Raw genomic sequence first — 72,089 nt, forward strand, 5'->3', positions numbered from 1 at the left:
GTTTAAAAGAATTTATGAATTCCCTAAAATATCTACCAAAGGTTTCCAGAAACTTAGGGATTTAAGTGATCTACTGATGGAATTACAGGTTGCCAAAGCCGAAGGGGATTTACCGGGGCTTGCTTTCCTCGACACTGCCAGAGGTGTCAAGCCTATTGTATTAAAGCTTCCCCACAACCTGCAGGAGAAATGGGTATCCCACGGGTCAAGGTACAAACATGCCTACAATGTGCCATTCCCTCCCTTCAGTGTGTTTGTCGACTTTGTAAGGCTAGAAGCTTATATTCGTAATGACCCTAGCTTTGATCTATCACAGTCTTGTGTCACTCCCTATGACCACAGACCACACAAAGGATCAGTTGCAGTGCACAAAACTAACATTTCACCTGCAGATTTTTTACATGTATTACAGCTCCTCCAGCCCCGAAACAGTCAAGGATCCTGGAAAGCAGTGCCCTCTACGCAAGAAGCCACACCCTCTTCTGAAGTGCAGAGTCTTTAGAGAAATGTCCATAGGAGATCGCAAAGCCTTCCTCAAGGAGAACCGCATTTTCTACAAGTGCTGCTCATCAACATCACATATTGCCAAAGACTATCAGGTTAGTGTAAAATGCACAGAATGCAACAACTCAGATCACAACACGTCCCTACATCCTGGGCCTTTCCCATGGACCTTATCACAGAGTAACAGTGCCAGAGAGCATGGCAGGGAGGAAAGTAACTCTGAAGCTAACCCACCAGCAGTTACTTCACAATGCACTGAAGTCTGCAAAGGACTCATAGGCGGCAGGTCCTGCTCACAAATCTGCCTAGAAAAAGTATACCCAAAGGGCTGCAGAGACAAAAGAGTATATATTTGGCATTGGTGCCATTAGAAAGTGCAACTTGTCTTTGTACAGGTATGTGAAAAAAAAAAAAAAAAAGAGTTATGGCTCTTGGAAGGCAGGAAGTGAACAACAAAAATGAAAAAAATTAAAATGTCTCCATTGGGGATGGGTTAAGGATTTTTTCCAGCTCTTTTACATTGAGGACCTATCCTCAGGATAGGCCATAACTACCTAACAGAAACCTCACATCCCCGCCAATCAGCTGTTCTGCAGTAATTCCGGTGCTGGAAATCTGTTTAGGAACTATACACTTCCATCCATTGTTTAGTGGATAGAGCTGGTTACTGCAGTGCTACTACTATTTTCTACCAGAAAACAGAGGGGGTAGTGGGTGTCAACCCCTCATTGATCAAAAGGCTGTCAAGTAAGGTTATTCAAAAGCATTATTCACACACCTTAACATCAATTTTTTTCTAGTGCTACCACAATTATTAAACAATTATTCTTAGTTAATCAATTATTAAAATTCAGTAATAAAATCTAGACATATTTCCTTAAAAAAAAATTCTGACTTAGTTTTTCATTAAACCAGATATGTATTAAATTTATTTTCTGTGTAAGTGGAAATTGCCTCGGAGTACCTTATGGCAGCCGAGGCCTCTTCATTTATTGATACAAAGAAAATGTGCAGTAACAGTATAAAAGGTTGCAGAGGCCATTTCAACTAAATGGAGTGACGAGAGGAGACACGAGCTAATATTTTGATAATGACACAATTACAGGTCCACTATTCCTTCCTTATCTTCTTGAGCTTAGGATACTTATCTGTCTATATATTCAGGACAGAAGTAGTTAAATTACCAAAAAACTATGTTTACTAAGCCATCAAAGGTTGATCGCTCACACAGCCTAGCTCCTTTCTCTATATTTGTGGACCACAGTGAATTGATGGAATGACCTGGACTTGATCTTTAGGGCAAGGTGTCTGATGGTTCCGCTAGATTGATAAATTGATTCAAAACTATTACTATGGTGGAAAAGCAATAGGGTCATAAAAATTGCATCAAGCGGCTAAGTAAATCCTGGCATTTCATGACAAGTAATGCAGAAGAATCGCAATGGGATCTGGGCATGAGTCTGAATGAGAGAGGGAGAAATGACTTTGAAGAGCTTATCATCTCCGATCTATTCTTTCTGCTAGCAATTCATGTCTGCGCATAGTACCACTTCATTACAGGGAAATAACTGTACACTTCTAGCATATTCCTGGCCTCCCTGCCAGCCCCTGGAGGACCCTTAGCTGGTTAATACCTCATCACATCTTCATTGAACACTTTAATCTACACTTGTGTGATCAATAGAAACCTAGTGTAAATTAAAAAGACAGTTCCGTGTAATCAAGCCTGTTAATGCTCATTTTGAAAACCATTATTTGTGGAAGGCATTTAGGAGAAAATTACAAAGTGACAAGCTGATGCAGTGGGAGATTATTAGGGAAGAGGCCTTTTTTGTGACTGTGTGTATATAAGTGGGAAAGGGGGAGGTCATCAAGCTATCTATTGCGAAGAGAGAGGGGTGTTAAGTGTGGCCCAGCAGGAATATTTGTCTGCCTTACTGCTTGCCTTCGTGTAAGAAAGAAAATGAAATTTTCCAGCGTTCTATTTCTGTGGCAAATTCAATTACTGTGGGGACTTGTTCAAAGCGCTGTAACTTCCAAGAGGCAGAAATTGAAAACCTGGCAGCTAATGAAACGGCAAATAACTAGTAAGTTCAGACAGAGGCCGTCAGTCAGATCAAACAGCTGAGGAGAAATAGCAGCTGGCCCATATTTTTCAAAAGCATTGCCTCCTTCTTCATTGGTTTGGACAGAACCTGCATTTAACATTTCTTTGCAGGAAAGAAATGTCATGATCACTATTAGGGTTGAGCCAATCGAAGTATCCGAATTTCAGGGAAAATTAGATTTGCCACATAGCCAAATTTCCTTGTGCTTCATGGTAACGAATCAATTTTCCCAAAAATCACAGTAAAAAAATAAATTGATTGAAGATCCCACGTATGATGTCACTGCGATGACGTCATCATGCACCACATGAGGTTTCGCACGGGATCTTCAATCGAGATGGCCGCGATGGCCTCTTCGTGCTCAAGTGAATAAGGTGAGTATTATTTTTTTTCCCAATGTAATAACCCCTTGAAGCCCTCACTATTATTCTCAGATTTGGCAATCAGCGATGATCGCGCCATCTGATGTTTTCAATGATGGGGGGTGGCGCAATTGCCATTCCCCATCATTGCCCCCAAGAATTGTACTTTGCAACAAAGTAATTCGCCACAAAGGAAATTTCATTATGAAATTCGGCTAAGTAGCCAAATCTAATTTTTCACATGACCCAGATATCACCCATCTGTCATCATAGATCTTTGATGCTAAGTTTAAGCATGGGGCCCTAAAGCGAAGTTAGTAGTGAAGCCCCACTCCATCATTACCAGCAACAGTAAGACTGTTTAGGTACACTTCTCTGGATAAATAGAGAGATTCCTATAATGCGCCTACATCAAAGGGTTTATCCAGAAGAATATTTTAAAAAATAGGGTATAATGAGTTAAAAATGCTACTCATCTCAACATATCCCACCACTGCTCTCTACTTCCAGGTCCCAGGACTGGCATAGCTGCTCAGTCAATCACTGGCCATAGTGGGGACCCAGCAGCCGTGACTTGGACCTGAAATGACAATAGCAGGGTATTGGTGAGGTGAGTAATGATTTGTTATTTTTAACCCATTAAATTATTTTTAATTACTATTCTGAAAAAAATAAAAAATTTAAGAAATTGCTTTAAGGGCATAGTAATGAATACATATGAACTGTATATTTTGTATATTGTAGGTAAAAATGCTTACCACTATACAACAAATAATTCCATTGTACAAATTAATTTGTTTTCTCATATTGGATATTGCTTTCCAAGTCTTTTGAAAAGCAGACCAGAGGAGCTGAGATGCACTAAGTGGCTAATGCCAGCCCTTGGTTAACTTAAACGGGTTGATATTGATGACCTGTCCTCAGGAGAGGTCATCAATTTCAGATTGGTGGGCGTCTGACTCCCAGCATCCCTGTCAAAGAGCTGTCTGACGGGGCCTTTGAGATAATGCATCCTATTCAAGGTTTACCTGCATACCATCTACAGTAATTACAACTTCCTCTCCCATTCACAGTTCTTTTTAAGTATCTAAGGCCTCTTTCACACTTGCGTTGTCCGGATCCGGCGTGTACTCCATTTGCGGGAGGTGCCCGCCGGATCCGGAAAAACGCAAGTGTACTGAAAGCATTTGAAGACGGAACCGTCTTCCAAATGCTTTCAGTGTTACTATGGCACCCAGGACGCTATTAAAGTCCTGGTTGCCATAGTAGGAGCGGGGAGCAGGGGAGCGGTATACTTACAGTCCGTGCGGCTCCCGGGGCGCTCCAGAATGACATCAGAGCGCCCCATGCGCATGGATGACGTGATCCATGCGATCACGTGATCCATGCGCTTGGGGCGCCCTGACGTCACTCTGGAGCGCCCCGGGAGCCGCACGGACGGTAGGTATACTGCTCCCCCGCTCCCCGCTACACTTTACCATGGCTGTCAGGACTTTAGCGTCCCGGCAGCCATGGTAACCACTCTGAAAAAGCTAAATGTCGGCTCCGGCAATGCGCCGAAACGACGTTTAGCTTAAGGCCGGATCCGGATCAATGCCTTCCAATGGGCATTAATTCCGGATCCGGCCTTGCGGCAAGTGTTCCGGATTTTTGGCCGGAGCAAAAAGTGCAGCATGCTGCGGTATTTTCTCCGGCCAACAAACGTTCCGTTCCGGAACTGAAGACATCCTGATGCATCCTGAACGGATTTCTCTCCATTCAGAATGCATTAGGATAATCCTGATCAGGATTCTTCCGGCATAGAGCCCCGACGACGGAACTCTATGCCGGAAGACAATAACGCAAGTGTGAAAGAGCCCTAAGGGGTCTACATCACTGGAAATCATATGTATGACCTCAATATTACCCCTTTAATAACATACGTAAAAAGCTATTAAATGTAGAAAAAAGTTACTTTCTAGTATAATTAACTTAAAAGGGTTTTCTAAGATTTTTTTTTTACTGACGATCTATCTTTCAGACAATATAAATTTGGTATCACTGTAATAGTACTGACCCTCAGAATAAGGTCATAATTTTTAGTGCATAGTGAATGATGTAAAAGCAAAACAAAAAACAGTGATGATGTGGGAAAATGTGCGGTTTTGTTTTCAGTTTCACCACTCAAAGAATTTTTCCCATTTTTCAATAAAATATGTTAAACTAACTGGTGCCATAAAAAAACATACAACTTGTCTCACAAAAAACATGGTTATGTTGACTGAAAAAAATGGCTCTTTATTCCTTTTGGGACAGCCTATTTTTAATTTTCATTTTAGTTTTTTCTTTCCCTGCTGTCCAAGAGCCATTATTTTCTGTTCTAACAGCCTTGTTTTTTGGGGGACAAATTGTGATTTTTAATGGCACTGTTTATTTTACCATAGCATGTATTGGAGAACAGAAAAACAATTCTTTGTGCAATAAAATGGGAAAAAAAGGCAATTCCGGTAAGGTTTTTTAGGTTTTGTTTTCGCAAAAAAATGACATGACAACCTTATTCTGTGGGTCAGTATGGCTACCGCTATATTCAATTTATGTAGTTTTTATAATGTTTTACTGCATTTAAAAAAAAAAACTAAAAAAAAATGTTTTTCTTTGCATCACCATATTCTGACAGCCATAACATTTTTATATTTCTGTTTTGAGAGATTGGGGGCTTGTTTTTCTGGGTCAAACTCAAGTTTTTAATGGTACCATTTTAGGACCATACAACTTTTTAATCACCAAAAGGTTTTATTTTCCGTTACTGTGTACACCGCACAGGAAAACAATTTTTATATTTTCAGGAATTTTCAGATGCAGTGAACCTTTATATGTAAAATTAGGAATGGGGATTATTTACATTTTTTTCTAACTTTTTCACTTTCATTTTTTGTCCCCTTAGGGGACTTTGACATGTAATCTAGTAATCGTTTGTCCCATAGACTGCAATAGAATAGTATTGTGGACTATGGTATTTTCATTGCCTCCCTGTAAAGCCATGCCTCGTCCTTGCCTTTTCAGGCAGTTAACTATGACAGCCCTGAAACAAGGCCCCAGGCTGTCATAGCAACTATTTTGCAATGGGAGCTCGATCAGAAGGCAGAGGATGCCTAACCCCACAGATGCTATGATCATTATTGATCACATCATCTGATGGGTTAAATGATTGGTATCAGTGTCATGGTCAATCTCAGTCATTGCAGATAGGTTTACTATACAGCTGGCACCTGCCGCATATGCCGATGAACCTGCTCCATACTCCTTACAGTGTACCATGACTTAACTTGACTTCGTAGTGTGTATAAGGGTTAAAGGTGGTGATTAACAAACAAAAATTGATGACCGTAAGAAAGTAAATTTAGTTAGGACAAAGGCATATATAACATCTGGCTTTACTACCAGAGGATCCTCCAATGGGCTACGGTGATGACATAGTAATGATTCCTAAGGAGATGAACTTTATTTGGGGGTGTCTTTTGAGCCACTTTCTAGTGCCTGGGAAACCCACATCTGAGCAGTTCAGAAGAAAAAATATTTTTGTCACCACTAGGTCATGCTTACTGCTTATGAATTTGAAAGATAGTGTAAATTTCAGCAAAGTCGTGAGACAGTTTGGCACATTTAGTTTTAGAGAGATTATCTGCACCTAGACCAACAAGGGGATATGGTTTATAGGAAAAGGAAAGTCACTTCACTGGGAAATGACATTTACTACAAAAATTGAGACACAATTCTGGCATAAAATTCTATCCAAACAAAGCCAACTAATAGTTGGTGTAGTTTTAGACAAAAGTGTCTATCCCTGCACCAGATTCATCATTCAGCTTTATCACCGCTGTGATAAATCTGGTGCAGGCATAGACAGCCTGTCTAAGGGAGTAATCTATCAAATGTGCCAGAGAATTGAAGTGTTTTTGCCTGTTTTGTCAGTATCATACACTGCGTGCAGAATTATTAGGCAAATGAGAATTTTGACCACATCATCCTCTTTATGCATGTTGTCTTACTCCAAGCTGTATAGGCTCGAAAGCCTACTACCAATTAAGCATATTAGGTGATGTGCATCTCTGTAATGAGAAGGGGTGTGGTCTAATGACATCAACACCCTATATTAGGTGTGCATAATTATTAGGCAACTTCCTTTCCTTTGGCAAAATGGGTCAAAAGAAGGACTTGACAGGCTCAGAAAAGTCAAAAATAGTGAGATATCTTGCAGAGGGATTCAGCACTCTTAAAATTGCAAAGCTTCTGAAGCGTGATCATCGAACAATCAAACGTTTCATTCAAAATAGTCAACAGGGTCGCAAGAAGCGTGTGGAAAAACCAAGGCGCAAAATAACTGCCCATGAACTGAGAAAAGTCAAGCGTGCAGCTGCCAAGATGCCACTTGCCACCAGTTTGGCCATATTTCAGAGCTGCAACATCACTGGAGTGCCCAAAAGCACAAGGTGTGCAATACTCAGAGACATGGCCAAGGTAAGAAAGGCTGAAAGACGACCACCACTGAACAAGACACACAAGCTGAAACGTCAAGACTAGGCCAAGAAATATCTCAAGACTGATTTTTCTAAGGTTTTATGGACTGATGAAATGAGAGTGAGTCTTGATGGGCCAGATGGATGGGCCCGTGGCTGGATTGGTAAAGGGCAGAGAGCTCCAGTCCGACTCAGACGCCAGCAAGGTGGAGGTGGAGTACTGGTTTGGGCTGGTATCATCAAAGATGAGCTTGTGGGGCCTTTTCGGGTTGAGGATGGAGTCAAGCTCAACTCCCAGTCCTACTGCCAGTCTCTGGAAGACACCTTCTTCAAGCAGTGGTACAGGAAGAAGTCTGCATCCTTCAAGAAAAACATGATTTTCATGCAGGACAATGCTCCATGACACGCGTCCAAGTACTCCACAGCGTGGCTGGCAAGAAAGGGTATAAAAGAAGAAAATCTAATGACATGGCCTCCTTGTTCACCTGATCTGAACCCCATTGAGAACCTGTGGTCCATCATCAAATGTGAGATTTACAAGGAGGGAAAACAGTATACCTCTCTGAACAGTGTCTGGGAGGCTGTGGTTGCTGCTGCACGCAATGTTGATGTGAACAGATCAAAACACTGACAGAATCCATGGATGGCAGGCTTTTGAGTGTCTTTGCAAAGAAAGGTGGCTATATTGGTCACTGATTTGTTTTTGTTTTGTTTTTGAATGTCAGAAATGTATATTTGTGAATGTTGAGATGTTATATTGGTTTCACTGGTAAAAATAAATAATTGAAAAGGGTATATATTTGTTTTTTGTTAAGTTGCCTAATAATTATGCACAGTAATAGTCACCTGCACACACAGATATCCCCTAAAATAGCTAAAACAAAAAACAAACTAAAAACTACTTCCAAAAATATTCAGCTTTGATATTAATGAGTTTTTTGGGTTCATTGAGAACATGGTTGTTGTTCAATAATAAAATTAATCCTCAAAAATACAACTTGCCTAATAATTCTGCACTCCCTGTAGTATCATAGGCATTTTAGTGTTTGCTCAATTTTTAGTATGGGTTGAACCATGCCTAGCACTTTACAATTTAATTAGGAGAAGCCAGATATTTTATGGGCAGAGCTTCATTTTTAGCCACATTTACCATTTTGAATGTTTGCAAAAAGTCATAAAAATTTTGCATGTGTACTTCAGTCCCAGTAGAGTACAAGCTGATGGAAGTTTGTAACAAATGAAGGTTAACAGATCACATAGTTACCGTACATAGTTAAGTTCAACCAAGAGATAAGTGAGAATGATGTGTTTTCTTTAATTTTAACACAGTTTCATGCTCTATGGAACAGAATGTTACTGCCTTCTGCAGATGTCCAGTTAGGTATAGGCCACAGTATACATGAATATGGCTGTCTAGAAATAAATATATGCAGTTCATTAAAATAAAAAGTCTCATTGCTACTTTCTTTAAGAAAATTGTAATGACCTACTTTATTAGTTAAAGGGGTTGTTCTATAAAGACATCTAATTCCTATACACAAGACGTGAGATAAGCATCTGACCAGTGGGGATCCAACTAATATCACGAGAATGCTCGGCCGAACACCAGTTTGGCTCGAGCATTGCTACGCAGCCAATAAACATGCAGGTAAGTACTGCCACTCACTGTAATGCCATAGCCATGTTGGTTACTGGCATTACGGTGATTAGCTGGCCAGAACGCGTCATTTGGCTCAGTGTTAGTCAGGGAGAGCTGTCCTGTAGAAGGGACAGATAGTGTAGGAAATTGATTCAATTGAATTTTTTGTTAGGCAGCGTTGGTGTTAGAGACTCAAAAGTCCTTTTAAAGACTATTGTTCTGTATGGCAGCAATATATATTTTTAGCGCAACCTGCACTAAATTGTGTGCAATTGTAGAGACCCAAAAGTCCTTTTAAGGACTATTGTTGTATCTGGCAGCAATATATATTTTTATATTTTTAGCGCAACCAGCGGTAAATTGCGTGCAATTGTTTGGCCGCTGCATTGCCGCCACAATATTACCTGCGCTACATCTCCAGTATAACGTTAACGCATCCGAAATATCAGTGACATTCAGTGTAATTTTTTCGCCGCTCGTGGCAGCGACATTACCTGTGCTACATCTCCTGTATAACGTTTGCCCATCCTAAATATCAGTGACATTCAGTCTAATTTATTTGCGAATACACTTAAAAAACCTGCGCTACTGTACGTGTGACATACTTGCAAGCATATATACCATTTAATATGCGGAAGGAGAGCAGTAAGGGACGGGGAAGTGGCCGTTCTGCTGATGGTGCATGCAGAGGCCGTGGCCCTGTGCGTGATGAAACTGTTCCTGCTGCGAGAGCACAAGAAACACACTCATCCATGATACCTATCTTCATGTCCCAGTTTGCAGGGTGGCGCAGGACACCACTCTCGAGGTCACACCAGTGCGACCAGGTGGTCGGTTGGATTGCAGCGGATAATGCTTCCAGTCGTTTAAGCACCACCCTGTCTTCAACAAAGTCCAGTCTCGGTAGCCAAGAGTCTGGTCAACAGAATTCTCACCATGATCCTCCTTCCTCCCACCATGGTCTTGGCAAACAAGTGATCCCACACTCGGATATTCCGAGGAGCTATTTTCAGCGCCATTCCTTGATTTGGCCCTCTCGCCAAGGCCGCTTGAAGAGGGACATGATGAGATCTTGTGCCCTGATTCCAAAACTCTTGAGCATCCACAGTCAGAAAAAGATGACGGTGGGGGGCGGCAATTAGTGTTTCACGAGGTGGAGGATGATGATGAGACACAGTTGCCAATAAGTCAACCGCAATTAGTGTCTCAAAAGGTTCATGATGAGGATGAGACACAGTTGTCAATAAGTGAGGTTCTTGTTAGGTCAACAAGTCAGGAGGATGAACAGAGTGAGGAAGTGGAAGAGGAGGTGGTGAACAATGAAATCACTGACCCAACCTGGGAAGGTGGCAAGCTGAGCGAGGACTGCAGTACAGAGGGGGAGGGATACGCAGCACTGCAACAGGCTAGAAGAGGCAGTGGGGTGGCAAAAGGGAGAAGGCGGGCCACACCAAATAGGCCCACAACTGTTCCCTGGAGCACCCCCTTGCGGCAATCTTCCTTGCCAGGTGGTAGGTGTTCCGCAGTCTTGCGCTTTTTTGAGGAAAGTGTGGGCGATAAAAGAATTGTCATTTGCAACCTGTGCCGTTCCAAAATCCTCTTCCCCTGTGTTACGTGCTGGCCAATACCCTGTCCAATCCGCAGGCCCCGATGCCTCCTGCCTTGCACCTGGACCTTTGCAAGCACCATCATCTAGCACACTCACTTCCGTGTCCCAGCGCAGTGTACAGATGTCCATACCCCAGGCCTTTGAACAAAAGCGCAAATACCCAGCCACCCACCCACAGGCCATAGCACTAAATGGGCACCTTTCCAAATTGCTGGCCCTGGAAATGGTGCCATTTAGGCTTGTGGACACAGAGGCTTTTCACAGCCTGATGGCGGTGGCCATCCCTCGTTACTCAGTCCCCTGCCGCCACTATTTTTCCCGGTGTGCCATCCCCGCCTTACACCAGCATGTGTCTCGTAACATCACCCGTGCTCTGACCAACGCAGTTATTGGGATGGTCCACTTAACGACTGGACATGGACAAGTGCTTTTGGCCAGGGATGCTACATTTCCCTGACTAGTGATGGACGAATATCGACCGGGACGATTCGCAAACGCAAATGTTCGCGAACCGCGCGTTCACGGCGGGCCCCATTCACTTTAATCTTAAAGGGAAACTCTCGAAAATGTGCCCTGCCGGAGTCTAGAAAATAATTATTTCCTATCGGTTTGATGTATACAAATGTGCAACATTCCACGTTTTTGCATCCTGCAGAGTCCATTAAAAAAATGCATACGTTAATGTAAAAAAAAAATTCTACCATGGAACAGTATGGTGAACGGACACCACTGTACGGCATCAGTCTGAGTCCTCTGTTAACGCATGCATTTTTGGTATGCATTAAATGGATGGCAAAAATAGGATGTGAATGCAGCCCTAGTGTCAGAATAAGCACCAGTACGCAGCGGAGCAGCATGGCGGAGAGGGGAGGCCGTCATAAACTGACAGAGCGCTACCTGGTCCTGGTGGTCAGGGATAAAGACTGTGTTTCCCAAGAATCATTTTCTACTGGGAAATACAGGGCACAGTATAATACACTAGAATCTATATAATATAAAGATATTAGCCCTACCCCGAATAATAATACAATTAGGTGGTCATTTATTATATAGAAATATGTCTATGTTAGGTGTATTTCTGACACAGATTGTGGCGCAAAGGTCCTTAGCACCGCAATCTGCATATTTTTCCCGCTCATGCCAGGTCTAAAAAAGGATGGCGTGGGCAGGGAAAGGGATACAGTTATGGCCATCCAGTTATTGGATACCACCACCATACATTGACCGGATAACACCTCTGTACAGTGACTGGATAACACCGCCATACTGTGACCGGAATAAAAGGGTATAAGAGGGCACAGTACAGGGAATGACTAGGGGCACTGCACAGGGGGGTGTGGTAAGAGGGCACAATGCAGGGTATAAGGGGGCTCAGTACGGGGTGAGGGGCACAGTATGGGGTGGGGGGCACAGTCAAATGACCCTGTGACATTAGAAGGTCCTTATGGTGAATGCGGTTCATACGCTATCATAATGAGAGGCAGAGAAGTGGGACAGGGATGTGATTATGTGGCTAGAGATAAAAAATGTAACTGTTGGCTAGTACAGGCCCCAAAAATTAGGCAATAGACATTCACCTGACAGCAAAGAACTTTGGATTCTGTGGCTGGAGGTACATTAAGCGGTCGCAGGATATAAATGTAACTGTCGGACAGTACAGGCCCCAAAAATTAGCCAATAGGCATTCATCTGACAGCAAAGAACTTTTGATTCTAAGTCTGGAGGTACATTAGGCGGTCACAGGATAAAAAAAATTAATGTAGGCCAGTACATATACAAACCGGATTCCAAAAAAGTTGGGACACTATACAAATCGTGAATAAAAACTGAATGCAATGATGTGGAGGTGCCAACTTCTAATATTTTATTCAGAATAGAACATAAAACACGGAACAAAAGTTTAAACTGAGAAAATGTACCATTTTAAGGGAAAAATATGTTGAATCAGAATTTTATGGTGTCAACAAATCCCAAAAAAGTTGGGACAAGGCCATTTTCACCACTGTGTGGCATCTCCCCTTCTTCTTACAACACTCAACAGACGTCTGGGGACCGAGGAGACCAGTTTCTCAAGTTTAGAAATAGGAATGCTCTCCCATTCTTCTCTAATACAGGCCTCTAACTGTTCAATCGTCTTGGGCCTTCTTTGTTGCACCTTCCTCTTTATGATGCGCCAAATGTTCTCTATAGGTGAAAGATCTGGACTGCAGACTGGCCATTTCAGTACCCGGATCCTTCTCCTACGCAGCCATGATGTTGTGATTGATGCAGAATGTGGTCTGGCATTATCTTGTTGAAAAATGCATGGTCTTCCCTGAAAGAGATGACGTCTGGATGGGAGCATATGTTGTTCTAGAACCTGAATATATTTTTCTGCATTGATGGTGCCTTTCCAGACATGCAAGCTGCCCATGCCACATGCACTCATGCAACCCCATACCATCAGAGATGCAGGCTTCTGAACTGAGCGTTGATAACAACTTGGGTTGTCCTTGTCCTCTTTGGTCCGGGTGACGTGGCGTCCCAGATTTCCAAAAAGAACTTCGAATCGTGACTTGTCTGACCACAGAACAGTCTTCCATTTTGCCACACTCCATTTTAAATAATCCCTGGCCCAGTGAAAACGCCTTAAGCTTGTGGATCTTGCTTAGAAATGGCTTCTTCTTTGCACTGTAGAGTTTCAGCTGGCAACGGCGGATGGCACGGTGGATTGTGTTCACTGACAATGGTTTCTGGAAGTATTCCTGAGCCCATTCTGTGATTTCCTTTACAGTAGCATTCCTGTTTGTGGTGCAGTGTCGTTTAAGGGCCCGGAGATCACGGGCATCCAGTATGGTTTTACGGCCTTGACCCTTACGCACAGAGATTATTCCAGATTCTCTGAATCTTCGGATGATGTTATGCACAGTTGATGATGATAGATGCAAAGTCTTTGCAATTGTTCGCTGGGTAACACCTTTCTGATATTGCTCCACTATCTTTCTGCGCAACATTGTGGGAATTGGTGATCCTCTACCCATCTTGGCTTCTGAGAGACACTGCCACTCTGAGAAGCTCTTTTTATACCCAATCATTTTGCCAATTGACCTAATTAGTGTTAATTGGTCTTCCAGCTCTTCGTTATGCTCAAATTTACTTTTTCCAGCCTCTTATTGCTACTTGTCCCAACTTTTTTGGGATTTGTTGACACCGTGAAAATTGGAATCAACGTATTTTTCCTTTAAAATGATACATTTACTCGGATTAAACGTTTGATCTGTCATCTACGTTCTATTACAAATAAAATATTGACATTTGCCATCTCCACATCATTGCATTCAGTTTTTATTCACAATTTGTTTAGTGTCCCAACTTTTTTGGAATCCGGTTTGTACATGTCAAATACATATGTTAAAAATAACTAAAAATATAAAATTGGATTAAAATATGGCTAACGAAATCCCCCCTCTTGAATAAACCCCAAATGATAATAGGTGAAATTCAATTACACGTGGTCATCATTCCTCCAAAGATCCATGCCTCATTCATTTTTAGAAATGTGAGGTAGTCCACACTGTCGTGAGCTAAGCGAGTGCGCTTATCGGTCACAATTCCCCCTGCTGCGCTGAACGTCCTTTCGGACAGGACACTGGATAAGGGGCAAGCCAAGAGTTCCATGGCAAATTGTGCCAGCTCTGGCCACAGGTTAAAGGGCTTCTGTCACCCCACTAAAGTGTTTTTTTTTTTTTTGGGCTAGTTAAATTAGTTATATTGCGATATATGAAAATATAATGCTCTTACTTACTTTGATTCAGCAGTTTCTTCTAAAAACAAAGTTTTAAAATATGTAAATTAGGTCTCTACCAACAAGTAGGACGGCTACTTGCTGGTAGAAGCTGCAGAAAACCGCCCCCTCGTCGTGTTGATTGACAGGGCCAGCCGGGATCTCCTCCTCCGGCCAGCCCTGTTGGCATTTCAAAAATCGCGCGCCTGTGTTCATTCGGCGCAGGCGCTCTGAGATGAGGAGGCTCGCATCCTCAGCACTCCCTCAGTGCGCCTGCGCCGATGACGTCTTCTATTTCGGTGATGTCATCGGCGCAGGCGCACTGAGGGAGTTCTGAGGAGGCGAGCCTCCTCATCTCAGAGCGCCTGCGCCGAATGAACACAGGCGCGCGATTTTGAAATGCCGACAGGGCTGGCCGGAGGAGGAGATCCCAGCTGGCCCTGTCAATCAACACGACGAGGGGGCGGTTTTCTGCAGCTGCTACCAGCAAGTAGCCGCCCTACTTGCTGGTAGAGACCTAATTTACATATTATAAAACTTTGTTTTTAGAAGAAACTGCTGAATCAAAGTAAGTAAGAGCATTATATTTTCATATATCACAATATAAGTAATTTAACTAGCCCAAAAAAAAAAAATCACTTTAGTGGGGTGACAGAAGCCCTTTAAACCTGCACACCCAGTAGTCAAGGGATTCCTTGCTTCTCAGAGCGTCCACATCGGGCATTAACCCGATATAGTCGGACACCTGTCGGTCTAGGAGTTCCCTGAGGATAGATCTGGAGGGCGGCTGTTGATGGGTTGCCTGCAAGAATGATCTCATATCCGAAGTGACCAACACATCTTCAAACCGCCCTTATTTTGCAGGCGCGGTAGGATTGGTACCCACACCTGTTTCTCTGGGGGTGGAAATTCCTCTGCCAGCGCCCGCAACAGCAGAATGCAGCATCTCTCGCAGCAAGGCCTGGAAATGCTGCATTCTGCCAGCCCTCTGTGATTTTGGTAACATGTCATCCATTTTGTGTTTGTTCCGGGGGTCTAAGTACGTTGCCACCCAGTACAGGTCCTTGACCTTTATGCTTTTTATACGGGGGTCCCTCTTCAAACACTGTTTAATAAAGGCCCCCATTTGCACTAAATAGGATGCCTTGGAGCGCCCTGGCTCCTACTCATCCTAGTCATTAACGACACGTTTCTGCTGGAGCAGCCTATCAAGCATATACAAGGTGGAGTTCCAGCGCGTCGGGCAGTCACAAATCAGACGTTTGACGGGCAAGTGGTGTCGCCGCTGAACGTCAGCAAGGCGAGCCATGGCCATGTAAGATCTTCTAAAATGGCCAGAGATTTTCCTGACCTGCCGCAAGACGTCCTGGACCCCGGGGAATTTAGCAACGAATCGCTGCACGACTAAGTTCAGGAGATGTGCCATGCCCGGCACTTGTGTCATTTTGCCGTGTTTCAGCACGCTCAGCAGATTGGCACCATTGTCGCACACCACTTTACCAACTGTCAGATTGAGCGGGGTTAGCCACTGATCGGCCTGACCGCAGAGCTGAAAGGAGTGCAGGACTGGTGTGGCTCTTGGCTTTCAGGCACAACAGCCGCAGCACAGCATGGCAACGTCTCACCTGGCACGTCGAATAGGTTCTGGGGAGCTTGGGGGGTGCAGCAGAGGAGGCGAAAGCAGTGGAAAAGGAGGAGTCAGCCGAGGAGGACATGGAGGATGCAGGATGGAGTAGAAGAGGCAGGCCTGCATGCAATCCGTGGCGGTAACACCAAATGCACATGTGTGCCACGGTTTACATACTTGACAACCATAAGGTTCACCCAGTGGGCAGTAAAAGTTAAGTACTTTCCCTGCCCGTGTTTGCTACACCACGTGTCTTTGGTCAGATGTATCTTGGCAACGACACTGTGTACCAGAGATATATTAACTTGCCGCTGAACATGGCCATATAGCTCTGGGATGCCTTCTGGGAGAAATATTTCCTTCTGGGGACCTTCCATTGCAGTGTGCCACAAATTTTCTAAAGGCCTCCGAGTCCACCAATTTATATGGCAGTAGTTGGCGGGCTAGCAGTTCCGACAAGCCAGCGGTCAGCTGTTGAGCAAGGGATTATCCAGAGTAGAGTTGAGCGGACACCGGGATGTTCGGGTTCGACGGGTTCGGTCGAACTTCAGAAAAAAGTTCGAGTTCGAGGCCCGAACTTGACCCGAACTTGTCCCCGAACCCGAACCCCTTTGACGTCAATGGGGACCCGAACTTTTTAGCACTAAAATGGCTGTAAAAATGTCATGGAAAGGGCTAGAGTGCTGCAAATGGCATCAAAATATGGTTAAGAGCATGGCAAGTGTTCTGCAAACAAATGTGGATAGGGAAATTACTTTAAATAACATAAAATACGTAAAAATTAAAAATAATAATCTTGATCTATGGTAGGAGGACGAGGTCCATATAGAGTAGGGGGTTGAGGAGGTGGTGGATGTGGTGGTGTAGGTGGAAGCGGCGGTGGAGGAGGATTAGGTAGCCTACACTGCTTTTTGGATTTAAATTTTTATTTATTTTTTAAAATTAGGGTACACCCCAAAACATTTGGAAATATAACCTGTGATAACCCCCTCCAGTCGTGCTAAACACACGTTCAGACAATACACTGGCTGCAGGGCAGGCCAGCACCTCCAAGGCCTAAAGGGCAAGCTCAGGCAATGTGTCCAATTTGGAGATCCAGAAGTTGCAGGGGCTGACCCCTGTCAGTCAGTTCGTGTAGGCGTGTGCACACTTACTGCCCCACCATGTCGCAAGTCCCTGTGATGTTCACGATCCAATTTTATATCTGCTCTATCAACTTTCGATGTTCTTTTTTTGCACCTACCATGGTGATCACGGGTGGCGGGGAATCAGGGTTCCACACCGGAGAGGTAGCATGAAAAAAAGAGACCACATCCAAGGGAGGATTCATTTTTTCAAATAAAAAATTATAGAGCGGAATTATGGGACAAATTATTAAAGTTTATAAAAGTGGGACAACTTTTTAAAGTTTAAGCATTGAATGAAAGGATGTGGCGCGCATCAATTAATGAAGAATTAATAAAATTTTATTCCCTGTCAACTATGCAGAGCAGAGGTTTCTATCCGGCAAAATTTGAAAAATGTCACCTGACAATGTAATTGACTATTTTTTTTAATTTATGTTCCTGTAACCTATGTAGAGGTGCCCCAGTGACATCCACCATCCATTTGGATATCTTCTCTATCAACTTTCCATGTTCTTTTCTGAGCCTACCATGTTGATCACGGTTATCGGCGAATCAGGGTTCCACGCCGGAGAGGGAGCATGAGAAAAAGAGACCAAATTTAAAGGAGATAAATTTATACAAAATTTTGGGGATCGAGCGGAAATGTGGGACAAATTACAGAAGCCCAAATGTGGGCCAAAAGCGGAAATATGGGAAAACCTATAGAGGCGCAAATGTGGAACAAATTACAGAAGCCCAAATGTGGGCCAAAAGAGTAAAGCGGAAATATGGGAAAAGTTATTAAGACGCAAATGTTGGACAAATTACAGAAGCCCAAATGTGGGCTAAAAGAGTAAAGCGGAAATGTGGGACAAAATATTGAAGCGCAAATGTTGGCACAAAAGAGTAAAGCGCAAATGTGGGACAAATTATTGAAGTGCAAATGTGGTACAACTTATTAAAGTTTAAGCATTGAATCAAAGGAGGTGGCACGCATCAATTAAAAAAGAATTTCTAAAATTTTATTCCCTGTCACCTATGCAGAGCAGGGGTTTATTCACGTCTAAAATTGTATAATTTCTACACAAGAATGTAACAGAGAAATTACAGAAATGTATTAACCTGTCTACTTGGTAGAGCAGGGGTCTATGACAGAAAAAAATTGTTTATTGTCACCCGAAAATGTAAAAGAAAAATTATTGAAATTTATTAAGCTGTCAACTAGTTAGAGGAGGGGTATATGACACCCAAAAATTTGAAACAGACAATTTTTTGGTTTTTACCCGTTTACTCGGTATAGCAGTGGTACATCACACCCAAACATTGGTGAATTTCACCAGAAAATGTAACTGACAGTTTTTTGTTTGTTTGTTTTTTACCTGTCTGCTAGGTATAGCAGTGGTACATCACACCCAAAAATTGTTGAATTTCAACCGAAAATGTAACTGACAATTTTTTTAATTTTTTTTTACCGGTCTACTGGGTATAGCAGTGGTACTTCAGACCCAAAAATTGGTGAATTTCAGCAGAAAATGTAACTGACAATTTTTTTTTTACGGTCTACTAGGTATAGCAGTGGTACTTCACACCCAAAATTTGTTGAATTTCACCCGAAAATGTAACTGACAATTTTTTTTTTTTTTACGGTCTACTAGGTATAGCAGTGGTACATCACACCCAAAAATTTGTGAATTTCACCCGAAAATTGAACTGACAAAGTAGTGAAATGACATAAAATAAAATACGTACAAATAAAAAAAAAATTGATTTATGAGGTGGAGTTCCATATGGAGTAGGAGTTTGAGGAGCTGGTGGACGTAGCGTTGTAGGTGGAAGCGGTGGTGGAGAAGGACGAGGTAGCCAACACAGGTTTTTGGTTTTAATTTTAATTTTTTAAATTAGGATACACTCCAAAAGAGTTTGAAATATCCAAAATACAAGAATGAGCAATAGCGCTGCAGTATAACAATGGCTGGTTAGTGCCGGTATACATGTCTATTCTGCACAAGGTACGGACAAGTCCTGTGGGATCCATGCCTGGTTCATTTTAATGAACGTGAGCTTGTCCACATTGGCTGTGGACAGGCGGGTGCGCTTGTCTGTGATGACGTCCCCTGCCGTGCTAAACACATGTTCAGATAATACACTGGCTGCAGGGCAGGCCAGCACCTCCAAGGCATAAAGGGCAAGCTCAGGCTATGTGCCCAATTTGGAGACCCAGAAGTTGAAGGGGGCAGACCCGTCATTCAGTACGTGTAGGCGTGTGCACACATACTGCTCCACCATGTTGGTGAAATGCTGCCTCCTGCTAAGACGTTCCATATCAGCTGGTGGTGCTGGTTGTTGTGGCGTGCTGACAAAGCTTTTCCACATTTCAGCCATGCTAACCCTGCCTTCTGAGGTGCTGGCGGTGCCCCAGCTACATTGGCGACCTCTTCCTCTGCCTTTGCCTTGTGCTTCCACTGTGCCCCCACTGTCAGGTGGGAATGCCACCAGCAGCGCATCTACCATCGTGCACTTGTACTCGCGCATCTTACGATCACACTCCAGTGATGGAATTAAGGACGGTACGTTGTCCTTGTAACGGGGATCCAGCAGCGTGGCAACCCAGTAATCAGCACAAGTTAGAATGTGGGCAACTCGGCGGTCGTTGCGGAGACACTGCAGCATGTAATCGCTCATGTGTGCCAGGCTGCCCAGAGGCAGCGAAAAGCTGTCCTCTGTGGGAGGTGTATCGTCTGTGTTCTCTGTATCCCCCCAGCCACGCACCAGTGATGGCCATGAGCTGGTCTGGGTGCCCCCCTGCTGTGAACATGGTTCCTCCTCCTCCATCTCCTCATCCTCCACCTCCTCATCCTCCAGAACTGTGCCCTGGCTGGACAATTGTGTACCTGGCGTTTGTGGGTGCAGGAACCCACCCTCGGAGCCACTTGTGAATGACTGGCCGGAAACCCTACGAAATGATCCCTCTTCCTCCTCCTCCTCTTGTGCCACATCCTCTTCCATCATCGCCAGCAGTGTTTTTTCAAGGAGGCATAGAAGTGGGATAGTTACACTGAGAACGGCGTTATCGGCACTGGCCATGTTGGTGGAGTACTCGAAACAGCGCAACAAGGAACACAGGTCTCGCAAAGGGACCCAGTCATTGGTGGTGAAGTGGTGCTGTTCTGCCGAGCAACTCACCCGTGCATGCTGCAGCTGAAACTCCAGTATCGCCTGCTGCTGCTCGCACAGTCTGGCTAGCATGTGCAAGGTGGAGTTCCACCTTGTAGGTACGTCGCATCTATCAAAGAAAGAAAACATAAACAATATAAAAAAGATCTTCTAGAATTTAAAGAAAAACGTGCTTATAACCATACAGGGGATAAAAATAAGCCTAATATTACAGAGATATCCTCATCAGAAATAGAAACATCCGATACAGATAGATCCGTTGATTTCTCCTTCAGAGGTAGACCCAGATATAGGGGAAACAGAGGACAGAGAGGCTCTAGGAATAAAAGATGGGGAAACCAAGACAAAAGCGACCAGAAAAATCCAGAGGAACAGCACTCCTCTGGATCATCTGGATTGCCCTCGAATTTTTTAGAAACTGGGGGAATCCCATATCACCTAAGGGATCGCCCCAGACAGGAGAAATAGTCAGTAATACCAGTGGCCAGATTATTAACCTAACCAAAAAAACTCTCACCGGGGCGGAGCTGTCCGTTCTTGCCAGGGGGATATCCTTCATACCCACCACCAGATATAACTCCTTCTCATGGATAACAGATATTAATCTTTTCTGTCGTAAACTGAAATGGAAAAAATATTTTAAACACAACGACCAAGGAGAGAGTATGAGATTGGGTATCAGTGTGGAGGATGTGCCCCTGGCGAGAGCGATGACGGACCTCCTCAGAGAGGGAGAAAGGAAGCCTGGAGAAGGCCCCCATACAGATCTTAAATTAAAGAGTACCAGACCCCCTCCTCAAATGGAAACTAATAGTATAGATTTATTCCTAAATATAGTTACTAAAGAACTAGATAAACTAGAAGAAAAACAAAGCAGAGGCAATAAAATATCTAATCTGGGATGAGATGAAATAGAAGCTATGGTTAGAATTGAAAAGGACCATGATATCATAATAAAATCCTCTGACAAAGGAGGAAATTTAGTTATGATGGAACATCATGAGTACAAACGCATGTGTTATGCCATTTTAAATGACAGGAAGGGATATAACACACTGAGAATGGATCCCACACCCAGCTTCTACGTAACATTAGAAACCATACTCCTAGAGGCTAGTGATGAGATGAGATTTATGTTGAAACCGTATCCTCAAACCCCAACATTCTACACTATACCCAAAATCCACAAGGGCTTGGTCCCACTTAAGGGTCGCCCAATAGTGGCCGGTATAAATTCTCTGACACAAAATGTGGGTATATACATTAATCGTATTTTGAGGTCTTTTGTTACATCACTTCCTTCTTACATAAGAGATACATCTGATTTGCTGACTAAAATTGACGGCCTACATCTGGAGGAGGGCACTTTACTTGCATCCATAGATGTAGAGGCATTATACAGCAATATAACCCATGAATTGGGCCTGACCGCTGTGAATCATTTCCTAAAAAGTAGGGGCACGCAATACACAGCGCATTATCATTTTGTACTAGAGCTTATGGATTTTGTCCTACGACACAATTATTTTTTGTTCGATTCTAAATTCTTCCACCAGCTCAGGGGCACAGCTATGGGGAGCGCCTGTGCCCCCACTTATGCTAACTTGTTCCTGGGCTGGTGAGAGGATACGGTGGTATTCACCGAGGAGAGTGTCTGGACACCCAGGATAGCCTTCTGGGGCCGCTATATTGATGACATCCTCATATTGTGGAGCGGCCCCAGGGGGCTATTCTCAGATTTTCTGGCTGATCTAAATAAAAATCAGATCGGTATGCATTTTACATCAGAGATTAATGATAAAGGTCTGGCCTTCCTGGATTTGTATATTTCCCTGAATAATGGTAGCATCAGCACTAAAACATACAGAAAGCCCACGGCAACTAATATTTTGCTGAGATGGGAAAGTCACCATCCTTATAATCTTAAGTGTGGCATACCCAAGGGGCAGTATCTAAGAATCCGGAGGAACTGCAGTACCAAAAGTGATTTCTATGAACAGGCGTGGGACTTAAAGATTAGATTTAATCAGAGGGGCTACCCAGACCAACCACTACATAGAGCCTTTAAGTCAGCAGAAAATGCTACCAGAGTAGATTTACTCAACCCAGGAAAAGGGAAGAGAATAGGAAAGGAAATAGACCCAATTTTTCGTATAATAGGAACTTTCGATAATTGCAACAAGGAGGTCAGAGACATTTTGATAAAATATTGGGAGATGCTTCGCCTTGATTCTGATATAAGAGATATGCTTCTTATGTATCCAGTTATAACATATAGAAAGGGAAGATCCCTTGGAGACAGATTTATTCACAGCCACTATACTCCCATTCCCAAACCGGGCACTTGGTTGGATAGAAGACCCCTTGGCACTTTTCATTGTGGCACATGTATAGCTTGTCCTTTTATCTGTCAAACCAAAAGCTTTACAAGTAACACAACCAATAGGACATATACAAGTAGGGACTTTGCTAACTGCAAAACCTCAGGGGTGGTGTATTTGATCAATTGTACCTGCGGACTACAGTACGTGGGAAAAACAAAAAGGAAGTTCAGAAGAAGGATTGGGGACCATCTGGGCGACATAAGGAACAAAAAAGATACAGCCATCGCTAGACATGTTCGAATTTTTCATGATGGCAATGATAAGGCAATTAGCTTCTGTGTGGTGGAGGTGGTACGCCCTTCGCCTTGAGGTGGGGACCTCGATAGGAGGATTCTGCAGAAGGAGGCGGAGTGGACTCACAGATTAAAAACTGTGAGTCCACTGGGCCTCAATGAGATCCTCTCTTTTGGATGCTTCATTTGACTTCTCTCTTCATCATTGCCTGTTAGGAGTTTACTAAGACACCTCTGTGTACATCATATTAATTGACCCGTCAGAGATAATGAGTTATATCTAACCGAAAAAGGTTTAATAAATTATATCCTGGGGTGATTTAGGGTACCATTGAATTGACCGATGTGAATAAATACATAATCGTCTTTCTCCCTCTAATCACCTATCCCCGTCTATATGTATTTCGATTCGGCCATCCCATAATGATGAATACACCAAAATAACCCTCGGTGAGAATATTCACAAATAAGCATTCATATGATGAACCGAAGTACAAACTACCCATCTATATGCAAAAGTTCATTTCCCATAATGGGGCATAAATGGTTTGCAATAGACACTAAACATGTATTCGTTTTGCGGTTCACATGCGTTCCACCGTTCCTAAGGTGCTTCCACTTCCTGCCGATGTAATGCGCACGTGACGTGCGCCCGGATGTGCGCTCCAGATGCAGTTCACGCACAGGAAGCATTGTCTCTGATTGTATAGACGCACTTCCGGGACGCCTTGTGATGATGCCATTTGCGTTCCACCACTCGTTTTAGTGGCGGAAGATGGCCCCGTCTGGAACGCATGCCAGAATGCACACACCGGTAAGGGGTTATCAATTGATTTATGGGGTATTTATTGATAGCAGTACCAGGTATCGGTCTGGACTGCAATTTATTTATCTGGGAAGACCAGCACTACTATCTAGTTTTTGGCTATTAGGCCACACATTCATCAATTATCCCCTGATGATTCTGCCACTGAATTTGCGACAGAAGAAATGAGTCGGGATATTTTTGGGAGTAAAGTTTTTAGGGTCAGCTGTCCAAGGTTTAGCCATCGATAAGTGGGGTCGCTCCATTAGGGGGTGATACCTCTGCATGTAGGCGGGGGTTCTCTCCACTTTTAGGTAGGGACCCTTAGTACCACAGGGCCAGATCTCCCTCATTTTCTTTAACTTTTTTCATCCTGAACCCTTTAGAACACTTGCAGTGGGAGGACTATATTCACAGCCTGAGCAAAAGATTTGAAGACCGGGAACTTTGGAATCCGCGAATTGGATCAAGTACTGACCTTCTAAGCATCATACGTCTGAGCCGTGAGTAGTCACATATGACTCAGTGTGTTATATTTATGTCCTGGGTATTGCATACCCTATCTATGTACTCTGCTAGATAATTATCTGCAGCTATCCAAAACATATATTGTCTTGTGGGATTTATTTTAATTAATATCTTTATAAAAGTTACGTTTTAAAGTAGGTTTAATTTTTCTGTGATTTCCAGATTATATACCTACCCAAATATGCATTAATATTACTGTGAATTGTACGTCGCATATGAGGCGGTGAGCGGGAAGCTGAAGTTACGCTGCAGCGCTGACAGGCGAGCAGCAGCAGGGTGAGAATGCCGAAAGCGTGCACAGACGGCCTGCACTTTATGCAGCAGCTCTGACATATCGGGGTAATTTTTGAGGGATCTTTGCACCACCAAATTCAGCACATGCGCCAGGCAAGGGATGCTGCTACGAGATTTTGCCCATTATCGCACACCACCAGGCCGGGCTTGAGGCTCACTGGCACCAACAGATAAGTTTTAAAACTGCCTGCTGTCGTTTACCCCTGGCTCTGCTGAAGTTAGTGGTGAAGGTGTTACGCTGACCGGATGAGGAGCCGGTAGAGGATGAGGAAGCGGAGTAGGAGGAGGAAGCAACAGGAGGCAAACTAAGGCGCCCTGCAATCCTCAATGGTGGAAGTACATGCGCCAAACTGCTATCCGCCTCAGGCCCAGCCGCCACTGCATTTACCCAGTGTGCTGTTATGGAAATATAACGTCCCTGACCGTGCTTACTGGTCCACGTATCCGTAGTGAGGTGCACCTTGCCACAGATGGCGTTGCGCAGTGCACACCTGATTTTGTCCCCTACTTGGTTGTGCAGGGAAGGGATGGCTCGTCTGGAAAAGTAGTGGTGGCTGGGCATGACGTACTGTGGGACAGCCACCACCATAAGGCCTTTAAAACTATCCGTCTCCACCAGACAGCATTTCAAAGGCCAGTAATTTAGAAATGCTGGCATTTAGGGCTAGGGATGGCGGATGGGTAGGGGGGTACTTCCTCTTCCTCTCCAGCGTTTGGGAGATGGAGAGCTGAACGCTTCCGTGGGACATTGTGGAGATGCTTGGTGACCCAGGTGTTGGTGTTGCTGGCAGATCCTCTGTTTGCGGGGTGGTAGGTGGCACTGTCACTCCAGAGGTGGATGAAGAGGCCGAGACTGCAACAGAAGAGGAAGCAACAGAAGCCAGAGACCTTTCTTGTTTTTTGAGGTGTCTACTCCACTGCAGCTCGTGCTTTGCACTTAAATGCCTGGTCATGCAGGTTGTGCTCAGGTTGAGAACGTTTATGCCTCGCTTCAGGCTCTGATTGCACAGCGTGCAAACCACTCGTGTCTTGTCGTTAGCACATTGTCTGAAGAACTGCCACGCCAGGGAACTCCTTGGAGCTGGCTTTGGTGTTCTCGGTCCCTTGCTGCGGTGGGCCGTAGCAGGCGTACTGTCTAGAGGATGGCCGCTCCGCTTTTGCACCCTGCTCCCTCTTCTGCTGTGGTGGTGGCTCTGTGCGACCACCGTCTCTTCCTCCGAACTACATAGGTCACTCGCATGACCTTGATTCCATGTGGGGTCGAGGACCTCATCGTCCTCCACATCATCTTCCACCCAGTCTTCACCCCTGCCTTCCTTGTCGGTCTGCACACTTTCGAAAGCCCCAGCAGTTGGCACCTGTGTTTCATCATCATCCGAGACGTACTGTGATGGTCCTCCCATGTACTCATCTTGAAAGATAAGTGGTTGGGCATCGGTGCACTCAATCTCTTCCACTTCTGGGGCAGGGCTAGGTGGATGGCCCTGGTTAACCCTGCTAACAGAGTCATCAAAAAGCAGAAGAGACTGCTGCATGACTTGGGGCTCTGACTGCTTGGCTGATTTGCAAGGGGGTGAGGTGAAAGACTGATGGGCATCGGCTGCAGGTGTCAACTGTGGTCTTTCAGCAGGAGACTGGGTGGGAGACAATGTGAAGGAACTGGATCCACTGTCAGCAACCCAATCTACTATCGCCTGTACTTGTTCAGGCCTCACCATTCGTAGAGCCGCATTAGGCCCGACAAAATACTGCTGCAGGTTCTGTCGCCTACTCGCACCTGAGGAAGGGGTTTCACTTGTGCGTGTAGCTGGCACAGATCGACCACGTCCTCTCCCTGCAACAAGAGCTCCACCAGCAGCACCACGACCTGGGCCACGTCCTTTATTTGACGCTCTCTTCTTTGCACAAAATGGCTGTATTTCAAATGCCTGAATCAAACCCCTGTATGTAAAGGGTGTATCTCACACGACCTGAACCACTGTAGGCCTGAATTAAATATTTGTGCACCAAATGGCGGTATTTCAAATCTCTGAACCTAACCCAAATGTATTAAGGATGTATCTCACAATGACATATGCAGCAAAGGCTGCTAAATAAACTTTTTTTGCCCAAACGGGTGTTTGTTCAATAACTCAATATATCAGCAGTATATAACCCAGGAATTTCAAATGTGCTTTTGCTGCAAGGCCTGAAATATTGTGTATTTTGCCCCCAAAAGGGTGTTTTATTAATGAAAGAATATAAGCCCTGTATATACAGGGTGTATCTCACAAGGCCTGACCCACTGTAGGCCTGAATTAAAGATTTCTTTGCCTAAAATGGCTGTATTTCAAATGCCTGAATCAAACCCCTGTATGTAAAGAGTGTATTTCACACGGCTTGAACCACTGTAGGCCTGAATTAAATATTGGTGCACCAAATGGCGGTATTTCAAATCTCTGAATCTAAACCAAATGTATTAGGGTGTATCTCACAATGACATCTGCATCAAAGGCTGCCGACTAGAGTTGAGCGAACCTGAACTGTAAAGTTCGGGTTCGTACCGAACTTTAGGGTTTTCGGCACCCGGACCCGACCCCGAACATTTACGTAAAAGTTCGGGTTCGAGTTCGGTGTTCGGCGATTTTTATGGCGCTTTTTGAAAGGCTGCAAAGCAGCCAATCAACAAGCGTCATACTACTTGCCCCAAAAGGCCATCACAGCCATGTCTACTATTGGCATGGCTGTGATTGTCACGGATGGTGTTGCAAAAACTGGAAGTTATAAATAAACATCCGACTGACTTGATCCCAAACTAAGGAACATATGGGTGAGCCCTATAAAACACCTAGAGCTCTCCCTGACTGCTCTGCCCATGCAAAGATCTTTATGATAGATAATTGCATGCCCTCGTACCTAGACTGTGTGACACCTGAAAACCCTATAATAGTGAGGGGACACGACCACCGGCTCCCTGCACTTAATACGGAGGGAGTCAGGGTCACCTAGAATCAAGCCAGCACGGAAACACAAATAAAGGAAAAGACTTATCTGAGGAACCAGCAGTTGCAGCATCTAGCAGTGAACACAATCCAGGAAGTAGTATAAACCGCAAAGTGAGGCAGTATGGGAGGGAATATAAAGGGAGGCAATCAGTGTAAATAGATGACAGCTGGGAGAAGGAAAAGAGATGACAAAGTGAAACCAAAACAAAGAACATCATGCAAGAGGTACAGAAGAACGTCTGCCAGAGCTTCTCAGAGAGCTGACGGTGACAGTGATTGGCCAACTGCAGCATGTGACCCAGCCTCTATTTAAGCTGGAGTCACGTAGCGCCGCCCGTCACTCTGCTCGGATTAGTGTAGGGAGAGGCTGCAGCTGCTGTGAGGGAGAGATCAGGGAGAAATATTATGAAGATTCAGAACTGCTTCTTTACTCAGCAATCTACAGCAAATGTGTTATGTGGGTGCAGTGCACAATTTTTTTAAGCCTGCCCTGAGCTAACTACTACTGAAAACGAACTTTTTTTTCTTCAGTTAGTCAATATCAATTACATTTAGGCCAGAAATACGGCTTTGGCATACTGGAGTGAAAAAACCCTCTGATATACTGCACATCTGGGATTACACGTGCATAAGTGATTGTCACATTTAGGCCAGAAATACAGCTTTGGCATACTGGGCTGAAAAAACCCTCTGATATAGTGCACATCTGGAATTACACATGAATAATGATTGTCATATTCAGGCCAGAAATACAGCTTTGGCATACTGGGCTGAAAAAATCCTCTGATATACTGTGATTACATCTGGGATTACACGTGCATAAGTGATTGTCACATTTAGGCCAGAAATACGGCTTTGGCATACTGGGGTGAAAAAAGCCTCTGATATACTGCACATCTGGGATTACACGTGCATAAGTGATTGTCACATTTAGGCCAGAAATACGGCTTTGTGCTTACTGGGGTGAAAAAACCGTCTTATATACTGCACATCTGGGCTTACACGTGCATAAGTGATTGTCACATTTAGGCCAGAAATACGGCTTTGGCATACTGCGCTGAAAAAATCCTCTGATATACTGCACATCTGGGATTACACGTGCATAAGTGATTGTCACATTTAGGCCAGAAATACGGCTTTGGCATACTGGGCTGAAAAAATCGGATATGCTGCACATCTGGGATTAGACGTGCATAAGTGACTGTGAAATTTAGGCCACAAATACCGCTGTCATATAGAGTTTAAATTTTTTTTTTAGTGCAATACCCTACTTCAGGGTTTTTATTGGCGGTTAATTATTTTTAACAGACTTAACCACTTTTTACTTTGCTTGGTAAACGCTAACTATGAGGCAAACATCTAATAAGGGTCGTGGTGGTGGTGTTGGTGGACCCTCTTGTCCAGGGAGAGGACGTGGCCGTTCTGCCATAGTTACACGTACTACTGAACCTACTACCTCAGGTCCCAGTAGCCGCCAGAATCTACAGCAATATTTGGTCGGGCCTAATGCCGTTCTAAGGATGGTATTTATAATATATATCCACGGCACACTCGTTTGCTGGTCAAATAGAATAGAATTTATTGTGTTGTCAACACCAACTTAGTATATAGCATAACAGAAAAGATAGGGCCAACGTTTCGGTCCAACCTGGACCTTGATCACGGCCTATAAGCAATATAGAAAAAATACATAAATATTACAACAGTCGGGTGCTAAATAACATTGAATATAAGGATTGTATAAAATGAATAGTCTACAGTCGTGGCCAAAAGTTTTGAGAATGACACAAATATTAGTTTTCACAAAGTTTGCTGCTAAATTGCTTTTAGATCTTTGTTTCAGTTGTTTCTGTGATGTAGTGAAATATAATTACACGCACTTCATACGTTTCAAAGGCTTTTATCGACAATTACATGACATTTATGCAAAGAGTCAGTATTTGCAGTGTTGGCTGTTCTTTTTCAGGACCTCTGCAATTCGACTGGGCATGCTCTCAATCAACTTTTGGGCCAATTCCTGACTGATAGCAACCCATTCTTTCATAATCACTTCTTGGAGTTTGTGGGTTTTTGTTTGTCCACCCGCCTCTTGAGGATTGACCACAAGTTCTCAATGGGATTAAGATCTGTGGAGATTCCAGGCCATGGACCCAAAATGTCAACGTTTTGGTCCCCGAGCCACTTAGTTATCACTTTTGCTTTATGGCACGGTGCTCCATCGTGCTGGAAAATGCATTGTTCTTCACCAAACTGTTGTTGGATTGTTGGAAGAAGTTGCTGTTGGAGGGTGTTTTGGTACCATTCTTTATTCATGGCTGTGTTTTTGGGCAAAATTGTGAGTGAGCCCACTCCCTTGGATGAGAAGCAACCCCACACATGAATGGTCTCAGGATGCTTTACTGTTGGCATGACACAGGACTGATGGTAGCGCTCACCTTTTCTTCTCCGGACAAGCCTTTTTCCAGATGCCCCAAACAATCGGAAAGAGGCTTCATCGGAGAATATGACTTTGCCCCAGTCCTCAGCAGTCCATTCACCATACTTTCGGCATAAGATCAATCTGTCCCTGATGTTTTTTATTTGGAGAGAAGTGGCTTCTTTGCTGCCCTTCTTGACACCAGGCCATCTTCCAAAAGTCTTCGTCTCACTGTGCGTGCAGATGTGCTCACACCTGCCTGCTGCCATTCCTGAGCAAGCTCTGCACTGGTGGCACTCCGATCCCTCAGCTGAATCCTCTTTAGGAGACGATCCTGGAGCTTGCTGGACTTTCTTGGATGCCCTGAAGCCTTCTTAACAAGAATTGAACCTCTTTCCTTGAAGTTCTTGATGATCCTATAAATTGTTGATTGAGGTGCAATCTTAGTCGCCACAATATCCTTGCCTGTGAAGCCATTTTTATGTAACGCAATGATGGCAGCACGCGTTTTTTTGCAGGTCACCATGGTTAACAATGGAAGAACAATGATTTCAAGCATCACCCTCCTTTTAACATGTCAAGTCTGCCATTTTAACCCAATCAGCCTGACATAATGATCTCCAGCCTTGTGCTTGTCAACATTCTCACCTGAGTTAACAAGACGATTACTGAAATGATCTCAGCAGGTCCTTTAATGACAGCAATGAAATGCAGTGGAAAGTTTTTTTTGGGATTAAGTTAATTTTCATGGCAAAGAAGGACTATGCAATTAATCTGATCACGCTTCATAACATTCTGGAGTATATGCAAATTGCTATTATAAAAACTTAAGCAGCAACTTTCCCAATTTCCAATATTTATGTAATTCTCAAAACTTTTGGCCACGACTGTACATTTATATAAGAATGCAGTAATGGACCACAGGGGTCGGTGAGTCTCACAAGGAACAAAGTGGAAAAATGTGAGAAACATAGAAGCTGGGAGAGGAGTCTAGTCAAATATATGTCATATGTCATAATAAGGCTTAATAGAAAATCCCGGTCAAAGCTAAGGGATTATATAGAATCTAATCAACAAGGTGGCGATTCTAATTGTAGTATAAATATATAAGAGGACTGACTCCAATTGCAGCTCCAATATTCTATCACAGGTATAAAGTATACATATACCAAAAAGATCCAATGACATTATGCTAACATGAAGAAATAATAAATCGAAGAATGAGAACAAACAAAAACGAGCAACATAGAAACATCATATCAAGAATATTACCTAATGTGTCCGAAGCGATGTGTACTCGTTGGTGGCATAGGGGAGACTGGCTATGAAGCGCCAGTTATACTCAGTATTCCGCGTGCTGCTCGGCGTCTGACGTCACTGTTAGGCGCCTAATTTGTATTTGGAACGCAAACATGCGTCTGACTTGTAGGTGGAACGCAAAGGAGCCCGTGCGCATACATGTGACATCATACTAGTGCGTCTGGTAGCAGAGTGGAACGCAAGACGCTGTATATAGGAAATACAACCTCTATGTCACCAATGAGCCAGCGCTTCTCCTAGAAATGTGATTCCAACAGTACAATTATTGCAGGTTAAGGCATCTCATATAGTTCAAATGGAAAATAAAAGGATAATATGAAATAAACGTTCAGTGATACAGCACATTCATCAAATCTCACCCATGTGCATATATATCGAAGATCACGATTTCTAAGTAACAATCATCATTCTTCTAGAGCTGGCATTATAAATCATCATAGATATTATAGATATTGTGGAACTCTTGAGTTGCATAATGTTAATCTACTATTAATCTGCATTTCATAATAACAATTATCATCCAACATATTAGTCAATCATGATTAGTTTCAGAATTAGATATAGACAAAATTAGTACGTATTAGAACATGAAGAATGAAAAATTAATAAGCATACCTAAACCTATAGTTCAGCGTGTCTAGATAAAAAATAAAAAATAAAAGATTTGATGAAGAATTATTAATTGAAGATAGCAGAGAGATAATATAATTATTACAATTATTGTAATATTAAACAATGTGTCATGACTAACATTATGCAAAAAGACATCACATTTACATATTGTACTCATAATAATAAATCAAAATCACGGTTTAGTCCATATGGTGAAATCGTTTTGAGGATGGTAAGGATGGTAAGGCCAGAGCAAGTACAGGCGCTTGTCAATTGGGTGGCCGACAGTGGATCCAGCACGTTCACATTATCTCCCACCCAGTCTTCTGCAGAAAGTGCACAGGTGGCGCCTGAAACCCATGCCCATCAGTCTGTCACATCACCTCCGTGCATATCGGGGAACCTGTCTGAGCCTCAAGTCATGCAGCAGTCTCTTATGCTGTTTCAAGACTCTGCTGGCAGGGTTTCCCAAGGGCATCTACCTAGCCCTTCCCCAGGGGTGGAAGACATAGAATGCACTGACGCACAACCACTTATGTTTCCTGATGAGGACATGGGAATACCACTTCAGCACGTCTCTGATCATAACGAAACACAGGTGCCAACTGCTGCGTCTTTCTGCAGTGTGCAGACCGAAAAGGAGGTCAGGGAGGAAGACTGGGTGGAAGACGATGCAGGGGACGATGAGGTCCTAGACCCCACATGGAATGAAGGTCGTGCCACTGACTTTCAGAGTTCGGAGGAAGAGGCAGTGGTGCGACCGAGCCAACTGCGTAGCAAAAACCGGGAGCAGGGTGCAAAAGCAGAGCAGCCGTCGCCAAAACAGTTCGCCTGCTACTGGCCACCGTCACCAGAGACCGAGCACACCAAAGGCAGCTTTAAGGAGTTCCCTGGCATGGCACTTCTTCACACAATGTGCTGACGACAAGACCCGAGTGGTTTGCACGCTGTGCCATCAGAGCCTGAAGCGAGGCATTAACGTTCTGAACCTTAGCACAACCTTCATGACCAGGCATCTACATGCGAGACACGGGCTGCAGTGGAGTAAGCACCTTCAAAACCAAGAAAGGGCTCAGGCCCCTCCTGCTCCCTCTTCTTCTGCTGCCTCGGCCTCTTCCTCCGCCTCTGGAGGAACGTTGGCACCTGCCGCCCAGCAAACAGCGTTTCTAAACTACTGGCCTTTGAAATGCTATCATTCAGGCTGGTGGAGATGGACAGCTTCAAACAGCTCATGTCGCTTGCTGTCCCACAGTACGTCGTTCCCAGCCGCCACTACTTCTCCAGGAGAGCCGTGCCCTCCCTGCACAACCAAGTATCGTATAAAATCAAGTGTGCACTGCGCAACGCGATCTGTGGCAAGGCCCACCTAACCACAGATATGTGGACCAGTAAGCACGGCCAGGGACGCTATATATCCCTAACTGCACACTGGGTAAATGTAGTGGCGGCTGGGCCCCAGGCGGAGAGCTGTTTGGTGCACGTCCTTCCGCCGACAAGGATCGCAGGGCATCATTCTTTGCCTCCTGTTGCCTCCTCTTTCTACCTGGCTTCCTCCTTCTCTTCCACCACCTCCTCATCCGGTCAGCGACAGACCTTCACCACCAACTTCAGCACAGCCAGGGGTAAACGTCAGCAGGCCGTTCTGAAACTGATGTGTTTGGGGGACAGGCCCCACACCGTGCAAGAGTTGTGGCGTGGTATAGAACAACAGACCGACGAGTGGTTGCTGCCAGTGAGCCTCAAGCCCGGCCTGGTGGTGTGCGATAATGGGCGAAATCTCGTTGCAGCTCTGGGACTAGCCGGTTTGACGCACATCCCTTGCCTGGCTCATGTGCTGAATTTGGTGGTGCAGAAAGAGGATTTTTGCAACAGCAGAGGACAGGTACAAATTTGGCCAGCCAGGGCCCACTACTGGAGGAGGAGGAGGATGAGGAGGAGGAGGAGGATGGGCATCCAACGCAGCTCGGGCCCATCACTGGTGAGTGGCTGGGGGGATACGGAGGACGCAGACGATACGCCTCCCACAGAGGACAGCTTGTCCTTACCTCTGGAAAAACAGCCGGCACTCACTCTATGTTGCATGTTGCACGGGATAGGAAGGGGTCTCCACGAATATTCAAAGAAAATCCCAGCAGTCGTGTCTTCAAGTATATGATGTTTTATTGCATCAAATCAAAAGATGTCCTCAATCTAGGACGCGTTTCAGCTAGCATGCCTTTATCAACAGGTACAGGTATACAAAATGACCAAGTATATATAATGGGATAACTTCTCCCCTTATGACATCATCACCAACGCCCATCATCTACACAGGTGATGGGAGGGGTAAGTAACAAACACAAGTGTATCAATCAGTAACTCAAAGGCTTATACCACAGGGTTCATGTCTCAAACTATGTTTCAAAAAATATATATGTATTTCAAAAAAATTATATATATCAACCACCAATCGAAGCTCAGAGTCATCGAAGTAGTCATCTGAGGTGGTGCACAACTCAAACGAATCAATCACAGGAAAAACAGCCGGCACTCACTCTATGTTGCACGTTGCACGGGATAGGAAGGGGTCTCCACGAATATTCAAAGAAAATCCCAGCAGTCGTGTCTTCAAGTATATGATGTTTTATTGCATCAAATCAAAAGATGTCCTCAATCTAGGACACGTTTCGGCTAGCATGCCTTTATCAACAGGTACAGGTATACAAAATGACTAAGTATATATAATGGGATAACTCCTCCCCTTATGACATCATCACCAACTCCCATCATCTACACAGGTGATGGGAGGGGTAAGTAACAAACACAAGTGTATCAATTGAGGACATCTTTTGATTTGTGTTTGTTACTTACCCCTCCCATCACCTGTGTAGATGATGGGAGTTGGTGATGATGTCATAAGGGGAGGAGTTATCCCATTATATATACTTGGTCATTTTGTATACCTGTACCTGTTGATAAAGGCATGCTAGCCGAAACGCGTCCTAGATTGAGGACATCTTTTGATTTGATGTAATAAAACATCATATACTTGAAGACACGACTGCTGGGATTTTCTTTGAATGTCCTTACCTCTGGGCAGCCTGGCACACATGAGCGACTACATGCTGCAGTGCCTGCGCAACGACTGCAGAGTTGCCCACATTTTAACGTGTGCTGACTACTGGATGGCCACCCTGCTGGATCCCCGTTACAAAGACAATGTGCCGTCCTTAATTCCCTCACTGGAGCGTGATCGGAAGATGCGCGACTACAGGCGCACGCTGGTAGACGCGCTCCTGAGAGCATTCCCGACAGACGCCGGGGGACAAGTGGAAGCACAAGGCGAAGGCAGGGGAGGAGGAAGAGGTCGCCAATGCAGCTGTGTCAGCGCCAGCACCTCAGAAGGCAGGGTTAGCATGGCCGACATGTGGAAAAGCTTTGTCACCTCGCCGCAACAACCGGCCCCAACTGCTGATATGGAGCGTGTTAGAAGAAGGCAGCATTTGAACAACATGGTGGAACAGTACCTGTGCACACGCCTACACGTACTGATTGATGGTTCTGCCCCATTCAACTTCTGGGTCTCCAAATTGTCCACATGGCCAGAGCTTGCCCTGTATGCCTTGGAGGTGCTGGCCTGCCCTGCAGCCAATGTACTCTCTGAACGTGTATCTCAAAATCCTCTGTTCTATTGCTGGGTGACATGAACCCCCTTTTGCCGTGAATGAACCCCTGCTGTGCCTGGGTGACAGGGCCCTAAATCTCTCAAAATCCTTTGTTCTATTGCTGGGTGACATGAACCCCCTTTTGCAGTGAATGAACTCCTGCTCTGCATTGCTGACAGGGAACTAAATTTAGTGAAAACATCTGTTACTGATCGGAAGATGCGCGACTACAAGCGCACGCTGATGATAGCATTCCCACCTGACAGCGGGGGCACAGTGGAAGCACAAGGCGTAGGCAGAGGAAGAGGTCGCCAACGCAGCTGGGGCACCGCCAGCACCTGAGAAGGCAGGGTTAGCATGGCCCAAATGTGAAAAAGCTTTGTCAGCCTTGGAGGTGCTGACCTGCCCTGCAGCCAGTGTATAGTGTGAACGTGTGTTTAGCACGGCAGAGAGCATTATCACAGGCCACAGCCAATGTGGACAAGCTTACGTTTATTAAAATGAACCAGGCATGGATCCCACAGGACTTGTCCGTACCTTGTGCAGAATAGACATTTATACCAGCCTCAACCATCCATTATTGTACTCAAGTGCACTTATTCTTTGTTTTATTTTGTTATATGTCCCAATATTTTGGGGGATACCCCAATTTAAAAATAAAAAATAACACAAATCAGTGTTGGCTACCTATTCCTCCTTCACCGCCGCTTCCACCTACACCGCCATATACATACATCCACCGCCTCCTCAACCTCCTACTCCTAGATCCAGATTGTTATTTTTAATTTTTCTGTATTTTATGTTATTTTAAGTCATTTCCCTATCCACATTTGTTTGCAGAACAGTTGCCATGCTCTCAAGCACATTTTGATGCCTTTTGCAGCCCTCTAGCTCTTTCAGGGACTATTTTAGAGCCATTTTAGTGCCCAAAAGTTCGGGTCCCCATTGACTTCAATGGGGTTCGGGGTCAAGTTCGGGTCCGGAACCCGACCTTTTTTTTCAAGTTCGGCCGAACTCATCGAACCCGAACATCCAGGTGTCCGCTCAACTCTACTGCTCTATTTTTTTTTTGCCCAAACGAGTGTTTGTTTAACAACTGAATTTGACAGCACTATATAAGCCTGTAATTTCACATGTGCTGATGCTGCAAGGCCTGAAAATAAATAATAAATAATTTGCAAAAAAATGTTTTTTTGGTAACAGAATATGGAAGCTGTATACAGTACAGACCAAAAGTTTGGACACACCTTCTCATTCAAAGAGTTTTCTTTATTTTCATGAGTATGAAGGCATCAAAACTATGAATTAACACATGTGGAATTATATACATAACAAACAAGTGTGAAACAACTGAAAATATGTCATATTCTAGGTTCTTCAAAGTAGTCACCTTTTGCTTTGATTACTGCTTTGCACACTCTTGGCATTCTCTTGATGAGCTTCAAGAGGTAGTCCCCTGAAATGGTCTTCCAACAGTCTTGAAGGGGTTCCCAGAGATGCTTAGCACTTGTTGGCCCTTTTGCCTTCACTCTGCGGTCCAGCTCACCCCAAACCATCTCGATTGGGTTCAGGTCCGGTGACTGTGGAGGCCAGGTCATCCGGCACAGCACCCCATCACTCTCCTTCATGGTCAAATAGCCCTTACTTTCAAAGTTTTCCCAATTTTTCGGCTGACCGACTGACCTTCATTTCTTAAAGTAATAATGGCCACTCGTTTTTCTTTACTTAGCTGCTTTTTTCTTGCCATAATACAAATTCTAACAGTCTATTCAGTAGGACTATCAGCTGTGTATCCACCTGACTTCTCCTCAACGCAACTGATGGTCCCAACCCCATTTATAAGGCAAGAAATCCCACTTATTAAACCTGACAGGGCACACCTGTGAAGTGAAAACCATTTCAGGGGACTACCTCTTGAAGCTCATCAAGAGAATGCCAAGAGTGTGCAAAGCAGTAATCAAAGCAAAAGGTGGCTACTTTGAAGAACCTAGAATATGACATACTTTCAGTTGTTTCACACTTGTTTGTTATGTATATAATTCCACATGTGTTAATTCATAGTTTTGATGCCTTCAGTGTGAATCTACAATTTTCATAGTCATGAAAATAAAGAAAACTCTTTGAATGAGAAGGTGTGTCCAAACTTTTGGTCTGTACTGTATATTAAACTTGAATTTAACACTTGCGGATCAAGAAAATAGTGTTTTTTGGCAAAAAAAAGTGTGTTTTTAAAACCCCAGAAAATGATGGGTGTATTTCTAGCTTAAATTGCACACTGACTAATCCAGATGTTGTATATTGCCCAAAAAGTGTTTTTTCTGGTAACAGAATATGAAAGCTGTATATATTAAACTTGAATTTAACACTTTCAGATCAGGAAAATACAGTTTTTTGGCAAAAAAAAGTGTGTTTTAAAACCCCAGAAAATGATGGCTGTATTTCTAGCTTAAATTGCACACTGACTAATCCAGATGTTGTATATTGCCCAAAAAATTGAGATTTTCAATGTCCCAAAAGCTCAGATGCAGTGCTGGTGCACTGAGCTTGCATAAAATGGTCGCCGCCGCCGCCCACCTAGCTGACTTATTAAAGTTATTTTTTTTCGGTCACTGGGCTCAGGGCAGGATAAAAAAAATTGTGCCCTGCACCCACAAAACACAATGTATGTAGATCGCTGAGTTAGATTCTGATTTTGAGAAAAGAGTCTCTCCTATTCTCTCCCTGAAATTACCAGCAGCATCCTCTCCCTACACTAAGCACAGCAGAGTGACTTGCAGCGCTACGTGACTCCAGCTTATATAGAGGCTGGGTCACATGCTACACTGGCCAATCACAGACATGCCATTTCTGGGGTCCAAAAATCCTAAAGTTCGGTACGAACCCGAACTTTACAGTTCGGGTTCACTCTACCCTAGTTACCAGCACATTGAAGTATTTCCAGGTAATACGAGCACTGGAAAGACAGAAAGACCAGGCATAAGTACCAGAAAGTTTGCTGTACTACCGTGTGTGGCGCATCAACCCTGCAGCCTCCTCCACAAGGAGGCTGCAGGGTCGACGCGCCACACACGCTAGTATAGCAAACTTTTTGGTACTTATGCCTGGTTTTTCTGTCTTTCCAGTGCTCGTATTACCTGGAAATACTTCAATGTGCTGGTGACAGTTTATGTATACTATATTACCTTTGCTGCTACTGGTGTGGCTCGCTGACTCTGCGGCCCCCTCTTCGTTTGTCCTCTCTTTGGGAGGTTTCCATTTGCTGCTAATTTTCACAGTTTGTTTTATGTGTTTTTGTCATATTTAATAAAGACATTTTACTATTTTCAATACGGAGATTCTAAGGTTGGCAATAAGGTTCTTGTAAACTTGTGTGTAATTCCCAACTGAGGGATACAGAATTTTAAAAAAAGGTGTCAATGTGGAAGACTGTACACTGTATTGGCAATGTTCCCTTTCACAGCAGCAAAGTCTCTCTCAGCCATAAACTAGCACAATACCTTGCTGACTGACTCCAGTGCACAACCTTGCAGATTATGGACTTTCTAGTTCCTTCTTCTCTCTCTCTCTCTTTCTCTCTCTTTCTCTCTCTGGAGTACTTTAATGTAGCAATGGTTTTCTTGCTGTATATGTCTCAGAGATGATGATTCTCTGTGACTTGGGCCTAGTTTTCTGAGGAGTAAACATATGTAGCTTCTCTTTTCCTCAGCTAGCATGCAATACTCCCACTCTGAACTAGGGGCAGACCTAAGTTAATCTCCTAACATCCTAAAGGAGGCCGAGTCTGGATAGTTAATTGTAACGAACTAGCGGGTGTGTACCCACTGTGCCACTGACTGGCAATACTCTGGAGGGGCGTAACTAAGAAACACCAGGTCTTCACTAGCGCCTCTGGTGGTGAGGATAGACATGAGCCACGGTAGTTGCCAGGGAGGGCTCCAGAGCGTAAAACAAGTCAGTGGCAGCTGGTCCAGCAGACCAGAAGGTACCAACAATGGTACCAGCAGAGTCGGACAGCGATACCAAAACAGATACAGATACCACAGACAGGCAAGGCATAGCAAAGGCAGAAGCAGCTATCTGCGCCGCAAACAATAGCAGCTAAGCTGCCCCAGGCAGAGCTGCAAACGGATGGTGATTCCCCCTCCGGGGAAGCCAGGGACCCTATTCCGAAGGCAGGACATAAAACAAGCAGATGCAGACATGGACAGAAAATGACATGAACAGAACAGGGACAGAAGCCAGAGACACAACAGAACAGGCATGGGACAGGATACATCGGAAGCAGTTAAGCAGTGCCAGGCTCTTAGACTCAGTTAAGCACGGCTAGGCGAACAGGGAACAGACCAGGAACATAACATAACATAATACAGGGCAGGTACAGACAGAACAGGACATGGCATAAGATACAAGATACAGAATACAACAATGTAAACCTAGGCGGAACCATAAAAACGGGCAGATGGTAAAACCCCTTGGGTCAGCAGCAAGGAGCTACACCTAGAATGGAACAGGACAAACTGACACCAAGCCCCACAGCACACAGAACTTAAAGCTGCATAACGAGGCACCTGAGAAGCCCCACCGAGCCACAGAACAGGGGAGTTAACCCCAATAGAACCAGAGTCCAGAACAGACCATAACAGACAGACTGCAGCAAGGCCGTTGCCCCTGGCAACCATCAAACACGGAGACACCTGCAGCCAGTACGCCAGAGCACAACCAACCCGTGAAACCGCAGACAGACTGACACGGGGATAGCAACATCCACAGGCGAGTTCACTGACCCTGCAGCCAGCACGAAGCGCCAAGCAACCAGCCTGCACAGGAATTCAGCCTGCAGCCAATACACAAGGGTGCATGCAGCCAGCCTACACGGAAAGCGTCACAGTGAACCGCGCTGTGATATTAATTCTGACTTGTCCACACAGAACTATCAAATGTGCAATACAGTAAATCAGTGGGCTACTTTCAGTTCTTTTGCTTCTCCTAATGCAATGGGTCTCTATCAGTTATCTCAAGGCGACCCCTCTATCTTTTCTCAGTGTTGCTGGCCCTCTCTTATTTCTCTCAATTCTCATGGTTCAGTAGGCCCTTCTCTTCTTATGTTTCTCTCTCTGCATCGGGCCCTTCACAGTTCTCTCAGTGAGCAGGCCTTTCTCACTTCTTTCAGTTCTCATGGTACAGCATTAAGTTTGGGTCTTATAGGGGGAACTTACTGTAACTGTGAAACGCTATTCTAACTTATTGGCTGAGAAGAATTTAGTCACCCAAGGCACTACATTCCAATATACCAAGCTTGTCACTACATTCAGCTGTGGTGCAAGATACATATAGTTGCATGCAAATGTGAAGTGAAAGGAAGGGCACACCATTTCTTCCCTTCGGGGAAAGATCAGGTTCTGGGGTTCTCCTGCTTGATGGCGGTTGAAGTGCCCTTGATGTTGCTGTACGGTGCAGTGCAAGACCAGTTGTCGTGACGCCAGCACCTTGCTGTGCAAATGTAGTGTGGTATAATGATGAGACTGGTGTTGGTATAGCAAATCCACAGTACTTTACTGAAGCCAGTCAGCCGGTGATCCACACAAGCACTATTCACATGAAATGCAGTCTGTATAGTTGATTTAAGTAGTTCCTAAAGGTTGTATATGGAAGCTAGCTTGTCTCTCTCTCAATCAGACTGGTCAATCTCTCCTTTTTCAGGCCTAAAGGGATCCCTTTCTCTATCATCAAATATATAAGTATATGATATCCTCAGTATCCTCTGTATAGAGGAATATAGTTTCTGAACAGGGGGCCCTCCTGTACTTTGGTTATGGTGGGCAGTTTGTTGCTTACTGTGTTTCCACCACATGCAAAGGAGGTTGTAGCCAGAATAACCATCCATGACTAGCCTCATGGGAATTCCCACTCCCTATAAAACCTTGTGGGGTTTGTAGTACATGCACAGAATACATTAAATGCAATGATTTTAACACTTTCAATGCTTTGCAGTGTATTTCAGGACACTGCAAATACATAGCACTTCAAACTAACCTTGACATGGTATATGTCTGCCATTAAATATTACCGTAACAATAGGGACCATTTTTCTGCACAGTGGGGATTTTCTTTCATAATGTAACAGTAAATATTAACAGCTCCTTAGTTTCTGAATCAGATTCCATTTACTGGCTGCTTATAAATAAGAATTTAAGCTCACAAAATCTATTAGACCACTGCCATCAAATTATTGATGAGACCATTAAGTATGTCCTTTAGCATGACCCACTACACTTCAGCATAAGAACACAGATCATACTGTAGCTTGCATTTACTGAAGAAATCATAGAAAATACAATTTCAATGAACTCTAAATAAAATGTTTGGATAAGTATAATGACAGCATTTTACTTTTAGTGAAAAATGCATATACACTTGGCATGTCTAGATTATTTCTAGCTGTATACAAATACAACCTTAGCAGTAACACTCATTTGGGTCAAAGCTAGCACAGCTCCTTAAGGGCCCTTTTCACGGGCCAGTGATTGGGGCATTTATCAGGAAGGAAGGATCTCTCATAGGAATGCCTGTTCCTGGTAATTGCCCTGTATAAAAATATTGGCGATCACCTTTTGGGTTGAAAGTGTCAGTGATGCAGACATGTACTGTATTTTTTGCCATATAAGACAGTATAAGTTTTAGAGGAGGACAATAAGAAAAAAATATTTTTAATTACACCTCAGGTTAGACTACCAATCAGACCCCCAATGTTAATCATACCTCAGCTGACAGCCTCAATCAGACCCCCAATGTTAATAAGACCCCAATAAGACCTAAGATCAGACCCCAATCAGACCTCAGCTCAGACCCCAATCTAAATGACCTACAATCAGACCTCAGATAAGAGCCCCATGCCTCTCATCAGCCTCCATGCCTCTCATCAGCCCCCATATCATCCCATATGCCTCTCATCATCCCTATATTAGCCCCCATGCCTCTTATTAGCCCCATATTAGCCCCTATGCCTTTCATCAGCTGCCATAATCGGCCCTTATGCTTCTCATCAGCCCCCATAATCAGCCCTTATGCCTCTCGTCAGTCCCCAAAATCAGCCCTTATGCCTTTCACGTCCCCATAATCAGCCCTTATGGCTCTCATTAGTCCCCTTTATCAGCCCTTATGCCTCTCATCACCCCCATTGCCTTAGATCAGGCCCCATTGCCTCATGCCAGATAAAATAAATAAAACACTTACCTCTCCTGCTCCGGACACCGCTGCTCCTCACCGCCCGCGCTCTGTTTTCATCCTGCCGCCGGCTGTGCTGTGAACCGGCGTGCACAGCATGAGGTCACAGAGCGCCCTCACGCTGTGCACAGTTACTGCACAGCCAACAGCTGAGGACCAGGAAACGGTGAGTACAGAGCCTTCACCGCCTCCCGGTCCTCCGGTATTAATGAGCGCATCCATAATGGAAGCACTCATTAGTATTTACCCCATAAGCTGATAGGGCGTCCTATGGGGTGAAAAATACGGTAATTCTTTGTTTCTTGGAGTAGATTGTTCTGTCTAAAAATAAATCTTCTGCCCGGAAGCAATGAATCTCTATGGGGACGAGGATCTAAGTAGTGTAGCCCCCTAGGGGTGTGTGGAGAGTCACTGTGTTCATGGCTGGGCTTCTCTGCATCATACTTCCCTAATTCCTAGGGCTGTGCAGTGATGAGGGGGTCACACTTGGGGTGATGAGTGTAGCAGATTGCTTAGGGTACACTCTGTGCAAGTCTTCTGGCTGGTGAAAGGTGGAGTGAACTTGGTGTTAGTGTGTGTATTCATAGGCAGGAGACTGAGATTAAGTTAAACAAGTAATTGACTTTTTTTTTTATTTACTTAGCAGCAAGTTGTAAAACACTTCCAAACAAGATGGCGATACATAGTCTTGCAAGGCAGTTTCATAGACAATTGTCTGGCTGGGCTGGAACAAGCCTTCCCAAATCTCTATATCCTCTTAGATGCAGCAATCTGTATCTCTTGATGCAATTCCTGAAATAGCAATTTCTCTGCTATGCAGTTGCAGCTGAAGGGTGTTTACGAATATCACAAATTTCCTGCAGTTCCTAACCAGAAGTGCAGAACGTCAAATCATAAGCAGCATGACAACAGCAAAAGACTGGTGAAGTAAGTTGTATAAATGGCTAGGCCAAGCAAAAGCATTCAGTCGCCTATTTCAGTACAGAAAGAAAAATATATACGCACTTCACTGGTGTATTTATTTCTGCTGAAAGAATTTACTGGCCTATTTCAGTACAAAAAGAAAAATATATTCTCAGTTCACGTCGGCGGTTATATGTGTTGAAAGCATGGCTGGGAGTCAGCAGGGTGGCAGCAGTGGGAGGTCGGGAGCCAAACGTGCCTGGGGTAGAGCACCTGCTTTGCAGCAGCCTACCTACCCGGGAAGTAGTGGTGCAGGGGTTCACGGAAGTAGAGGCGGTAGCAGTCAGTCAGTGTAGCGGTTATATGTGTTATTTTGTATTTCAGTACAAACAGAAAATCTCAGTTCACGTCGGCGGCGGTTATATGTGCTGAAAGCGTTTAATGGCCTATTTCAGTACAAACAGAAAAATGCATTCTCAGTTCATGTTGGCGGCAGTTATATGTGTTGAAAGCGTTTAGTGGCCTTTTTCAGTACAAACAGAAAAATGCATTCTCAGTTCACGTCAGCGGTGGTTATATGTTTTGAGAGCGTTTAGTGGCCTATTTCAGTGCAAACATAAAAATACATTCTCAGTTCACATCAGCGGCGGTCATATGTGTTGAAAGCGCTTAGCGGCCTATTTCAGTACAAATAGAAAAATACATTCTTAGTTCACGTCGGCGGCGGTTATATGTGTGGAAAGCGTTTTGTGGCCTATTTCAGTACAAACTGAAAAATACATTCTCAGTTCACGATGGCGGTGATTTGTGTTGAAAGCATTGCTGGGATTCAGCAGGCTGGCAGCAGTTGGAGGTCAGGAGACAAACGTATCTGGAGTAGAGCACCTGCTTTGCAGCAGCCTACCTACCTGGGAAGTAGTGGTGCAGGGGTTCATGGAAGTAGCGGCAGTAGCAGTCAGTCAGTGTGGTGGTTATACTGTATATGGTAAAATCTTTATTGAAGTATTTTGGTCAAAAAACAAAATTTATTCAGCGTTCAGGGCTGTAGTTATATGCGGTTAAATCTCCATGATGTCTCCATTATAAATCTGCAGCCTGGGGGCCCCGTGTGGCTTCTACACACTTTCAAAATAATCCTTCAGCGGAACGAGTAGATGCTGGATGACCGGGACTCTCCATGACCTTCCCAGGAGCTGCTGTCGGGAGCAGCGGTTCATTTCTGAGACGTCCGTATAGTGCGGAAAGACCCTTTCCATCTCCGTGCTCCGTTATATGTGAAAAAATCTTTATTGAAGTATTTCAGTTGGAAAACAAATTTCATTCAGCATTCAGCGCTGCAGTTATATGTGGTAAAATCTTTTGTGACTTATTTTGGTGGAAAAATAATTGTATTCAGCATTAAGCTCTGCACTTATATGCGGTAAAAAAGTTTGTGAATTATTTCGGTGGAAAAACATATTTCATGCAGCGTTCAGTGCTGCAGTTATATGTGGTAAAATATTTTGTGACTTACCGTATTTTTCGCCCTATAAGACGCACCGGCCCATAAGACGCACCTAGATTTTTGAGGAGGAAAATAAGAAAAAAAATATTTTTAACCAAAAGGTGTGCTTTTGGTGGGTTTTGAACTAATGGTGGTCTGTGCATGACACTACTATGGGGGATCTGTGGATGGCACTGTTATGGGGGGATCTGTGGGTGGCACTGTTATGGGGGGATCTGTGGATAGGACTGTTATGGGGGATCTGTGGATGGCACTATTATGGGGGGGATCTGAGGGGGGCACGGTTATGTGGGGGTCTGTGGATGGCACTGTTATGGGGCGGGCGATCTGTGGATGGCACTGTTATGGGGGGGTGATCTGTGGATGGCACTGTTATGGGGGGGGGACCTGTGGATGGCACTGTTATGGGGGGTGGATCTGTGGATTGCACTGCTATATATGTCACCCACAGATCACCCCCCCATAACAGTGCCATCCACAGATCACCCCCACCATAACAGTGCCATCCACACATCTCCCCCCCCCCCATAACAGTGCCATCCACATATCCCCCACCCCATAATAGTGGCATCCACAGATGCCCTAATGTACCGGAGTTAAACCTGTGGGAGGGGCCGGTGTCATACAAATGTGGCGGGGCCGGCGCGGTTACTGTACTTCGGCCCCACCGCTCACTCACTGCTTTATTGCCTAAACATTTATGAATGAAGTAGGCGGCGCAGGCACGTGACGTTAGTGAGTTATGGCTGGCAACCGCCCTGCTCTGCCTGCTACAGGACATTTAGTAAGTAGTACAGATGGGGCTGGGGATTGGAACTTCAATGAAAGCTATTATTATAAAATAGAAATAAATGATTGTGGATAGCTCACCACCTCTCTCAATATGGTAAAGGTGCTCTAGTCTCAAACTGATCACCCAATCAGTCAGAGCAAAGTGAAAAAATGTATATAAGGGACTGGCACTCACTATGTGGGTCACAACATCGGCATTTATTAATATACAATAACAAGAATTATAGCGACATAATAAAACATCTCTCTATAAACAAGAGTTAATACATAAAATATCCCCCTAAAAAGTATGAGTAAAATCAAATCAGCGATCCACTGGTCTATAAGTCCTGGATATATAGTGCAACCTGTCCTAATGACTGGATATAGTTGCAATGTCCGCTTGTAGAATTTGCCAATTTGGGACAATGTTCCTTTAAATCCAGGCAGTAAGCGTCCGGATAATGATAACTCTTTTCGAGTCTGTTTATTCAGATCTCGATATCCACAAAGTCCGCCAAATATAGCGTTCGGTATTTCCTCACCGTAGTTGAATTGTGCAAGGTGGTCAAAAGCTGTGGAGAGATGTTGCTTACCGGTATCTCCAAATGTCCGGCACTCTCACTCACCAGCCTTCCACACCACGCTGCAGCACTTGCTTCCGGCGTCCTCGCTCTCTGTTGTAGGTCACGTGTTCCTCCAGAGATATCGCGGGACTTAGCTGCTTTGTTCCGGTATCCGATGCAATAGTGCTCGCAGCAGAAGGAGAGAAATGGAGCGCTCCAAATTTGAAAAATCGCTCAGATGGTCTTGATCATATCCGGATTAATACTCGGGACAGGGATTTCACGCCAGACGCGTTTCGGGGACTTCACTCCCCTTCCTCAGCAGGGGCATTTGCGTCTTATGGGGCAAAAAATACATTATTTCGGTGGGAAAAAAATTGTATTCAGTGTTAAGCGATGCACTTATATGCAGTAAAATCTTTTGTGAATTATTTCAGTGGAAAAACATATATATATATATATATATATATATATATATATATATATAAGTGGTGCCAGCACCACCTAGGGGCCATTAAAGGTAAATTACACAGCCAGCCTGTTAAAGGGAATTACAGCATGATACCACAGTACATTTGAAATGACATGATGAATGATGACAAGATGAATCAGGCGTTGATCAGCCAGGATTTCCACACAACAATGCCTGATGCATCAGACTAGATCATCCATGGTGCCACACCAACAATTTGACAAAATAGACTAGTTTCTTCTGGCTACCTGCCTCAGCTACTATTCTGATGCTGTTACCTGCCTGATGCCACAGATCTGATGCCAAGTGCTCCTTCTTTCACCCACTATCTTCAGCGGGTACTGGTATTGCCACCAACCTCCACAGTATGTCACCTTGCCACTCTGTGGCCTCCTGATGCTGCCGCCACCTCCATACTCTGTCATTGTGCCGCTCTGTGGTCTCCTCATGCTGCTGCCACCTCCAGATTCTGTCATTGTGCCACTATGTGGCCTACTCATGCTGCTTCACCTCCACACTTTGTTATTGCGCCACTATGTGGCCTACTCCTGATGCTGCTGCCGCCACCTCCATACTCTGTCATTGTGCCGCTCAGTGTTCTCCTCATGCTGCTGCCATCTCCACACTATGTCACCTTGCCACTCTGTGGTCTCCTAATGCTGCTGCCATCTCCACACTATGTCACCTTGTGACGCTGTGGTCTCCTGCTGCTACTGCTGCCATATCCACACTATGCCACCTTGCCACTCTGTGGTATCCTGCTGCTGCCATATCCACGCTATGTCACCTTGGCACTCTGTGGCTTCCTGATGCTGCCGCCACCTCCAAACTATGTCATCTTGCCACTCTGTGGTCTCCTCATGCTGCGGCCATCTCCACACTATGTCACCTTGCCACTCTGTGGTCTCCAGATGCTGCCAACACCTCCAAACTATATCACCTTGCCACTCTGTGGTCTCCTGAAGCTGCTGCCATCTTCACACTATGTCACCTTGCCACTCTGTGGTCTCCTCATGCTGCTGCTATCTCCATACTCTGTCACCTTGCCACTCTGTGGTCTCCTGCTGCTGCTGCCATATCCACACTATGTCACCTTACCACTCTGTGGTATCCTGCTGCTGCCATATCCACACTATGTCACCTTGCCACTCTGTGGTAAGCTGCTGCTGCCATATCCACACCATGCCACCTTGCCACTCTGTGGCTTCCTGATGCTGTCGCCACCTCCAAACTATGTCACCTTGCCACTCTGTGGTCTCCTCATGCTGCTGCCATTTCCAACCTATGTCACCTTGCCACTCTGTGGTATCTTGCTGCTGCTGCTGCCATATACACACTATGTCACCTTGCCACTCTGTGGCATCCTGATGCTGCCGCCACCTCCAAACTATGTCACCTTGCCACTCTGTGGTCTCCTCATGCTGCTGCCATCTCCACACTATGTTATCTTGCCACTCTGTGGTCTCCTAATGCTGCCGCAACCTCCAAACTATGTCACCTTGCCACTCAGTGGCCTCATCATACTGCTGCCATCTACAGACTCTGTCATTGTGCCACTCTGTGGCCTTCTCATTATGCTGCTGCTGCTTCTGCCACCTCCAGACCATGTCATTGTGCCACTCATCAAAGTGTTTTTTTTTTCTGTAATGTTGATGGGTAACTGAAAAACTCATTTTGCTGTATGGACCGAATGATGTCGTGTGAGGTCGTGTGACATCTGAAAGTGTGAGGAAAATATATATTATAAAGCAGCAAATATACAAAAGTATATGAAAACAATGACAACCCCCAGACTCGGTTATTGTGCCACTCGGTGGCCTCCTCATACTGTCGCCACCTCCAGACTCTGTCATTGTGCCACTCGGTGGCCTCCTCATACTGCTGCCACCTCCAGACTCTGTCATTGTGCCACTCAGTGGCCTTCTCATACTGCTGTTAACTCCAGACTATGTCATTGAGCCACTCGGTGGTTTCCTCATACTGCTGCCAACTCCAGACTCTGTCGCTGTCCCACTTGGTGGCTTTTTCCTGATGCCGCCACCTCCAGACTCTGTCATTGTGCCACTCGGTCGCCTCCTCATACTGCCTCCACCTCCAGACTCTGTCATTGTGCCACTCGGTGGCCTTCTCCTGATGCTGCCAACTCCAGACTGTGTCATTGTGCCACTTGGTGACTTCCTCATACTGCTGCCACCTCCAGACTGTGTCATTGTGCCACTTGGTGACCTCCTCATACTGCTGCTATCTCCAGACTCTGTCATTGTGCCACTCGGTGGCCTCCTCATACTGCTTCCACCTCCAGACCCTGTCATTGGGCCACTCTGTGGTCTCCTCATGCTGCTTTCACCTCACCACTATGTCATAGGTCCACTCTGTGGACTTCTCATGCTGTTCCCACGCTCCCCACTTCATGACTGGTCCACTATTTTGGCTTTTGGCCTGGCTGACATCATCATTTATTTTACCTTTCTTCTGATCTGTCAGAAGGAAGGAAAATGAGACGCACAACGGATCCTGTCTGTGTAGCAGCTGTAAGGCCTGTATGGTCCCATCAGAATTGGCTTATGATTTGGTAGCCAAAAGCAGGAGTGGGTACAAAACACAGAAGACATGCAAATATTCCATTCATGTATCATCTCTGTTTTAGATCCACTCCTGTTTTTTTTGGCATTAGCAATACTGATGGATTATTGAGCAAATGCTGACCGAGTGAAGGCGTATGCTTAACAGACAGGATCCGTTTTTTGTGGGTTATTGTTCTGACAGATCAGAGGAAGGGCTAATTAATCAGTAACATCAACAAAAACTTACTATTGACACTGTCTCTACTCTGTTAGGGGGGATCTACTTGAATACACGTTTAATAGAACAGGTTCTGTTGACATCGATGTGGAACGAGCTGGTGACGGTGTAAAAGGAGTGCGCTTCTTTCTAGTGCTAAAATCAACCTGTAAGGCTGAGTTCATACTTGAGTTATTTGGTCAGTTTTGGCCCCGTGACTGCCCAAATAAGTGAAGTGTGTACTGATTCTAAGATTGACGCCTGTCATCTGCATGTCATACAGACTCACAGTATTATTTCACTACCAAAGCAGACTCCGCGTGCGTGTTACTGCAAAGCAGTGTTCTACACCACTATAAAGGCTCTCAGCAGCCAGGAAATAGCAGTTTTTAACGTAATTCGCCACAAATATATTCGGATCGAATCAAATTTTTCCTGAAAAATTTGGCGAACCAGCGAATCGAATTTTTTAAAAACTCACTCATCTCTAGGTGTAGCTAAAGGCTCGTGGGCCCTGGTGCAAAAGTTCAGCTTGCCCCACCCCACCCCTTTCTGCTTCCTTAGCAAAAAAAATGAAACTGCACCTCCCCATGCCAAATTCCAAACCTAATCCCTTCCCTCCAGCCCCACTGTTAAAGTCATACTTGGAAAACATAACATACAGAGCTACAAAACATACAGGGTAATACAAAACCACATACCTTTTGCATCCAGTGACATCTCCTCTGATGTAGACGTTCTCTTTCCTCATCTTCTCCATTTAGACCGCTATGATAATGTCATCTGTTGTCTCTGCAGAGTTTGACCAGCAGACATCTTAGTTTCCTACTTTTCCATCATCCTCTCACCTTCTCAACACCCCAATACTATGTCCACTGTGCTCCTCAATACTCTACTGCAGAAACTAATAATGCCCCTGAAAATACTAGTACCACACAGATAGCATCCCTTCAACAATTATTGGCACACAGTGCCCTAAAAAATATCTGCACCCAGCGGAAACTATACCTGACACTAATAGTGTAAACATATTGTTCCCCAAAAATAATTGTGCTAAGCTGATACTATGACAGGGTCTCCCCCCCCCCCCCAGTAATAGTGCTCACCAATGGAAATAATTATCTCCCACAGTGCCCTCAATAGTAATAATGCCCCTATTGTGCCCATACTAGTAATCTTGTTCCCCATAGTGCCCCATTAGTAACACTTCTCCTTATAAAGTGTGCCAGTAAAAAAATTCCCCCTTATATGTGCCAGTAAAAAAATAACCTCTTTTAATGTGTGCCAGTACAAAATATCCCCATATAATGTGTGCCAGTACAAAAAATACTCCCCCGTAATGTGCGCCAGTACAAAAAAAAAATCTGTCCCTATAATGTGCACCAGTACAAAAAAATACATCCTTATAATGTATGCCAGTACAAAAAATCTCCCCTTTTATTGTGCACCAGTACAAAAAACATCCCCTTATAATATGTTCCAGTACAAAAAATAACCTTCTTTTATTGTGTTCCAGTACAAAAAATACCCCCTTACCTTTCTGATCAGACCGCCATATTAGATCTTCAGATCAGACCTCCATCTCAGACCTCAAATCAGACCACCAAATCAGACCTCAAATCACATCCCTATACCACACCTCAGATCAGACCCCCATATCAGATCCTCAAATCTGACCCCAATATCACACCTCGAATTAGACCCCATATCAGACCTCAAATTAAGCCCCATTTCAGGTCCGGCTTCATCTCCTGCAGTCACGTTCAGGGTTACCAACCAGAAATTTTCTTTTTTCTGGACAACTTATCCCAAAATCAAAGACAGGCACCATTTTTTAGGGACAAATTGGAAAACTATAATGAATAATAAAGATTATAAGTAAGGGTGAGTTCACGTCACCGTTATGGATTGCGTTATTGTTTTCCGTTATAACATGGTTATAATGGAAGATAACGGAATCCATAAGATGGAAGTCAAAATGGAAGCCTTTAAGAGGCATTCCGTTTTGATCCATGATAATAGCCTTTCAGTTCTGCATAATGGAAAGGCTTCTGTTTTGCGTTCCGTCATAATAGAAGTCTATGTGCAGCATAACGGATCCGTCCTGGTTTCCATTATGCAGGACTGTACTCCTGCATAATGGAAACCAGGATGAATCCGTGCTGCTGCCCATAGACTTGTATTATGAAGAATCAAAACAGAATGCCCCTTAAAGGCTTCTGTTTTGACTTCCGTCTTATGGATTCCATTATTTTCTGTTATAATCATGTTATAACGGAAAACAATAACGGAATCCATAAAGGTGATGTGAACTTACCCTAATACAGGTTTATAGCTCAATATACTAATAAGAACCCATTACCAGCATTTACTGTAAAATTATGATAATTACCACCAAAATAATCTAGTCAAGTACCACCAGCCTCAAAAAAATCACGGACACCTCGTTTTTTTCTTTACCGACATAGGAAAAAAGTCACCAATTTTTACGGACTGTCCAGAAATTTTTGGACAGTTGGCAACCCTGGTATAGCGTTCTCTTGTCTGTTCTGGCTCACGCTGCATTGTCACTTGACTGCGTGTGGCGTCAGTTCATAGTATGCGCACTGCATCCTGACGAGTGATGACGAAGTGACCAGAGTGGTGGTCCAGCACATGTATTACTACTCCATTCAGAGAGGGAACTCAGGGACTCAAAGGTCAGACATGCAGTAATTGAACGTTTATAACCAATCCTGTGTATAGGTGATAAATACATTTTGTGGCATAACCTCTTAAACACTTCCACATACAGGAGAGATGAACTTGTCATTGAACTGGGGTTTGGAGCAGGTTTAAATAAAATAAAAAATCTAAGAATTGTCTTTAAATGACAAAATCAGTTCTGATGAATTGTTATGCTTAGCTAACCAACGTATTTATATCACAAGCAGCAATATAATCAGGCACACAGCGTGTTTATGAAGCATTGTCCCATCTCATATTACCTATGGACATGTCCTAGATAAATAACACTATCATGTCACCTAAGCCTTCTCATTTATTGAGAACATATGCTACGTTTATTGCAACATACTGTATATACTTGAAACTTCCCTCTTAAAATCTAGAATCTTATTTATAAAGTTCTCAAATAACATCTGTTAAAGCACCTGCTTAATTTTGACACCTTCATAAAGTGGCTTAAAACAAATTGTAGAGACCTGAAATGGAAAGTAATATTAAAAGCTCCAGTTAATGGCATAGGACTCAGTATGTAAACACTGTAGTCTGGTGTAGCACTGTTATGTGAAATAATTTATAAACTTTGACCATTGCTCCTTCACTTACCATCCATATTTTGTGGCAATGGGACCCCACAGCTGCTCGGTCCCTGTGGTTGCACATATTGTGTGCCAGCCCATGTGACCATCAACACTCAACTTCTCCACTTTCCTATCTTAGAAATATTTCACACTGGAAATTCTCAGTTAATAATACTTTAAATGCAGCAAGTTAAAGACTCTCTATCGGGCCACGCTCTTACGTTAAGCCAAAAAAATGTTTTGTTTTTTTTTTAAATTGCCTTAACGTATCCAAATTTTGGCACAAAGCTTAGCCATGACTCACAACTTGAATCCCGAATTGCAGAATATTTTTAACCCTGCTTCTTTTCTGATAGTGAATACCACAACCCTACCTAGAAACACACTTTTTTTGAAATTTTGCATCAGGCATTAGTGCTTTTAGCAACAGAGACTATGAATAGTTGTAAAATTGTTCTGACCATTTACATTAATCCTTATATCTATGGTCAGCTTATAGTGAATCTTCACTTTTTATCATAATGTTATATTTAGGTCCAAAATGATGTGCTCAATAGTAGACAAGGGTATAATTAAAATCATGTCTGACTGCAGCCACTAACAGAGGGAGCTTACTGCATACAGTCTTACTGTCGTGTTCAATGTATTAGAGCAGTGCTTCTCATGGCATGATATGCATACTACAGGGGTTACGTCCCACAGCGCTGAGGGGTATGTGCCGGCATTATGATGTTTTCTAGGGAACTGCAGCACTTGAGCTTTTAAGCCCACCTCCCCTCTCTTTCCTATGTACCTGGTCTCTCCTTGGCCAAGAACAACCCTCCCTAGAATCGGGGGTGATGCTAGGGAGGCTCGTTCCTGTCGCGGCATGCTATTGGCTGTCCCCCGTCGCTGGATGTTTTGATCCGCGTGATAGAGAGATGCAGTGGCGGCCATGTGGGCATCAGAAGCGACGCATGTGCCGGGGAGAGAAGTAGGTAAGATCTGTCTGAGGGACCTGGGCATTTGGGGTTTGGAATACCGCTTTAAGGAAGCAAGTCCCCCTTTAATCCCCCATGCACTTTGTGGATTGCTGGTGGCAATATTAAGTATTGCAAAAGTACAGGACATCCAGATGACAAAGATACAGGTTCACCTCAATAAATTTGAATATCATCGAAAAGTTTATTTATTCCAGTAATTCAATTCAAAAAGTGAAACTCCTATATTATACAGATTTATCATATACAGAGTGATCTAATTCAAGCATTTATTTCTGTTAATTTTGATGGTAACCCCCACAGAAGCATTTAAAAAATAGAGGTTAAATTAGACTTAAATACACAGGGTGTCCCCAAGCATATTGACAATGTTCATAGCATATATGGACACAGCCATATGTGGAGTCAGAGGGACTCCTAAGCCGGGGAGTTTCCAGACTCCAGAGTCCGGACAATGATCTGAAGCAGGTAGGGAGTTCCGACTGTTCAGCAATCTGAAACAGGGGGCCCCTTAGACCATCGGGGCCCTGGGATATTGCCCAGTTTGCCCCCCTAACGCTGGCCCTGCCTACATGACCACATATCTTCGGTCTTTCAGGTTCCATACTGTACTGCTACTGCCACTACTGATACCCCTACACAGTCAAACATCTCCTGCTTTGTCCATCAGTTTTCGCGATATGTGTTGCCACAGATTTCACACCAAAGCTGTTGACCTCCAGCTGTGTCAACCTAGAGAATCCATGGTCCAATTAGACCCCATGTCACATATTTAGAAAAACAACTAAATACTGTTTAACCCCTTAGGGATGCATGACGTACCGGTACGGCATGTTTCCCGAGTCCTTAAGGATCCATGACGTACCGGTACGTCATGGGTTTAAAACACGATTGCGGTGCGGCGGGGGTTAATCGGAACAGGATGCCCGCTGAAAATGATTTCAGCGGGCATCCTGTCACAACGCCCCCCCCCCCTCGTATCGGGGATCGCCGCAAACCGCAGGTCAATTCAGACCTGCGGTTTGCGGCTTTACCTGCGGTTGCGGCGGCTGTGCAGCGGTGCCATCGGGTCCCCATGCGGCTGTAGGGGGGACCAGATGGCATGGAAGGCAGCGCGATGTCTAAGGAAGGCTGCCTTCCGGTGAAGAGCCTGTGAGATCCAGCCGAAAAAGGCGTTTGCCCACCAAAATAGTACCAATCTAACCGTCACCTAATCCCGCAAAAAAATGAGCCCCTACCTGAGACAATCGCCCAAAAAAAAAAAAACTATGGCTCAGAATATGGAGACACTAAAACATAATTTTTTTCGTTTGAAAAAAGCTGTTATTGTGTAAAACTTACATAAATAAAAAGTATGCATATTTGGTATCTCCGCGTTCATATCGACCAGCTATATAAAAATATCACATGACCTAACGTCTCAGGTGAACACCATAAAAAATAAAAATTAAAAACTGTGCTAAATAAACAATTTTTTGTCACCTTACATCACAAAAAGTGTAATAGCAAGCGATCAAAAAGTAAATAGTGCCAATCAAACCGTCATCTCATCCCGCAAAAAATGAGACCCTACCTAAGATAATCGCCCAAAAACTGAAAATATGGAGACACTAAAACATGATTTTTTTTTGTTTCAAAAAAATTATATTATTGTGTAAAACTTACATAAATAAAAAAAAGTATACATATTAGGTATCGCTGCGTCCGTATCGACCGGCTCTATAAAAATATCACATGACCTAACCCCTCAGATGAACACCGTAAAAATTTAAAATAAAAACTGTGCTAAATAAACCATTTTTTGTCACCTTACATCACAAAAAGTGTAATAGCAAGCGATCAAAAAGTCACACTCACCCCAAAATAGTGCCAATAAAACCGTCATTTCATCCCGCAAAAATCATACCCTACCCAAGGTAATCGCCCAAAAACTGAAAAAAATTATGGCTCTCAGACTATGGAAACACTAAAACATGATTTTTTTTGCTTCAAAAATGAAATCATTGTGTAAAACTTACATAAATAAAAAAAGTATACATATTAGGTATCGCCGCATCCGTATCGACCGGCTCTATAAAAATATCACATGACCTAACCCCTCAGATGAACTTTGTAAAAAATTTAAAATAAAAACTGTGCTAAATAAACCATTTTTTATCACCTTACATCACAAAAAGTGTAATAGCAAGTGATCAAAAAATCACCCTACCCAAGGTAATCGCCCAAAAACTGAAAAAATTATCTCTCAGACTATGGAAACACTAAAACATGATTTTTTTTGTTTCAAAAATCAAATCATTGTGTAAAACTTACATAAATAAAAAAATTGTATACATATTAGGTATCACCGCATCCGTGACCTGTCAGATGAATGTTGTAAATAACAAAAACAAACGGTGCCAAAACACCTATTTCATGTTACCTTGCCTCACAAAAAGTGTAATATAGAGCAACTAAAAATCATATTTACCCTAAAATAGTACCAACTAAACTTCCACCCTTTCCTGAAGTTTTTAAAATTGGGTCAATTTTTGGGAGTTTCTACTCTAGGGGTGCATTAGGGGGGCTTCAAATGGGACATGGTGTCCAAAAAACCAGTCCAGCAAAATCTGCCTTCCAAAAACCGTATGGCATTCCTTTCCTTCTGCTCCCCGCCGTGTGCCCGTACAGCTGTTTACGACCACATATGGGGTGTTTCTTTAAGCTACAGAATCAGGGCCATAAATATTGAGTTTGGTTCGGCTGTTAACCCTTGCTTTGTTACTGGGAAAAATGGATTAAAATGGAAAATTTGCCAAAAAATTTAAATTCTGAAATTTCATCTCCATTTGCCAATAACTCTTGTGGAACACCTAAAGGGTTAACGACGTTTGTAAAAATCTGTTTTGAATACCTTGAGGGGTGTAGTTTCTTAGATGGGGGTCACTTTTATGGAGTTTCTACTCTAGGGTTGCATCAGGGGGGCTTCAAATGGGACATGGTGTCAAAAAAAACAGTCCAGCAAAACCTGCCTTCCAAAAACCGTATGGCATTCCTTTCCTTCTGCGCCCTGCCGTGTGCTCGTGCAGCGGTTTACAACCACATATGGGGTGTTTCTGTAAACTAAAGAATCAGGGCCATAAACATTGAGTTTGGTTTGGCTGTTAACCCTTGCTTTGTAACCGGAAAAAAAATATTAAAATGGAAAATCTGCCAAAAAAGTTAAATTTTGAAATTGTATCTCTATTTTCCATTAATTCTTGTGGAACACCTAAAGGGTTAACGACATTTGTAAAATCAGTTTTGAATACCTTGAGGGGTGTAGTTTCTTAGATGGGGTCACTTTTATGGAGTTTCTACTCTAGGGGTGCATCAGGGGGCTTCAAATGGGACATGGGTGTCATAAAAACCAGTCCAGCAAAACCTGCCTTCCAAAAACTGTATGGCATTCCTTTCCTTCTGCACCCTGCCGTGTGCCCGTACAGCGGTTTACGACCACATATGGGGTGTTTCTGTAAACTACAGAATCAGGGCCATAAATATTGAGTTTTGTTTGGCTGTTAACCCTTGCTTTGTAACTGGAAAAAAATTACTAAAATGGAAAATCTGCCAAAAAAGTAAAATTTTGAAATTGTATCTCTATTTTCCATTAATTCTTGTGGAACACCTAAAGGGTTAATGACGTTTGTAAAATCAGTTTTGAATACCTTGAGCGGTGTAGTTTCTTAGATGGGGTCACTTTTATGGAGTTTCTACTCTAGGGGTGCATCAGGGGGCTTCAAATAGGACATGGTGTTAAAAAAAACAGTCCGGCAAATACAAACCCTTGAATCCCTGCATAAACGTTTCTTTTCGGAATCCCAATTACAAGAACTCTCTAACCTCAGAGCAGAAGTGAAATCCCTTTTACAACATTCCACGGCCAAATACTTTCTAAACTCACAGTACAAGTTTTTTGCTCATGGGGACAAAGCATCAAAGTTCATGATGCGCAGAATAAAGAATAGGAAAGCAGCAAATTATATCCACCAAATAGACTCCCCTCAGGGTACCCTTCTCTACTCCTCCAAGCTAATAGGCACCCGTTTTTGGGAATTTTATGAATCCCTATATAACTTGCCTTCCACACTTACTCCTGAGTCCCATTCTTCCCTCATGTCCTCCTTTCTAGACTCACTTAACCTACTATCTCTCTCCACGGACCTCAAACAAAAGCTAGCTTCACCATTTACACTAGAGGAACTAACAATAGCATTGAAACAAGCACCTCCTAGTAAAAGTCCAGGCCCAGACGGACTACCCGTTTCATACTACAGAACCTTTCAGCAACACATTCTCCCCCATCTGCTCTCGGTCTGCAACTTGGCCCTTCAAGGGATACAACTCTCCAGGGACATAACAATGGCCCACATAACATTGATACCCAAAGAAGGGAAAAACCCTAACCAATGTGCCAATTATAGACCTATTTCACTCCTTAATATTGACCTTAAACTACTTGCGAAGATGCTGGCGAATCGCCTGACAATGATCCTCCCGTCACTGGTGCATGGGGACCAGGTAGGCTTCGTCCGGGGCAGAGAAGGCAGAGATAATACATCCAGAGTTCTCAATGTAGTATATTACTCTAACTTCCGCTCCAAACCTCTTCTCCTCCTGAGTACAGATGCGGAGAAAGCATTTGATAGGATTAATTGGACCTACCTGAACCATGTCCTGCATAGATTTGGCCTGCCTGGTCCCTTTGTTCAAGCCATCTTCGCTATGTACTCCCAAGCTTCTGCCTCGGTCTTAGTTAATGGCGACTTATCAGAACCCTTCCGTATTCAGAATGGCACTCGCCAAGGTTGCCCTCTTTCACCCTTACTTTTTGTCTTCGCTCTGGAACCCCTACTCCTCAGACTGAGAGCAGACCCAGATAGAAGAGGAACATTGCTGGGGGCTCAGAAGCATAAATTGGCCGCTTTTGCGGACGACATTATGATCATGACCTCGAACCAAGAAACATCACTTCCAGCAATCCAAAACCACCTAGACAAGTATAGCGCCCTCTCCAACTTTAAAATAAACACGCAAAAATCGCTTGTCATCTGCTTTGGCATCCCATTAACAACACAACAACGCTTGAAGACCAACTCCCCATTCGATTGGTCATCTCCCTTTCTCACCTATCTAGGGATCAAGATAAGCCCCAATATATCTGAACTCTACTCACTTAATTACTCCCCCTTATTACAATCTATTACATCCAGCGTAGATAGACTGAATTCCCACACACTTTCCTGGTTCGGACGAAAAAATCTCCTTATGTCATTAATACTCCCCCGCCTCACGTACCTCCAACAGGTCCTACCTATCCATATACCTAAGTCTTACTATGATTCCCTCAGGAAAAATTTTCGCACAGTTGTATGGAACGGCAAGAAGCCGAGACTGTCGTACGCCACACTCTCTCGCCCTAGGCAGACAGGAGGAATGGCGCTACCAGACTCTGAATTGTACGGCAAGGCAGTGCTCTTATCCAGAGCAGTGGAATGGCTCAGAACTTCCAACCCTAAACCGTGGATGGCAATGGAGCAGGAGCTCCTAGGCAAACCGCTACGTTCACTCCTTCTGGGGAATGCTAGCCTAATAAACATCCCCTCTTCACCATACCCGATCATTCAAGCCACCTTAAAAGCGTGAAAATGGCTTCAATCCACTTACTGCTCAATACCCTTCCCATCCCCCCTCCTCTCACTGAGAGACATACTGGGTACAGCTCTCCCCACGGTGACTGAATGCACCCCACGTGTCCTAAGGGAATCAATTACCCCTATCTCTTCTTTCTTTGAACCCGCGGGCTTTCTGATTCCTATCTCGGAGCTCCAAAAGAGACACTCCCCACATCACCACTGTATATCTCCCTTATCCTACCTACACTCATATCTCTCCCAACATATTTCTAGTAGTGACTTTCTCCAGCCACTAGTATGGATAGAATCTCTCATTACTAACCCCAATCCACAAAAAAAACTCATCTCTCAACTATTTCGCAGGCTGAACACACACCTTTTACTTACCAAACCTGCCTTCATAAGGCAATGGGAACATGATCTAGGACAAGATCTTCCTCCCTCAAAATTACCAGACATACTTCTATCCCCGCATTTCGCGTCCCAATGTGTCCGCATACAAGAAAACGGATACAAGCTCCTGACCAGATGGTATAAAACGCCAGACATAACTTGCCTCTTCTCTGCCACAGCCTCAGATAGATGCTGGAGATGCCTAAGTAATAGAGGAACCTTCCTCCATATCTGGTGGGAATGTCCTCTTATAAAAAAATTGGTGGAAGGAAATATTCCACCTAAGTAACCAGATATGCCGTACTACAGTGCCTATATCACCCCTCAAAGCCCTACTCAGCATATGTGATACAAATGATCCGCAATCTACATCTTCCTGTTTAGACAACTACTTATTGCGGCTCGCTTATTGGTTCCAAAATACTGGCTATCCACTACTCTTCCCTCCATGGAACAATGGAGACAGAAAATAGACCAATTGTATCACTTTGAAGAACTCTCCTCATGGGAAGCCCGAAATCAACAGAAATTTTTGAACCAATGGCGACTATGGCAGGAATTCAGATTTACTACTTAACTGTTACTTTCACTATATTCTGGTCAAACATGTGGGATACAGTAGACAGATCACTATTTAAACCTTTAGTCCGTATAGCACTTCTCTTAAGTTCGTAGGAATTAGTAATCAATAGTCGACAGCATTAGAATGCATTAGTATATATCTGCAAATTGCGAATTTGCTGTATGAGACAACATCTCCATTGTTTTGTGTATAACCAGAATGTATAACTTCTTTGGTGTCATGTTAGACGCTCTGAATATTCAATATGTACCTTGTATTGTTACATTTTGGAAAATAAAAATTTTATAAAAAAAAAACAAACTGTCCAGCAAAACCTGCCTTCCAAAAACCGTATGGCATTCCTTTCCTTCTGCGCCCTGCCGTGTGCCCGTACAGCGGTTTATGACCGCATATGAGGTGTTTCTGTAAACTACAGAATCAGGGCCATAAATATTGAGTTTGGTTTGGCTGTTAACCCTTGCTTTGTAACTGGAAAAAAATTATTAAAAGGGAAAATCTGCCAAAAAAGTGAAATTTTGAAATTGTATCTTTGGGTGGTTTCTATTATGTAAGCCTCGCAAAGTGACTTCAGACCTGAACTGGTCCCTAAAAATTGGGTTTTTGAAAAATTTCAAGATTTGCTTCTAAACTTCTAAGCCTTGTATCATCCCCAAAAAATAAAATATCATTCCCAAAATGATCCAAACATGAAGTAGACATATGGGGAATGTAAAGTAATAACTATTTTTTGAGGTATTACTATGTATTATAGAAGTAGAGAAATTGAAACGTAAAAATTTGCTATTTTTTAAAAATGTTTGGTAAATTTGGTATTTTTTTATAAATAAAAAAGATTTTTTTTTTACTTCATTTTACCAGTGTCATGAAGTACAATATGTGACGAAAAAACAATCTCAGAATGGCCTGGATAAGTCAAAGCGTTTTAAAGTTATCAGCACTTAAAGTGACACTGGTCAGATTTGCAAAAAATGGCCTGGTCCTAAAGGTGAAATAGGGCTGAGTCCTTAAGGGGTTAAGGGTGGACATTTACTTTTACGTAAAACAATATAGCTTTGGTTTTGGTGACTAGTTTCAGCAATTGTTAATTGGACTAAAAAAGTAATCATATGGATTAATAATTGTCAGCATTTGCATCTGTGCCAAAAAATAGTGCCCTCTAGAGAGCACATGGAACAATTTATTGCATACTGTTAAGTGTTAACACCACTCAAAAAAACTGTCTCTGCTATACTAAGCTTTATTTCATTTGCTCATGATAGGCAAGTTACATCTTAAGCAGAAAAAAGTTCAATCTTGTCAATATATGTGAGAAAGTAAAGAGAACGATTTGATTGTCTCATATAGGTCACAAAGGGGTGAGCATAAATTCATAGTAATGACATATATTTATCTAGTTCAAATGCAGGCATGGAGATCATTTTACAAGTGGAGGACTCAACTCGCAGCAATAGGCCCTTCCTATTCAGTTTTCAAAATGGCCAGGTAATGAGTAGGTAGTATTATTTCAGCAAAGGCCTCTGGCAGAGCCGTCAATACAATGGCAACCTGAAATACATTGTTACTCATCTTAAACCGAGAAATTGTACAAAGTAGGAGCCTGGAAAGAAAGGGAAATGAATTCAGACTGTCTGATACAAAGCATCATTTAACCTCAACAGCCTAATCATTGATAGCATTTTTCATAGGCACTAACGTTGATACCAATGTCAAAACAGTTTCTCATTTGCAATGGAAGACAATTTCCTCCTATATAAAAAGGCACTGCCACAACTCAATAGACTATAAATTGCAGCTGGAAATAGGATCATCTTAGCTAAAACCTGACTGCTTGCTCTTCCCTGGAGGCCAATGGATTACAGGCTCCCTCACTTGCTTTCCTTTAAATAATTTGTATGTTTAGATGTCGATTTACTCTAACCATGTAATGTCTTATATCCAAGACCATCAATCAGATGTGGTGTGACAAAACGATCTTGCTGCAATATTACAGGTTATTATAAGAGTGATAGCGAAGAGCTGCATGCTTCAACTAGACCCTTTTTTCATTTCAAGCGAGCTGCCATAGACATAATCAAGTGATTCATCTTTTCTCCCTTATCAACAGGTAGCAGAATAGTGAGCACTTGATGAGCTTCTCACAGACATTTTACATTTCATTCTTTCTCAACCTGCAGAGAAAGAAATTACATAGCTGCTATTCGCATAAAGAGAAGTATCATTCAGGAGCAGGTGACTAGAAACACAAAGTTTGTAAGGACAGTCATGTAAAATTTAAGTAACATATGTAGGGTTGTATGAGATTAGAAAAAAAGGGTCTGCTGCTTCCCCCCCCAAAAAAAAAAAAAACAGGTATTGTACTTAGTCCCATTCAATTGAACATGTCTGAGCTGGAATACCTGACATAGTCCATGGACACAAGTGGCGCTGTTTCATAAAAAAAACCACAAACCCTGTTTTCTAATCTCATGCCATTGAACTTAATACAATTTAATGCAGAAGATCTCAATAGCACAAAATATAATGACAATATGTGAATGGGGCTGAGCTGTGATACCACGCACAGCCGATATACAGTGAGGAACAGAAGTTTTTGAACACCCTGCGATTTTGCAAGTTCTCCCACTTAGAAATCATGGGGGGGGGGGTCTGAAATTCACACTGTAGGTGCATTCCCACTCTAAGAGACAGAATAAAAATAAAAAAACAGGAAATCACTTTGTATGATTTTTAAAGAATTTATTTGTCTTGTACTGCTGAACATAAGTATTTGCACACCTGAGAAAATCTGTGTTAATATTTGGTACAGAAGCCTTTGTTTGCAATTACAGAGGTCAAACGTTACAGGTTTGCACACACTGCAACAGGGATTGTGGCCCACTCCTCCACACAGATCTCCTCTAGATCTGTCAAGTTTCGGGGCTGTCGCTGAGCAACACAGAGTTTCAGCTCCCTCCAAAGATGTTCTATTGGATTTAGGTCTGGAGACTGGCTAGGCCACTCCAGAACCTTGATATGCTTCTTACGGAGCCACTCCTTGGTTATCCTGGCTGTGTGCTTCGGGTCGTTGTCATGTTGGAAGACCCAACCACGACCCATCTTCAATGCTCTGACTGAGGGAAGGAGGTTGTTGCTCAAAATCTCACAATAAATGGCCCCATTCATCCTCTCCTTGATACAGTGCAGTTGTCCTGTCCCCTTCGCAGAAAAGCACCCCCTTCACAGTAGGGATGGTGTTCTTGGGATGCAACTCATCCGTCTTTTTCCTCCAAACACGACGAGTCAAGTTTAGACCAAAAAGTTCTACTTTGGTCTTATCTGACTACATGACTTTCTCCCTTGCTCCTCTGGATCATCCAGATGGTCATTGGCAAACTTCAGACGGGCCTGGAAATGTGATGACTTGAGCAGGGGAACCCTCAGTCCAATGCATGATTTGAAACCATGATGGCGTAGTGTTCTACCGACAGTGACCTTTTAAACTGTGGTCCCAGCTCTCTTCATGTCATTGACCAGCTCCTCCCTTGTAGTTCTGGGCTGATTCTTTACCTTTCTTATCATCAGTGATACCCCACGAGGTGAGATCTTGCATGGAGCCCCAGTTCGAGGGAGACTGACAGTCGTCTTTAGCCTCTTCCACTTTCTAACAATTGCTCCAACAGTTGATCTATTTTCACCAAGCTGCTTGGCAATTGCCCAGTAGCCCTTTCCAGTCTTGTGGAGGTCCACAATTTTGTCTCTGGTGTCTTTTGACAGCTCTTTGGTAGTAGTTGGTGTCTGACTGACTGTGGGGTGGACAGGTGTCTTTAAAGAGCTCAGACAGGTGCTACTAAGTTAGATTAATGAGTAGAGTAGAGGTGGACTTTTTAAAGGCACAGTAACAGGTCTTTGAGAGCCAGAATTCTTGCTGTTTCTCAGGTGTTCAAATACTTATGTTCAGCAGTGCAAGACAAATAAATTCTTTAAAAATCATGCAATGTGATTTCCTGAATTTTGTTTTTAATTCTGTCTCTCAGAGTGGGAATGCACCTACAATGTGAATTTCAGACCCCTTCATGATTTCTAAGTGGGAGAACTTGCAGGTTGTTCGAATACTTCTGTTCCTCACTGTATAATGTTACAATGGTAAGCTGTGAGGAGGCAGCAGTGCCCACTGGAGCAACCTTCTCAAAAAGCTGATTAGCGCTGGTCCCTGAGGATAGGTCATCAGCAGTGGAGTAACTGGAGATGACTGGGCCCCACAGTAAATTTTTTTAATCCCCCCCCTCCCCAAAACTTCTTTGCAAATCCCTCCTCCTGTGCATCTCCCACTCCTGTGGCTAGTCAAGATTGCTCTCTCAGACCAGGCCTGGCAGTCACTCCGTCCGTTTCCTATACATACATACTGTGCTGTATGTCATGTCACTGTTATTATATCATTGTATAAGGCTACATTTACACAACCGTTGTGTGTTTTGCGGACCGCAAATCATGGATCCGCAAAACACGGATAGCGTCTGTGTGTGTTCCCCAAGTTGCGGAACGGCACGGACAGCCTTTAATATAACTGCTTATTCTTGTCCGCAAAGCACGGACAAGAATAGGACAGGTTATTTTTTTTTGCGGGCCACGGAACGGAGCAACTGATGCGGACAGCAAAGGGAGTGGTGTTCGCATCTTTTGCGTCCCCATTAAAGTGAATGGGTCCGCATCCGAGCCGCCAATACTGCGGCTCTGATGCGGACCAAAACAACGGCAGTGTGCATGAGGCCTAACTGTTGCGGGGGCCCTAACAATAAAATCTTTTAGTCCTCCTCCTGGGTTGGCCACTTTTTTAAGATTCAGACGTATTAATAGCCAGGATGAAAGCTTCCTGAGACAGGCGAATGAACTGAGGCATAGATTGATTCAACGCGGATACCCGCCAGAGCAATTGGACACAGCTTTGGAATAGGCAAGCGTCCATACGCAGCGATCATTGATGAAACGAAAAAAGAGTGGGGTGAAAAATGATGCAGAGAAAAAGGACAGATTTGTGTTCGTTTTTAAGCATAGTTCCATGGTCAATTGTATAAAAAGAACTATATTAAATAATTGGGAGATTTTGAAGGCAGAAGGAGATCTAGGTGAATTTTTAGATCAGAATTTTTAGATTTTTAGATCAGAAACCTATACTAGCTTTTAAAAGATGTCGCACATTTAGGGACATCTTGGTGCGAAGCCGCTACAGCGAGCGAAAACCGCGCGATTGGTTGTCACTCGGTAAGCCGGTTGGCAACTATCGATGCGGTGACTGCTCCCTGTGCAGATACATGTTTCAAGGCCGCCATTTTTTTACTTGGAGGTTTTTAACACTGCGTGCACCAATTTATCAATTGCAGAACAACGTATGTAGTTTATGCATTGATCTGCATGTGTGGGTCCTTTTATGTAGGAAAGACTAAAAGATCCTTAATGGAGCGGGTACGAGAACACCGTAACTCAATAAAAATAGGCAAGGGACGCACTCGCCTAATCGAACACATACGGTGCCAGCATGGAGGAGATGCAAACGCCCTGCGATTTGCGGTTTGCGGTTTGGAACATGTTCCCCCACTGTCTCAAAGAGGCGACAGGCACCGTACCCTACTTCAGAAGGAAGCTCAGTTTATTATTAAAACAGATGCTACCGGGTGTTTAGGGCTTAATGAACGCAATGACTTATCAGCATTTATTGAATAGGATGATATGTGTCTCTGTTTTGCAAATGTATTATCGACTATAGGAAAATAGCAGCTATGTACATGCATATATATATATACTTCTTGCATTTTTGTATTTTTTCTACTCAGCTCACCTCCAGAGGGCTTAGATGCCATTTCTGACATCTATATTAACTTTGTGTCACTTTTTTGTAATTCTTTTGCAATTGTTGTAACTTGTATTTCATTTTTGTCATTTTTGTTTTTAAATTTTGCACCAATGTATCGATGCGCCTGTGTTTCAGGTGTGCGCTGCTGACGTGACGTCAGGGGTTTTGAGTGATGGGTCGGTTGAACCCTCCCCCTTATGACGCTATAGGTCAGCGCACACACGATTCCCAGAGTGGATCAAACAGCCGGAGGAAGCGGTCATACCGCGAAACGGCCGTCGCTTTTAACTGATACTCCATGTGAGTCTGCCCCTGAATGTAACTCTGCCATCACCAATAAAGAAGCGTGAACACGGATGGTGAGTGCGATACATTTTTTCAATCTTGTTTTCATTGGCCACTTTTGAGTTCGGACCCCAAAGCAGCTGCTTCCCCTGCTTCCACTATAGCTACACTCCTGGTCATCAGTATAAAAAAAAGTCAGAAAACCCCTTTGAGACTCATGCCAATCTAAGACAAAAAAAGCGACAAAGTTATTAAAAGGTACATGTCTATTAATAAATTTGGCACCTGAATTTTAGCCACGATTGTGCCATTTTCTGGCTTCAGTATTAATAAATGTGTCTAGAAGTTTTAGGCTATGTCCACGAATGGTAAAAAAATGGTGACCACCTGTTTAACTTTTGGCAAATGTAAAGCAAAAAAAAGTGTTTTTTTTTTTTTTATGTGTGACCTATTGAACAAATTGCCATTCTTTAAAACAAATTTGTGTCAACTGATTAATAAATGTGGGTCAATGTGTTTTCCAGATGATTGCAGGCATGTCAACTGACATTTCCAGAGGGTCAATAAAGTGCACAAAAGAAACGGTTCTATTAAAAACTCTGTTTAGCCACATTATGCAACATTATGTTAAATATCATTTCAACTGGATTTGGAATGGCAACTCCAAAAAATATGCTGGGATAGCAGCACATGTATTGATTTGGAGGTATATCTACCAAGCTAATACACAAAAAACCCAAATCTCTTTAACACAAATAATCATGAAATAAGCTTTATTGGTAAGTCAGTATTCAATAAATAATTAAAATATTAACACTAATGTAGCAGTTAGTAGTGATCAGAAATCCAAGAGAGGATATGTAGGGAGGCGCCACCATATCAGGTAGTGATGATCGGGCATGCTCGGCCGAACACCTGTTCGGCTTCAGCATCTCGATGCTCGTTACATGGCGGTACTCGGCCGAGTACCGCATGTACTCGAGCGCAATGCTCGAGTCTCCTCCCTGCGCGTTTATTGGCTGCGTAGCAGGGAGGTACTGGCATGCACTGTAATGCCGTAGCCATGTTGGCTACTGGCATTACAGTGATTGGCTGGCTGAAACGCGTCATCGGGTGCTATAAAGTCTTAGTCAGGGAGAGCTGAGCATAGGAAGGGAAAGACAGTGTAGGGAGTGTTATTGGAAGATTTTTATTAGAAAAACTTTTCAGAGACCCAAAAGTCCTTTTAAGGACTATTGTGTGTGACAGCAGCAATATATATTTTTAGCGCATCCTGTGCTAAATAGCGTCTAATAAGCCGCTGAGGACAGTTAAATTATCCGCGCCACATCTCCTGTGTAAAGTGCACCCATCCCTAAAATATCAATGACATCCAGTGTACTTTTTCCGTAGACGGGGTCCGCTGTGGACAGTTAAATTATCTGCGCCACACCTCCTGTGTAAAGTGTGCGCACCTCTTAAATATCAGTGACATCCAGTGTACTCTTTCCGTAGACTGTGTCCTCTGCGAACAGTTAAATTATACGTGCCACATCTCCTGTGTAAAGTGTGCGCATCCCTAAAATATCAGTGACATCCAGGGTATTTTATCCGTAGACGGTGTCCGTTACGGACAGTTAAATTATCCGACACATCTCCTGTTTAAAGTGTGAGTTTACCTAAAATATCAGTGACATCCAGTGTACTTTTTCAATAGACGGTGTCCGCTGTGGACAGTGACATTAGATGCGCCACATCTCCAGTGTAAAGTGTGTGCATCCAAAAAATATCTGTGACATCCAGTGTACATCTCGATGCTCGGCACATGGTGGTACTCGGCCGAGTACAGCATGTGCTCGAGCGCAATGCTCGAGTCTCCTACCTGCACGTTTATTGGCTGCGTAGCAGGGAGGTACTGGCACTGTTGGCTACTGGCATTACAGTTATTGGCTGGCCGAAACGCGTCATTGGGTGCTATAAAGCACCCGATGACACGTGTTTGGCTCAGTCTTAGTCAGGGAGAGCTGAGCATAGGAAGGGAAAGACAGTGTAGGGAGTGTTATTGGAAGTGACAGTGACATTAGCTGGGCCACATCTCCAGTGTACCGTGTGCGCCAATTTTTTTTATCTGTGACATCCAGTGTACTTTTTAGATAGATGCTTTGGACAGTGACATTACCGGTGGTACCTCTCCTGTATAACGTTTCCTCATTCCAAATACCTGTAATATCCCCTGGTGACAGCATTGACATTATATGCGGGATATCTCCTGTGTGACGTTTCCACATCCCAAATGCCTTTTAAAAAAAATTTGCGCATACACTTCCAAATCCGACGCTACTGTACGTGTGACATACTTTCAAGCATATATCACATTTCAAATGAAGAAGGCGAGCAGTAAGGGACGGGGAAGTGTCCGTGATGCTGATGCAGGACACTGATGCAGGACACCACTCTTGAAGTCCGACCAGTGCGACCAGGTGGTCAGTTGGATTGCAGCAAATAATACTTGCAGTCGGTTAAGCACCACCCTGTCTTCCACCAAGTCTAGTCTTGATACTCCTTCCTCCCTCCATGGAGAGTCTGGCCAAACAAGTGATCCCACACTCGGATATTCCGAGGACCTCTTTTCCTCGCCATTCCTTGATTTGGCCCTCTCGCCAAGCATGCTTGAATAGGGACAGATCTTGTGCCCTGATTCCCAAACTCTTGAGCATCCACAACCCCAAGAAGATGATGGTGGGGAACGGCAATTTGTGTTTAATGAGGTGGATGATGATGAGACACAGTTGCCAATAACTCAACAGCAGTTACTGTCTCAAGAGGTTGAGGAAGAGGATGAGACACAGTTGTCAATCACTGAGGTTGTGATTAGGTCAACAAGTCAGGAGGATGAGCAGAGTGAGGAAGTGGAAGAGGAGGTGGTGGACGATGAAGTCACTGACCCACCCTGGGAAGGTGGAAAGCCGAGCGAGGACAGCAGTACAGAGGGGGAGGGATCTGCAGCACCGCAAGAGCCTGGAAGAGGCAGGGGGGTGGCAAAAGGGAGAAGGAAGGCCACACTAAACAGGCCCGCAACTGTTCCACGGAGCACCCCCTTGAGGAAATCTCCCTTGCCAAGGGGTAGGTGTTCTGCAGTCTGGCACTTTTTTGAAGAAAGTGCGGATGACAAAAGAATAGTAATTTGCAACCTGTTCCATACAAAAATGAGCAGGGGCGTGAACACTAGCAACCTCACCACCACCAGCATGATCCGCCACATGGCATCAAAGCACAGTAAAAGGTGGGCAGAATGCCTGGGTCCACAATCTGTGTCTGCGGGTCACACCACTGCCTCCTCTTCCCCTGTGTTACATGCTGGCCAATCCCCTGTCCAAGATGCAGGCCCGGATGCCTCCCGCCCTGCACCTGGACCTTTGCAAGCACCATCAGTGACCACATCCACATCTGTGTCCCAGCGCAGCGTACAAATGTCCTTACCCCAGGCATTACCCCACCCACCCACAGGCCATAGATCTAAATGCACAGCTTTCTAAATGTTGCCATTTAGGTTTGTGGACACTGAGGCCTTCTGCAGCCTGATGTCGGTGGCCAGCCCACATCACGCAGTCCCCAGCCACCACTATTTTTCAAGGTGTGTCATGCCCGCCTTACACCAACATGTGTCCCGTAACATCACACGTTCCCTGACCAACACAGTTACTGGGCAGGTCCACTTAACCACGGACAAGTGCATTTGGCCAGGGACACTACATTTTCCTGACGGCACAAAGGGTGAATGTTGTGGAGGCTGGGAGCAACTCTTACCCTGGGATGGCACAGGTGCTACCGACACCAAGGATTGCGGGCCCTACGTGAATCAGGGTTTCTTCCAGCACCTACGTTAGTGGCTCCAACCCCCACTTCTCCTTCTCCGCCTCCTCCTCCACTTCCACCTCCGTATTATCCACGTGCAGCTCCAGTCAGTCATCAGTCGGTAGCTGGAAGCAGTGTAGCACTGGAGTGGGGAGGCGGCAACATGTCGTGCTGAAGCTGCTATGCTTAGAGGACAAACAGCACACAACCGCAGAGCTGTGGCAGGGGATAAGAGACCAGACTGAGCTGTGGCTCTCGCCACTCAACCTAGAACCAGGCATGGTTGTATCTGATAATGGCCGCAACTTGCTGGCGGCTTTGGAGCTCGGCAAGCTCACACACATCCCATGCCTAGCCCACGTCTTAAACTTAGTGGTTCAGCGGTTTCTCAAAACCTACCCCAATTTGCCTGAGCTACTGGTGAAGGTGCACCGCGTGTGTGCACATTTCTGCAAGTCATCGACAGCTTCAGACAGTCTGTCAATGCTGTAGCAGCGTTTGAAATTGCCAGCTCACCAGCTGTTGTGCGACGTGAGCACCTGCTGGAACTTTACGTTCCACATGTTGGCCAGGCTTTGTGAGCAGCAGAGGGCAGTAGTGGAATACCAGCTGCAACATGGTCATTGCCTTTCCAGTCAGCTTTCTCTATTCACAAGCGAGGTGTGGGCATGGATGTCTGACCTCTGTGAGGTTCTAAGAAACTTTGAGGAATCAACACAGATGGTGAGCGGCGATAACAGCTTAACCATCCCACTTCTGTGTCTACTCAAATGCTCGCTGCTCAAATTAAGGACGACGCTTTGCCTGTGGAAGAGGTGGAAATGGGGGAAGACATTACACAGAGTGATAGCCAGACCACCCTCAGTTCATCTCAGTGCGAATTGGACGATGAGAGGAGGAGGAGGAGCAGGAAACGGTTGCTTCCGCTACAAAGGGTAGTACCCATGGAAGTTAAATTCCATCTGTTCAGCGTGGGTAAGCAGAAGAGGAGGAAGAGGATAAAGAAATTGAGAGTGATCCTCTTGATGACGACAGCGAAGTCTTGCCTGTTGGTACTCTGGCACACATGTTAGGCTGCCTTTCCAGCGACCCGCGCATTATACGCATTTTAGACAACACAGGATACTGGTTGTTCACCCTTCTCAACTCCCGCTACAAAGAGAACTTCTCATCTCTCATTTCTCTGGTTGAGAAGATGAGCAAAACCGTGTAATACCAGAAGATCCTTGTTGAAAAATTTATCCAAAAATTTCCATCTGACAACGCTGGCAGCAGAGTCCGTAGTTCCTTGGCCAACCGAGGAGGGGAGACAAGGGAAACACAGTTCCGACAGAGGCAGGGCAACACTTTCCAAAACCTGGGACAGTTTTATGACACCCCGCCAGCACCCTCACCCTAA

The sequence above is a fragment of the Bufo bufo genome, chromosome 2 (assembly GCF_905171765.1).
Source record: "Bufo bufo chromosome 2, aBufBuf1.1, whole genome shotgun sequence".
NCBI classification, from domain to species: domain Eukaryota; kingdom Metazoa; phylum Chordata; class Amphibia; order Anura; family Bufonidae; genus Bufo; species Bufo bufo.